Source organism: Anser cygnoides, chromosome 2, assembly GCF_040182565.1.
Source record: "Anser cygnoides isolate HZ-2024a breed goose chromosome 2, Taihu_goose_T2T_genome, whole genome shotgun sequence".
Classification (NCBI taxonomy): Eukaryota; Metazoa; Chordata; class Aves; order Anseriformes; family Anatidae; genus Anser; species Anser cygnoides.
In genome coordinates, this window is record NC_089874.1 from 91,362,613 (window position 1) to 91,434,701 (window position 72,089).

A 72,089-nucleotide genomic window follows, 5' to 3' on the forward strand; every position below is an offset into this window, starting at 1 on the left:
ATAGTAATCTATGCATATATCTACATCAACAAGTCACATTACCTACTAGAGATAGAGCTGCAGGAAATAACAGTCAGTGCCTAGAACATGTCACCCATACACTGTGTACTTTTGTGCTTAGCTTTGGACTAACTCTAGTCCATCCATTCTATGGATGGAGTTGCTAGCAGAAATGAGACTGCTGTACCTCTTCAAGTAGAGTGTAATCCAGAATTAATCCTGTTGCATACTCCAACATCTTTCCATGATATGAACTGTGGAATAAGTTAATATGATCAAGGGAACATCTAGCCATTTAAAGTCCAGTATAAAACAGGATATTAAGTCAATATAAATGATCACTGTCACTACATCCCAAGGTAGTATAAAAATGCTAAAGAGAGTATGATTTCCATCAAAAGAATGGAAATCATCCACCGGCACTTAAAGTTGATCACATACTCAGAGATCTATCAAACTTTATTATTTTTTTTCCAAATGTGAAAATAAAGAAGTTGAGAAAATTTGTTTCTTGGGAGTTTCCTAGTTTTCCTGATGAAAAACAATAACAATAACAAACAAACAAACAAACAAGAAAAATAAAGATATCTTGTCAATATAAAAATAAACAAATCAGCATTGATGAGCAACACAATTATTTTTCAGTAAAATAATTTCTCATTTTGTTTTTGTCCTTAATAAATAAGGGCACAAGTATAGATTCACAGACACTGTAACTTCATGAAGGAACAGCTTACTACTTCGTGCAAGGCTAGTGTTTATGCCAAATATACTGTACTGACTGGAAACGTATATATTGGAACTGGGGCCTCCCACATCCACTGTGATTTCACATGCTAGTGAAAAGGATGAATTTCTGCATGATTTGCAAATGACACAAATTTATCTGACAGTTTTCCTGATAAATGAAGGGTTTTCAATACTTTAAAACTTCTGTATAGTTTCTTCTTTTTCAATAATTGGCTGGTACTATCTGTTGAATTAGTTTAGCTGATGTAAAGTTGCATTTCTGCTAATAATGCATTGAAGACTCTGTTCCCAGTCATGTCACATAAGATTTTTCCTTTTGCTTCTTCAACTATTTATTTTATATTTTATTTTTTGTTTTGTTTTATTTTATTTTATTTTATTTTATTTGTTTAGTTTAGTTTAGTTTTATTTTATTTTATTTTATTATTTTATTTTATTTTGATCTGATTTGATCTGATTTGATCTGATTTGATTTGATTTGATTTGATTTGATTGAATTATTGTCATTTGCATTCTGGTTGGATATATTGCCTCCCACTGAGGCCAGAACCTCTCCTGTTCTAGGGGCCCAGGGTGGTCCCTGACCTGTATGGTTTATTAATTGGGCAGATAAACAAAGAGAGGTGGGAACTTGTCAAGGGTGATAATCAGGGTCATCCACTAGGGCAACACTGGAAACATTTGTTATACTGAATTCCAACGTCACGCTGATGAACCTCTGCCCATGCTGTTGAAAATTCAGAGGTATATGAGCTGGTAGAACAGAAACTAAGCATATTACTTGAACACCTCTTCCTCGACCACTCTTTCTCAGTCTTTTTGTTTGTTTGTTTTAGTCAAAAAAATGTCCTTTAAGACTTAAATAGCAGACATTTCTTACTTCTTCTTCAAGTAATACTTTCAGGTTTGTCTTGGTCTTACAAAACATAAAGAAATAAGCTAAATCATTCTTTCAGCTTATCATATACCCATGCTTTGATAAGCCAGATAAAGGCCATGGGTTAAGAAACAATTCCAGCATGTCTTTAACTACAACTACTGGCCGGCAATAAAGCTTTATTATTCTATTATATCTAATGTTAAAATATTATATCTAATATTATATCTAATTACCTATTCTTGTTACCACCACATAGAGCTCCTAAGCTGTACTATACTCCTCTAAAGTTTAACTTAGTGTTCTTTTTTCCTTTTACCTTTCTTCCCCTTAATCTGAAGAAATACTATAATCATGACTAACTTTCTAAACTGATATGCCTCATATTTCACATACATACTTACTGAAGCTTAAATACTGATGTTATTTAACTGTCTTTATTGGACTAGGCATAAGAAATATAGACCCATTTTTCCTCTTGCTTTATTATTTTGTCCAAAACATCAAATACGCTTCTGTCAGTCTACATGGATGCTGTGGAAGGAGATTAAAAAACTAAGACTTTCCATGCATACTATTACTTGTGAAAACAAAACCCTTCACTGACCGTCTTCTGTTGCAAAATGGATTATTATAAAACATGGCATTAGCCTGGAAAATGTGTCATCTGTTTTTTCTTTAACCTCACTGTAATCAATTGTTACAATTCTCTTCCAAATGAAGATTTTCCTTATCCCATTTGACTAAGATTAAATGTCAGTGCAAGGGCATGTAAATAAAACAGAACAACAGGTATTTCTAGAGCTATTCCTATTGCTGTCAATGGAGTTTAACATCAGATTGATACAGAGAGGAAAGTGATATGCATATTTCTTTCAAGGGACTGTAAGTTAAAGCAAAAGCAAAATACGTACTTAAAGCAAAGCCAAATACGTATGCTAAACTGCTAAACAGCTTACATACTGGGTAGACATACCCCCCCCCCCCCCCCCCCCCCACGCCCCTGCCTTCTATTCACCATATGCACTTACATTCTTGTAAAATACTACACTAAGCAAGCACACTGCTCTCAGGTTTTTAAAATTACGTTGCCTTGTTTGAAGAAAAATGATTCCATTCTTTACAGGTCACCCCATTTTTTCTGTCTAAACTAGAAAGAGGTCCAGATATACAGTCTCACACAAGGCGTGACATTTACCCTATAGCTAAACTTGTTAAATGAGTTCATAAAAGCATGAATGATGACATCAGTGGGAAGCAGAATGCGTTTCCATTTTCTGCTGTCTTGTCATTCTTATCAAACTGAGCATTTCCTGTTTAGTTTTGGGGGTCAGCCTGTAGATTTTCAAGTAAAGGCTAAAAAGTGTTTGCTGTGTAGATGAATACAATCAGCTGCATTGCATTCACTTTATTTATTTATTTATTTATTTTGCTTGACAGTTATAAACTGAGGTAATTATAGTACACTATTCAGCCATAAAACGTGGTTTCATTTCAAGTCTTAAATAGTATTTGGACTGCAAGATTCCCTAATGTGTAGGCACTGAGTGACTCATTCAAAACTGAATAGATTTTAAAATAAAACTAGAAATTCATTTTATGAGACTGTCTTAATAGAAAATCAGTCTGAAAAAATAATTTGTGCCATAGAAAGGATTCTACCAATCCAAAAAAAAAAAGAATTCATTTCCTTAGTGCTTTCAAATGTCAGTAAAGGTTGGATTTAGTTTAAAGAATTGTTAAATGACTCACATATTAAAAAATCCAATTTGGCATTTCTGCATTTATTTTCCTGAAGAATTTACCAAAATTTTGGAAAAAAAATATCCTGTTTCTCTGAGAATTATTTTGCTTGCCTTGTTGTGGGGCCCCCATCCTCGTGACATCAGAACCAATGACCATATGAACTCTTTTGCTCTAAAGTCGCTTATGATGGCAGAGAGTGACTAATCAGCAGAAATGGATTATCTCCTTAGCAACAGCAGTTCAACTTTAATGGAAATATCCAGGGAGATGGTGATAGAGAAACAGGCAAAATGAAATTATCTCTGAATTAATGGCATTTTAACAGGTACTAAGGAGTACAGAACAGCTCCAGTATGCCTAGGCAGGAAGCCCAGAGCTTTGAAAACATTCAGTTCTTCTCAGAAACACAAACACAGAGGTTTTGTCTTTAGCATCCCAGGGCACCATCCCACAGGGCACCAGATTGCATCCACTCCTCAAATTCAAAACACTCAAAAACTTGGGTTTAGGTTGCCTAACTGAACTACTAAGCAGTGAAATAGTTAATCGGGATACTCAAGCTCAGTGACAAATTTCTTTCCTTTAGAAGAATGAAACTTTCTGCAGTATGGATTTGTCATTGTGGGGGACTGCAAAGGACTTCTGCAAGAAATAAGGATGTCTGCAGATTCTTCTGTTTTAAGTGCAAGGCACATTTCTTTATCTTCTCTGATATCATATACGTAGGTAGGTGTGTGTGCATATCTTGTTCAAAGAAAAATTCAGTACACTCTATACACTAGAAAGGAGTAAAAAAATAAAATAAATAAATCCATCATATCTCTTCATACAGTATTGGGAAACAGTCATATACTACAATGACAAATGCAGTAAGGAATCAGAATAGGAGATAAAGAGGTATCAGACATTACCACCTGACAAGTTTACTTGTTCTGAATGACCTCAAAATACAATGTACTCAGAAGCATGTGGGAAAAGAATAGCAGATTGTATTGGCACTTAGGTGGGAGAAGGCTGAGTCATGCAAAGTGTTACACAGCCTGCATTTTCTTTCTTTTTATAGAGCAAGAACAAAGAACAATGGTTCTGGCTTGCATGTCTTCACAGACAGCAGCTCATGGGCTTCCTGCCAAAGGGGTTAAGTGCTGTTGTTTGGCCCTCAGTTTCAAAGACAGAAATGGCCATCTTTGAATAGCAGATTTTTCAAAGCTAAAGAAAGAGCAGTCAGCTGAAGGGAGAAAAGCAACAGCAAATAAAACAGGGAAGCAACAGCTGAGATACAATCTTTCTTTTAGTTACTTGAGCATTTCATTTGAAGTATTACTTTTTTTTTAAAAATTTTTAATTCTCAGAGGGATTTCTATGGAAGATGATTTTCAAAAGAAGGTATTATTCAGCTACCGTACACATTTAGATGTATTTGCCACTGAGCTTTTGAAGGATTTCTAGCAGCATATTATGAAAAAAATGTTACCAATTGTTCATGGTAAATATCTGACAGTAAGGTCAAGTGAGCCACAAAGGAGGTGGCATTCATCAATTAAGCTCTTACTACAGCATGAAGCAAGTTGACCGTGAAAAGAATACTATATTTAAGGATTTAGTCATATTTTCTGTAGAAATAGTGTACTTTTATGTGTGCTAAAGAATGGAAATGAATTTTAATGCTTATCAGGCACTTAGGCTATCTTACATGAAACCAGATTTGGCAATTCCTCCTGCAGCTGTTGCAAACAAGTCCAGCCAATCATCAGTACTTGTGTGCTTCATTCATCCCTCTGTAAGAGAAATAGAGAAGCAATAGACTCAGAACATTTGGAGATTCAGTTTTAACAAAGTAGATGATTTTCTTTGCAGAGCCAAGTCTTTTGGTTTGTTGTTGGGTTTGTATAATAATTTCACCAGCGGAACTGGATTGAGATTACTGCCTTCACAACTACAGAAAGCAAAACAAAACTGTTTTCCAAGCTTCTAACAACCTCTGAGCTTCACCAGTGTGTCTTAATGGGGAAAAAGTGTGTGCACAGCCCATCTTGAGTTTTGCAACCAAAGCTATCAAAATCACACCTGTATGTTTTTGTCCCACCACCACCTGATGGCATGTTGTTAACTCAAAGTACCACATCAGGTAACAGTATATACTCTAACTATTTCTTATAACCATTATGTTAGCACTTCGTGGCGTACTCTAAAATATTGTAATAATAGCTTAGAATAAACAGTTAAACAATGGTTAAAGTAATGATGATAGTAGATTCTTCAGCTTTTGTGTGTGTGTGTGTGTTTGTGTTAAAGGGTTTCAGTTTACATTGTGTTTTGTAAAATACATGCAGCAGTAACACTGACTTCCAGCATTCCAGCATTTTGGATCTGCTGCTTGAATTGAACTCATTAAACTGTCATCTGCATCTATATGAAGCAGTACAGAAACCTCCCATTCTGGTAGACAAATTCTGACATGTTCTTTAGATGCTAATATTCGTGATGACACGAGTTTCAAGAGACCTTAATTTTGTTTACTACTTGACCTTTATCACTCAGTAGAAATGGCAAGTGCATCTGTGAGAGCAAAGTCTATAATCTGATTCAACTAGTAGCAATTAACTCATCATCTGCATGATATGCCTGGTCATCTGCATGGTACGTTCAAGTATATGGTCTCCTGATAATTATTTTTTGCAGTTATTCAGGTAGACACATTCAGATGCTTAAACATAAATAAATGTCCAAAGTTAAACTATAATCTCTTGTTTAAACACATTTAGCGTAAACTGAAATATAAGGACATTCTTTTAAAACATCAGAATGGCAATATGACATATTGTTATTTTCAGCACTTTGACTATTTTCCCCAAAATCTGTCTTGTTGATGTTGTTTTGGGGAGAAAGGAGGAAGCTGTCTGTTTTGTTTTGTTTTCTGGAAAACTGGTCCAAAGGCCACATACATGCTCATCAGGTCCTGGATATTTGGTCAGACAACTCTAGAAAATGGTGCACAGATACCAGAAGTGTGCGCGAAGTTTTAAAGTTTCTTTTTCTGGTGTAAAACGGGGTCCAGACTGGGTCAATCCAATGTCTTTTATGCATTCTACTTCACTGGTGGGAATCCTAGTCAGATTTTCAAAACAAGGTGAAATAGAACATTTTGCATAATATTTTCAATAAGCTATAATACCCTTTAGTTCAGTTTAGTTTTCTTTTTAGTCATAAGGTTTTGTTTCAACAATAAGAGGTCCTAAATTCTATGCAACAATGGTACAGAATGCATTCTCGTCCTTTTTTGGGGGTGGGGATGTGCACATGATATAGTGGATGGGGAGGGATTTTTTAGTAAGGGACCATTATTTACAGGTACATGGGAATAACAATGCTGCACCAGATATCACTGATAATTTGTTATAGGAGTGAAGATAATGTCTTACAGAATATAGACAGCCATAAGCTGAAAATAAATTCTTCCAGTTTCAGTGGTTTTGTACCTCTGAATGATTTTTATCTGAAGCAGTTGATTTGCAATTTTCTAATTTATCATTTTTACCATTGAAAGATTGCATGCAGCAATGAGATACTTTAATGCTTCCATTTAACTTTAGCTCACAAAAAAAAAAAAAAAAAAAAAAAAACACCAAAAACATACAGACCATATAAACAAGGAAGTCAGGAAGTCTAAGCATTTTAAAGTACGTGGGTTATTTGTTTTAGTAAACAGAGGGAAAAATAAGGGAATACCTAAATGCAGAGGAAAATCTCAGCAAAGTAGTGTGTAAGGAATAAAACAAATATATTTTGCCTTCCCCCCTTCCAAGTCCCTTGTTGCACTGGTGGTATTTCTTTGACTTAGACAAAAGACAAAATACTTAGACAAAAGCCAGCCAAAAGACATCAGCATATGCTGTGCTCAGATTACACTATACTGACTGACCTGCTTGGTCTCATCTTCTAGCTTTTGTTAAGGTCTGCATTTCTGCCCTGTCAGTTGTGTGAGTGATACACATTTGTTCTCCTCCCTTTCCCCAGTCACCAACATGCGACCTGCACTGAACTCTCTGCCGCTGTGCTGCTATACTACACTGTCTGTAACATGTCAACGTCTTGCTTGTTTGCAGTAATATGTCAAAGATAAGAGATGAATAAGTACATCTAAATAAACCTCTCAGATACTGTATCATGCTGTCCTAGGCTACCATTTGTCCTTCATTATGTTTCCTCTTATTCCCATAACAGAAAAGAGCTTGGACACTTGCTATCTGAAAATGCAATGGAAAAGGTACAATTCTGAGCAGGCAGCCCAAACCCTGACACACTGACTGACAAGTATTTTGTTACAGTACACTTGTATAAAATCTTAATGCCTTTATGCCCCCAGTATCACCTTGCTGCTTTCCATCACACTGGCTCTGCTGCTCTGCCTGCTGAAGCCTTCCTTCAGAAAGATCCCAGGGCTGGAATTTCCTTCACTGGAAGAAGGGCTGTCTCTCTAAACGATGATTATGTTTCTCTAAATGCATTATCATACTTCTGATAAGGTTATCATCTCCTTCAAGTTGGTAAGCCAACCTGCAGGGCTGACTCTGTAGCTGTCATAATGTAGCATAACTCTGCTGAAATCAACTGTGTTATATTGAGTTACCCTGGCTGAGAATCTAATTCATATGTGGAGTGTGTTAATTGCTCTTCTCATATTCTCATATTCATATCTCCTTTAATAATTCCATATAATGACCAACCTTCTCTTCTCCTCTTCTCTTCTTGATTTTCAGCAACTTTTTTTTTTTGTTTTTTTAACTCCCTTTGTGGGTAAGACTTGCTGGTTGGCCTGGGACTCCTTTGGCTCACAAAATCTGTACCAGTTGCTTAGAAATGTGAACACTTGGTACAGGTCTAGGCATAAATCATCCCTATCTGCAAACCCTGTCTTTGGGGTTGTGGTTCAGCTCTCTCATTTTTTTTTATTCTGACTTAAGAAAAATTAAAATGCTTTCTGTAAGAGGAAAGGAAGAAAGAGGTATGTTACAGCCATTTTGTAAAAAAATAAGTCTTAATTATCAGGAAATCCAAGTAGCTTTACATTTTTTGTAGAGGATCTTACAAAGAGGCATTCTGTGAAGGGAGGAGAGGTATTCCTTTTACTTTTTGCCTAACTTGTAGGTCTAATTGGGATATTTCAGAGCTGGAGACTAAGGGAAGAATTCTGTCTGAAGTTGCTAAGGGTTTTACTGCTCTAAAACATAGGCCAAGAAAAGCTGCCTGCCTTAGTAACACATTAAAGACATTTAAAACGTTATTTAACCTTGGAGTAAAATTTCTGAGAGGAAGAGTGAGCTCTTTAAAAAGTCTCTGGGAAAAGGGGATTTGAGACAATGTAGGAGAGGCAGATGGCCATTTTCTCCTTTTTTCCCTTCTGACTAAAATTAAGGTGCCTTAAAATGTGAAAAGCTTCTCTTGCATCACTTGCCAATAAAAGGTCAAATCCTTTTTCTGTCTCCACCCTGGGACTCATCACAGAGAGAATCCCTTGACAATGAAGAAAATCCCATATGCTGAGAACTGGGGGAGAAACTACAAAATTGTTCTTCACTCCCTGATGGCATCAGCAGCCCAGGAGAAGCCCGGCTGAAGTGGTCCATCTTCCCATTATGCTTCTGTCCTCTCTGGGAGGCCAGGACCACCAAACCTGGCAGGGGGAGGAAAGCTTGCAGCAAGGACTACAGGCAGAGCAGGCTACTGGATGAGGGTGGGGAAAGTATCAGGATAAAATAGGTTTTGTAAATGAATTTAAATGTGAAATAGAAATTATGATAATAAAGTGCTTAATTCAAGGCTATCAATGAGGCCAGTACAGACAGCAATGATTTGAATTTGTTACGACTAGATTTGTCAGCATCTGCAGCTGTGAATACTTTTTCTTTCTCCATCTTTAGACAGTCAGGCAGTCCTTGCCATATATTTCGTTATGCATTAATGCCTTTCACATTTATTTTTTTCCTGTAGACAACTTCTTTTGGTTTCTTTTGGTGTGGTTGTTTCACTGACAGGAGCAGCATCAGTGGTTTCTGAGGTTTCTAGGTATTCCCAGGTTAACCTGTCACTATACAAGATAGAGAACTGGCGTTGTTTTTGTATCTCGTATCTAGTTCCAATCCCTTTGGACATGCTCAACAGTCTTTTTGAGTGATGAAGTATCTTTGCAATTCATTAAAATGCTTCTGAAAAGTATGTTTCTTTTTTATCCAGGAAAACTAACGCCTATATCAAATTAAAAAGCCTTAAAGAGCCTTCTCAGGGAATGTCTGCCTACAAAGTATTTACATGACTTTTCTCACTGTGAAATGTCCTACTCAGCTGATGGCTACAGTAGTAGTGCTGGGAGACATGACATAGGGCTTTCTGATGAACTTCATCATTTTTCCTTTTTTCCTCTTTTTATTAGAGAAGGTGCAGGGTCAGATTTCCAAAAGCATTTAGTTTTGTCCTATTTCTGTGCCTACCAGCTTGAGTGGAAGAAAAATTCAGACAACATAAACGATGTTTGAGAATCTTACTTTAAGGCATTTAAGATTGGAACTGGTTTATGGCGAGTTCACACAGTGAGTAGCACAATAGAGATAATTGAGACCTCCAGCTGCTACTGTATTATAAACAATCATTTACTTAGCAAATGAATTTAGTCTCTTCCACGGACTATGGATGTTTCCTGTGCAGAGATGGGGATCATAATGAGACTATTGATCCATTGTTCCCTATATGTTATACTATGCTATAGTTTTAGGGAAAGATACATAAGGACTTCTAGTGCGGGAGCAAATTTTCTTCAACAGTGTGTCTCTCCTATATTGACTAGGAGACATCATTTAAATGGCATTACAGATTCCTTAATGACTCCATTTATTCACCTCCAGTGCATATGTATTGTGGACACAGGTGTGACAATTACACATATTATAAACAAAGAAGGAAGCCTCCCGTTTAAATTTCCTGTAATGTGACTCTGTTGAGTAAACTCATAGAAGCTCTTCTGTTTATACAGGTGAGAGAAGGTATTAACAGTTTGAAAATAATGTGATGATGAAAAAGTTAAAACTAAAAGATGAGTTAAAACTAAATTTAAAAAATAATAGTAATCCATCAGGTAGCACACAGCACAGTCTATACCTATGTTATCAAGTAGTGTGGATCAGTAGGAGCATATCTATAGGGCAAAGCAGTTGGTGTTAAGGATCTGATTCCCACACTGTGCTCAGGATATTTTTCCCTCAACTGGAACTGGTTGCATGGACTGAATGCCTACTTGCAGCTGGAGTGTACTTAGTCTGGTCCTAAAGAGCATATTCCAGCTTAGTCTCATTCAAAAGGAACCCAGTTCATGTGCTTTGAGACCAGTCTGTGATGAAAACCAAAACACAGTAGGGGAAAAGGTGGAGATTTTCTTAGATTGGCAGATGATCCAAATTAAAACCCTAAGGTAGGTGCACCTACTTAGGTATTATCAGACCTGAGTAGACTCAATTTACAATATGCAAGCTGTAGTGTTAATTAGTAGTTTAATATTCTGTGGAGTTTATGTGGCAAAGTTTGAGAAGTGGGGCTGCAGCAATGACTTATCTAGGAGGATGTTACGGGCTGCCCTGTGCTAGACACAGACAATTCTAGCTGGCTCTACAACTGACCCAATTTTAATGGCCAATAATTTTGTTGTTGTTTTATTTTTTTCCCTGAGATAAATCTGTTTTGCCCATGATAGTAATTGGGAAATTATGTCCCTTATCTTTATTTCAGTTCATGAGCTTTCTCATCCAATTTTCTCTCCCTGCCCCACTGAGGTAGCCGGAGAGAGAGAGGGTCTGGACGAGCATTTGACTGCCAAGGCTAACCCACTATATCTATTGCGGTTCTCACTCGCAATGGGAAAAGTACAGGGGAAAAAGGGAAAGGAGGAAGGAAGGAAGGAAGGAAGGAAGGAAGGAAGGAAGGAAGGAAGGAAGGAAGGAAGGAAGGAAGGAAGGAAGGAAGGAAGGAAGGAAGGAAGGAAGGAAGGAAGGAAGGAAGGAAGGAAGGAAGGAAGGAAGGAAGGAAGGAAGGAAGGAAGGAAGGAAGGAAGGAAGGAAGGAAGGAAGGAAGGAAGGAAGGAAGGAAGGAAGGAAGGAAGGAAAACTGTAGTTCTCTGCTACAAAAGGCTTATGTTTCAAGACAGTGAAGGTTAGCTAAATATGCAAAAATTATTACTTTAGTCAGTAGACAGTCATGGTAGAAGGATTTTTTCCCTTCCACTCAGGCATTTGAAAACTGTAAAGTGATATAGACTGAAGTCACATGCACACCTCCTGGGGCAGCAGCCAAGAAGGAAACCTATTGGCATAGCTATGTAGTCACATAGCTTAAGTATGAAGTCATATGTTGTGTTAACCTTCACTCTGGAGGGAAGAAGCTGGTTCCCTTGGCAGGGACTCTTGATTTCAGAGTCCTCTTACAGAGGCAACTTGTACCCTACTGTCTAGTTTCTCCTCCAAAGATGCTCCTGGCAGACATTCAGTCCTACTACAAGCCACTGTCCTTGAATACCCTCCTCCGCTGCTCACCTGCTTCATCCTCCTTGACTTTCTGGGATCAGCCTTTCATTTCTGAGGGACCTCTCTATTTTTATAAGAGCTGGACGGATACCTTGGACACCAAGGAGCTACAGTGCACATGAAAAATCTGGAGGGTATTTAGGAAAGGAGCACTTGGTCAAGAACCAGACAGGGAGAACACCGGTGTTCAATAGATAGAAACTCAGGATGACCTAACTTAAAAGTCAGGGCCATAAGAAGAAGTCTCCCAGATGTGTTCCAGATGTCTTTATTGGATGACTTGTATGGAATATAGGCATTGAAGAAGACCTTGAACCCATATCCTTATGAGCCTTTGATCCAGACTTTGATAATGAATCAAGAACAGATATTAAGAGATTCATGTGAGTCTGTTAGCGAAAGATTTCTAGTGAAGCCCCACAAAGCTGTTAGATGGTCAGGACCCCTTAGAATCACTTTAGCATGCTCTCACTTCTCCAAGAAGCTCTGTCAGAGCAGCAACACTCAGGCTAAGCACAAACACAAATCACAACACTTCAGGTGTATTCTGTGTAGGAAGAGCAAACTATTGCCTCCTTCCTTTACTGTGATGTTGGCAGTGACTTTCAGCTTTCCAAGCTGCTGCCTTGCCAATATTAGAAATAGATCAGACGGCAGATACCAGTCCCTTCTCACTGCTAAGACAAAACTCTGGCTACAATCTGGTCTTATTGGGCAGGAACCAGTTCCCTAAAGGCTTGCCACTGGCTTAAAAATAAATAAATAAATAAATAAATAAATAAATATTGTGTATCTCAGCCAAGGAAGCTACAAGGGTCTTGATGGCAAAACCAGAAAGAGCTAAGGGCTCTTATCAAGGCCTCACCTCCAACTGCTGGTGTGTCAGACCTGAGAACAGGATCAACCAAGTGCTCTAAGACAGCCGTCACAGACTTGCTCCACATTTCTGTGAATATCAGGCTTCCTGAGCAGCATATTCTGTGTGGATGCTAATAGGCTGAGGCAGGCAAGGCTCCTGGGACAAGTCAGAATGGGCCATATATCTGCTAGGAGAGCATGTCAGACAGGTAGAGGACATAGATTGTAGGATATCTGAAGAGGTCAGATCTGCTTCAGCTAAAGCACAGAGGGGGCACAGGAAATGAGAGCCAGAGACATGCTAAGGCAGTGCAGATGCAAACGTCTCAAGCTGCTTAGCTGGCAAAGCTGGATTTGAACTTGGCACTGCTGCTGAGGAAGCAGTATAGATTTGGCCTACAGTGCTCTAGGGAGCTTCTGCAATTGAACTGAAAGGGAATGGTGGGGGAGATTTGAGCATATTTTTCTATTTTATGCCTTCTCTAGAGAATGCTCTATCATCCCTGCCAGAGCTGGTTTATCCCTCTGTTTTGTAGCAATATATACGGGCAAAGCAAATGCTGCTGATTGCAGCAATTGGCAGGTAAATTCTAAAAACTTCCCAGGGAAGAAAATCCCCAGGTGCTTTTAGGATGTCTTCACTTGAATTTAAAAATGCCTTAGGGCAAACAGTGTGCTACAACAGTTTCAGAAACAAAATGCAAGCAGCTTCAGAGAACACACATAGTCTAATCTTGTTCATCAAATTAAATATATGTTTTATATGGATAAGAATGTGAACAGATTCTGCAGTACCCAAGACCCTCACCTGGGATACAGATTTTATTTAGTGGGTCAAGTGAAGTTGTTGGATTTTTTTCTTGTTGTTGTTTGTTTGCTTGTTTTGTTTTGTGGTGAAGAATCTCCTTTTAACACCTGATTTTGCACAGCAAGCTGACAGCATGTGGCTGGAACCCTGTACACTGTCCATTCCCAGGAATCCCAGGCATTCCTGTAGAGCATCTGACTTCCAGCACAGTCCCTCTCCCCTTGCCCCCTGATGACAGGAATCTCAAGGTAGCCCTCAATTACCATCTGTCTGGTTTATTCATTTGTACATGAAGATAAGACCCAGAGAAAACAGAATTTTGTCTGGGAATTCACTTGGCCCCTTGAAGAAAGTTTTGCTTCAGTCTCTTCCCTAGCCCTGCCCTTTTGCTCTTTTTTCGTATGTTTGCAGGCAGGTTCATGCTTCTCCTCTGTGTCCTACAGCCCAGTGTCCAGGGCAGAGAAAGGGCATATATTCAAGGAACTTAACATTAGGGACCTTAATGATCCAAATATGTTGACTGGGAAATGACCCAAACTCCCTCTGTAGTCAGAGAGAGATGTTCCTGTGGAAGACAATTCAGGTCACCTTCGTTAGGTTCTTGCTCTGAATTACCCTCTGGAGGAGCCTGCCTATCTTCATTCATTACACAGGGAATCTAGGAAGCCTATCCAGCTAATATAAGTGCCAAAGTTAGGTGCTTGAAGTTAGGTACAATGAAAAGCTCTCTTCAGTCGATGAGCTCCTGGAATCTCATGTTTCACTGCTGTTCTTACTACAGTAGAAAAATCGGGATGAATTTTCAACCTTTTTTATTGCACTTGACTTTAAAACAAAATCTCTGATCACTCACTTTTTTTAAGTGCACTTAGGAGAGAAAAAGAATGTATAGCTTTCCCACACACTCATGCTAATATGCACAATCACTGCTAATAATGAGGGAAACACGGCTTCATTCCTGTCATTTTCCCATGTATCTGAGCTCCATAGTTACTCTGACTGTCAGATTTGTTATTTATTAACATAGAAAGGCATTAAAATGCAATTTCCTCATCTATTTGTTTCTTTCCTAATTACATTCTATTTAATACTCAAAGATATTCAGCAATGGTTGTCTTGATTTTCCTCAGTTGCATGGATGCATATGAGTTTATATTTAATCATTGTATTTATTTGTTTTTATTTATGTGAACTTTGTACACTATTTCACTCCACTTTTAATCCATTAGCTGTGTATATCTTCTCTTTCTTTAGCATGCATTTAATCTCACAATTGATTTTTAGCTTCAAGAAAAGAGTTTTCTCTGAAAGGAGAATCATTTTGTTTCTACATTTCTTAAACTTTCTGCAGACTCTTTAAGTGTATTTAAAATAGATCTGTTTTCTTCCTGATTTGGATGTTAGAAATGATTACTTCCAAAGAAAGGGTTAGGTATGTTGTGGAGGTAAATGCAGAACAGGATTTTGGTTCAGTAAAAAATGTTGGGATTTCAAAATAAATTTCTCTGAATCAGATGAAAAGCCATTTTAAAATTCATATATGTATATATATGTGTATATATATATATATATATAATGTGAATAATTTATGGTCAGACAAGATTTTTTTTAATTTTTATTTTTTTTTCACTATTTTTGGCGCATCAATTTAATTTTGAAAATGAAATACTGTCTCAAAGCTAACCACGACAAAACATGAAAAACAGAAACCAAGCAAAAATCTTTATTCTGAAGATGTCGATGTGTGGGACTTTCCCAATATTTAAAATTATTTTCCATTGCTGATTTAAATCAATCTAATAGCATAGAAATTGATTATATTTTCTGCAAGATTTTGGTTTCAGTGAAGAATTTGTGTTTTATTTGGAAAATACTGTCAACGAAAACTTTCCAACAAGCCTTACTTTCTTTTTCTTGGACTTTCTCTGATTCTTCTGTTTAACTTGCAGGAACATATAATGTTTTAATGTGTCAATATGACTGAGTCTAAAATTAGATTTACATGTTAACACATTCATTAAGCTGTTCCTCTAGTGCACTAGAGATAAGCATAAAGCCTGGTCCAACTTCCATTGTTTGCTGGGAGCTTTGGGGCCATTTCATCAGTGCAAAACCAGTCTGCTAAGCATTCCTGACCTGGGAATCACTTACTCCATTAGGAAGACTCATTCTCCTTTACGTTTTTGTTTTCTTCCAAAGAAAACTGAGGACAATGTGCATTTTGATGTAGAGCAAGGGTAACAGTGGGGAGTACATCTCATGAACCAGGGCTGTGGATGTATCTGTCTTAGGTTGGAAATGCCACTTGCAAGAAGGGCCACCTGACTGCACAGAAGACCAGGTTAGCTTCTCCCCAGTCTGCAGAGGGTATTGCAAAAGAATGCTCAGAAAGAATGAAAAATGAATGAGCAAAGGATTTCTACAGCAATATGGTGCTAATTTTGAAGGTGCTACATATCAATTGGAATCACTGGCACAATAGCTTCTGGATTCATTATGGAGTTTAGAATTCAGTGTCTTTTTAAAGTGCATTTCAAAGCTGTAAATAGATAGGAATAGTTAAAAAATAATAAAAAATAAATTCAGAAAGAATGAAAATGAATGAAAGATTTTTTTTTCTATTTTCTTATATAACAGGTATAATGGAAACTGACATGAAAAATACATCTGAAATAACTGTATATATTACATATATGTATATATATATTATATATATATATTTTTTTTCCCTTTGGCAAAGGATGATAATATTGTTTGATATTGCAAGAAAATTTTTGAGTGAAGTCCTTAGTGTCAGAATTTTAAACTGGATTCTTGTTGTCAGAGTTCTCTGTATGATTAACAAAATTGTACCCAGTATATAATGCAAATGTATTTATGCATAAATATAAAAAAATGAGCTCACCATAATTCCTAGGTTTTCAAAAAAATTACAGTTTCATCCCTCTTCCTCATCATTGGTCTGAAAGATGAAGGACCTCTTTTGCTTTTCTTTGTATGAACTAGCTCTTAAGACAAAAAATGAATCATCTAGCAGCCACTCTCATGACATTACAGATACATTTATAATAGGGTTAGCACATCACCTTGATGTCTCATCCATCATTACATTTTTTTCTCCAAAGATACTAAATGTAGTAGCATTTAGGGGACACTGTCTAAGAAAGCCTCACACAGTATCCCTTGTTACCTGGATTTCAAATGGCCTTTGGGTCAGGATGAATCTGTTAGCTTTAGAGTCAAGAGAATAATGTATTTGGGAAATGAGCTTCCAGCTCATGAAATGCTTGTGATTTTCATGAATTTACTTGTTTGAAAGAAAATTTTATTCAAGGCGCTTTGTAGCTTAATGTCAGAATAATAAAGAAGAATTAGGGAATGTGGGATGTTTGAACAGATGCAGAACTGACAGGGATTTTCATTCCTTCCTCTGAAATGACACTTAATATCATGCATAGGCCAATCTGTTGGATATTTTTTAATACTAAAACTTGACTGTAATACTGGCAGGTCTTTCCAGAACCAGTGTAATCATACGGGATTGTTGGGTTATTACCCACAACTATTGCTTTGTAAAGAAGTCTTCTTTTCATATGTTTCTATATGATTAGCTGGATTGGTACCCTACTGCAATACTAATGTATTGACATACTAAAAGAAAAACTGAGAATATTGTGATGTCTCACCTAGATTTAAAAAACACATTAAAAAAAAAAAAAAAGAATAATGTAAGGAATGCGTTTTTTTTTTTTTTTTAACTACAACATAGAAAAAGAAATAGAGTGACACTGATTAGTGTTAAATCATGTTCTTTAGCATTTTCCAAAAATATGGCACAATAGGAATTTTCAATTTGCTATGTACTAGAGTTTACTTACAGCAATTTTATTTGTACAGTGCTTGTTTTAAAGGATGCTTGTTTAAAAACAAGCAAACAAACTATTCTATTCATGGATTTTCTTTGATAGAAAAGGAAAAATATCACTAGTGTCTAAATACTGGACCTAAAGGAATAATCTAAAGGAAATTATTAACAGAAAATTATGTAGATGAGCAGTATAACAGTTACTGAGTTTCATCATTCTTTGTTAAAAGAAAATAAACATCAACTACTTACTAATGAAAAGATCGATGTTCTTTTCCTGTCAAATCTGTTTGAGTCTTTAGAGAAAGAAAAAATAATGTTATTCATTATATTAAAAAATCGTTCCAATGAAGTATCTGTTGAAATACATAGCATAGCAACCCTATACCCAGATGACCTAAAATTAAGTAAGCAAAGGTAAATATATTTAAATGAGCCATAAATAAGGTCTTGGTCTGTGTTCTGCTCTGCCATACAACTCGAAAAAGAAGAAAGTCAGAATCTGGTGCATGTAGTATGTCTCAGTTATTTTTTAAAATATAAGGTCTTGGTATCTGAGTAAGATTTTGAAGGTATCTGGTAGGAAACTGATCTCATTTACACCTAGGAAATCTATCTGCATCAAGTAAGTTGTAAGAATGCAATTGAGAAAAGAACAAAACACAAAGAAACCTCTATCTCTGTGGTCACTTTCTCCAGCCCATGAAGACAAATTTGCTTTGTTTTTACTGGCTAGAAATAGTCAACAGAGAATAACACTGACACAAAATAAATATCTTCCAATGAAGGTGCGTAGGACTTCTTCCTTTTGTGCCCCTGATATTCCAGCATGGACAGGAAACAGATGAGGACAGTAAGAAACACAGATCCCAAGGGATGACTTAGAACTACTTACTTAAAAGTCCTGATGGAGTCTGCATTAATTAAAATCACAAAGAAACACATACACAGAATGCCCTTAAGTGTTGCGGGATCTGCCTAGAAACTGTTGAGTTTCTAACTCAAACTTCAGAAGTGTACAAATCTTCATTAGCTATGTAACTAATAATGACAAAATAATACTGTGAACTTTTCTAAAGGTTGTGGTGGGATTCATTAAAGACAGGAGAGCATCTTTTACCCATTATATCTCTGTGATTTGCTAGCTGCATCTATTTTAGATGGTGTTTGAGAAGTCTAACAATACATATAAACCAGAACTAATATTGTTTTGGCATTAAAGTTATGGCACAAAGAGTGATCATGATATTTGATGTGTAATTTAGCTTTGGTTATTCTTCTACAAGGATTCCTTTAGCCCCTGGAGGTTCATAATGCTTCAGGAAATGTGCCTTTTCACTTTATTAGGAAAACATACTGATGAATTCTCTGATAGAATAACATGTGCCTTGTGTCTTGTTAGCTCCAGGATGTCTTGAAGAAGACATCTATCTCAATGGGCATATTCCTGTGGGACAAATACAATTAACAACTGAATATATATATCAACCAACAAGCTCACTACTGTACGGAATAGCTTATTTTCTTGTCTCCTTCTTGTGTGTCAAAATGCTAATTTTTATAAGCACTTGGAATGATAGCTTCAGATATGATCTGCATGAAACCTCTGTTATTTTTTTTTTTTTTTTTTTTTTTTTAATGGGATTACGGACCTAATCCAGCTCTCACTGGACTCTCTTTAAAGTATTGCTTTGGCAATCTTACCCAGAAAGATTATTTTAAAAATGTAACACTATTCAGTAAGTAATCTTTCAGATATATAGAGCAACCTCACAGTCATCTTCAATATGTTCCTCTTACTTTCTTTAGCCATATTCTCTCAATTTTTCCAGTTCAATGCTCCTGTGCAGATGGATATGAACTTAATGTGCCTACACTCTGAACTGGATGGACACAAACTCAGTCTGAGATGAATGCACCATTTATAAATCTCAGGTGCCAGTCAGAGGCGGCTCACATCGGACCAGCTTGCACTGTGGACAGCTGCCAGATCACATCTGTATGCAAACAGACAGCTGCTCTCCAAATTTATATAACACACCTTTCATTTTTTCATTGATATTAGTCTTGAAAGACCCTGTCTTCTGTTTGAAAGATGAAATTTTTTCTTTTGCCTTCCAGTTATCCCTGTGTATCTGTCTTCATAATACTAAAAATACTCTAAGAGAAGCTTGGAAGATCTCTGTTACTTCGAGTATTTCTGTAGAGTCAGGTAACATTAGTATACAACTGGCGTAAAGAAAAATAAATCTTTTTTTTCAATGAATATCAGAGTATCCTGCAGTTTACTTGCAAAATTTTGGTGTAGGCAAACGAGTCTTTCTGATAAAGATTAAAATAGAATGTTTCTATCCCAAACTGGATGTTTTGTAAAACAGTCTATTGAGATTTCTAGTGTTTGTCATTTTAATCTGAATCCAAGACTGAGACTTCTGACAGGTCTTTGTGTCATAGTTTAAATAAATTATTGCTACTCACTGTTCTTTCTATGAGGTATTCCAGGTGATTTTTAAGTGCCTTATAAAATAGCAACATCTCCACCTCCCCTGAAAAAAATACAAATAAATAAAATAAAATAAAATAAAATAAAATAAAATAAAATAAAATAAAATAAAATAAAATAAAATAAAAGTTGCTGTAAAGGCTTTTACCCAAAGACCCAGGGGAAAATTTTTCAGAGTTACAATACAGATAGGTCAGGGTCATGGGAGTTTTTCAAACCCCATTTGATGCGGTTCTCACACCTCATCAGAATACAGCAAAATGCTATTTGATGAAATATTCAGATGTCAGGAAAAACAATATTTATGGAATCTAGATGATTTAAATCATGACAATATTTACTGAAATTTACTTGGAAAAAAGATAACTTTATTTATTTGTTAAATACCTAGTGTCTCTATTAGATCCAAATGTGTATAAACTATTCATCCAGCAGTATGATTACACAGAGAAAATTTAAAAGTGTTTAACAGTATTTTTTGTTAACTGGAATAATTCCTAACATAAAAAAAAAAAAATGATAACTATAATAACGAAGAAAATAACTGGTAATCTTTCCAGAATATAAGAATATGCAATAACTTACATTATTAATGATTTGTACCACATAAAATAACAAAATATACCATTGTTAGGTTTTGAAGATATTTCATCAGTGACAAAATCTGGTGAGAAACAAATTTTCTGCTTGTGTAGTGATTTTACCCATCTGGGAAGCTGAGCTCCACCACAACCACTATCCTAGTCCCCTTCCTGAAAGGGATTCTATGAAAGGGGCAGAAAATACAATGGAAAGGGCTCAAGGGTTGAGGTAAGGACAGGGAGATCATTCAACAGTTATAATCACAGGCAAAACAGATTCAGCATAGGGAGATTAATAAAATTCATTACATATTACTAACAAGCTAGAGCAGTAAGAAACTCAAAACAAATTAAAAACACCTTCCCCCTATCTACCCTCTTCTACGTCCTCCCCCCTCAAGCAACGCAGGGGAAACAGGGAATGGGGGCTTCAGTAAGTCTATAGCACTTCGTCTCTGCTGCTCTTTCACAGTCACTCCCTGCCCCTGCTCCACGTGGGGTCCCTCCCACGGGATGCCGTCCTTCCCGAACTGAGCCTGCGGGGGCTGCCCACAGGCAGCAGCTCTTCAAGGACTGCTCCAGATATGGGTCCTTACCACGGGCTCCATCCATCCCCCAGGAGCAAACTGCTCCAGCACGGGTCCCCCACGGGCGGCAGCTCCCCCCAGACCCCCTGCTCCTGCGTGGGCTCCTCTCCACGGGCTGCAGCTCCGGCCCGGGGCCTGCTCCTGCGGGGGCTCTCCATGGGCCGCAGCCTCCTCCAGGCCACATCCACCTGCTCCACCGGGGGCTCCTCCACGGGCTGCAGCGTGGAGATCTGCTCCGTGTGGGACCCGTGGGCTGCAGGGGGACAGCCTGCTCCACCAGGGGCCTCTCCACAGGTTGCAGGGGAACTGCTGCTGCCTGCCTGGAGCACCTCCTGCCCTCCTGCTGCACTCACCTTGGGGTCTGCAGGGCTGCTTCTCACTCCTCTCCCAGCTGCTGTTGTGCAGCAGTTTTTTTCCGTTTCTTAAATCTCCTCTCACAGAGGCCCACCCAGCCTTGCTCCCTGGCTCAGCTCTGGCCAGCAGCAGGTCCCTTTTGGAGCTGTCTGGCGCAGGCTCTGATCTGACATGGGGCAGCTGCTGGGCTCTGCTCACAGAGGCTGCCCCTGCAGCCACTCTGCTACCACAACCTTGCCACATAAACCCAATTTGATAAGATTGATAAGGAAAATAAGTTCTATTTGCAGGCTGTGATAGTAAAAGTAGAGGATAGAAAAAACTAGTATACTATCTGATGGGTTTGTTTGTTTTCTCTTTAAACGAGTGAAGCATATATATGCTACTGAAATATCTCACTCTCTGACTGCCATTGGCTGGCTTAGGGGGTAGGTCATAGGGGTCACTCAGTGACCTTGGAAAATCATGTCCTCTCTGAACTCTGTAAATGAAGATAAATGAAAATTCTGGGTTCCTTGCTGCAATGTCTCAAGATTTCATAGGGTAAGAACTTAGCAGACTTTAAGAAGACTGTAGATACTGGAGTGTGCATAGAGATATGTTTCTTTTTCGATAATGGAACATGTTTAAAGGGACCTGAAACCTGTGCAACTGCAATGTAAAGCATGGCTGGGGCTGTTTGAATGCAATAATATCTTGCTTGAGTGACTCAGGTCAGAGTATGTCACCACCAATCTGTCAACAGAGGTAGCAAACAAAGAGCAGCTCACCTGAAAAAAAAAAAAAAAAAAAAAAAAAAAAAGTGCAGGAAGTGCAGGATAAAGAAAGAAAAGAAAGCTCAAGAAAACAAGTAATGGCCAGGTAATAACTAATGAAAGTTAAGGAGAAAGCTACTTTGAGAGCTGATTCTGTGAAAATTTCTCTGCAGTCTGAAGCATGCAGCTGAAGAAAGCTACCGTTCTGCTTGGTTAGGAAAAAAAAAAAAAAAAAAGTAGAACAATGCAGGATAGAACAATGGCAGTGAAAATATATTATAGAATATGTATAGCTGGCTATTATTCTCAAGCCAGCTTAGTCATGGTCACTTTTAACACGTTTTGACTATCTAACTCTTCCTGTAAATGACTCAGTTAGTTGAATCATATTGATTAAACATGGAGAAAACTCATAGGAGCTGTCACCTCGCTGTTCTGAGAAAAACAACAGCAGCAACAACAACAAAAAACATGGTCAAATACACACTTGACACAGAAGTCACACTTCCTCTCTCCCTTCCTTTCAGAGAAGACAGGAGCAAGTCTCAGGATTTGGCCACAACTTTGTCACAGCGTTAATATATACATACATATTAATTTCTGAAGAAAATATAAGGTTGCTTTTGTTTTTAATAGTTGAGCAACATGAAAAATAAACCATGCATTCGCAGTAATAAGCATTTCAAATGATTTTAGTAGATTTTATGTTCCTCTTTGTATAAAAGACAATGTGAGATACTCAGATGAGAAAATGAATTCTATCTACAATTTGTTCAGAGAATTACTCTTATTGAGGAGACAATTTGTGTTTAGTAAATACATATTTACAGGATAATAAATGTCTCTGGTAAATAATATATGGTATGTTAATATAATTAATTTTCACCATTCATTTCTGAATTAGCTAAATGTGTATTTAACAAACTTCTGAAAAGAGCTTAATCACCCATGGGCAAAAGGAAGATTAAAATTGAAACAACAGGATACATTTCTTGTTGTCAAAACAAAACCAAACAAAATCCAATATATAATCTTCTTTATTAAATAAACTGTCATTTTATGCGTGCATAGAAAGAATGAAAAAAAAAATCCTTAGGCTCATGGTGCTACAGATTGAGGATCTGAACCATTACTTTCAACAAAAATATAAAGAAGATATTAGGATAAATAAGGCTACTGGGATCAAACCGTGAAATATCTGAGGTAAGTGCATAGCTACCTGCCATTAGGTCTTTTTTCTCACAGGCTATCTATGCAATTCTGTGTGTAGAAACATGCAGTGTAACAACCTAAATATTAATTAATTTATTAATGTTTCATCATTGACTCATTAAATTAACTTATAATACAAATCATTGATTGTTATACAGAAAGTAAAGTCAAACTGTTTTCTATTAAAGCAAGAAACATATTATTTTCTTTTTTGGGGGGTGCAGAGAGAGAAATCAGACAACTAAGTCCAATAGAATTGTGTGAGGAGGAGGAAATATCTGGAAATTCTTAAAATTTCATTTATATTGGTGAAATTATCTAGAAAACATACTAAGTGACCTTTCAAAAGACACGCTCCTCCTTAAATGTGATATCAAGATGGAGCATTTTGGAATGCAAATTTTATTAAATTAGTAAAATTAAGACTGGGGAAAAATCTATTGTCTAAAACACAGTCATTTTATTTTAGCATTAAATAGTACCTCTTGGGTTGCCTGTCTTTCTTTAATCAATAATACACTTTTGATTATTTATTCCCTTGTTTACAGATTACTGTACTTACTATGTGTTTATAGACAAAAGCATTATATAACATAACTGAGCCTGGCGCCTTGGTGGAGAGAGCTGGAAATGAAAAGCAGCAGGCTAGTTAATACAGCAAGTCAAAAGCAAAGGATACAGTTTTCTACTGGAATGTGGAGAAAGAAGGAGCAGATGGATGCCAGTTGTAAAAGAGTGGGAGGGAAATAGCTCTAGATGAACATATATATACTTCAGCCTTCCAGTGATTAATGGCAGGTAAGGTGGACATCTGAGGTCAGTGAGAAGTGCGGGAGTTAGACAATTAAAGATCAGCAGAACACAAATAGGGAGAAATGCATTATAAAACCTCTGAAGAAAGAAATGAAAAACTCCTCTTTGGAAATAAATAAATAAATAATCTACCTCACCTAAAGGATTTGCAGCCTTTAAGTTTTGATTTTTTCCTACTGTGTGTTCACAGAGTTGTAATAAGCTTGAATTGCGTTCTGAGAAGGAAGAAAAAAAAAAAAAAGGGTTGCTAATGACATTGTAAGCCAGCAGCCAATGTGTCCTGGAGGACTGAAGTGGTGGCTACCCCATAACAACTTCCAGTATACAGTAGTCCCAGTTTAAGCCAATACTCATTCCCACTAGCGCAGAATGCAACAAACCCATGCATAAAATGGACATATGTGTCATCCACTCTTGCTTCCCAATTAATAATCCTAATAATACAGCTTGTAGAGGACAGTTGTATTACGTGTAAGTATACGAAATATGAAATGTGCAGTATGCAGATGGCAGCTAAGAGCAGTGCGTGCAGTTTTAGCTTCAGGGTTGGGGATGGCAGCCTTTGCTTCACCAGGGCCCAAGTAGAGTATTTGGGTGAGACAGGCACCATCGTGGAGCAAAAGCCTCTCACATTTTAAACCTGCTGTGGGGATGTCGGTAACAGGATAGGATTAAATCCAGTACTGCAGCTCTCCAGGTGGGCAGTTTCTCCGTAATGTGCTGGCCTGATTCAAGAAATGGTCAGAAGAAAGCTACTGAGCAAGTGATAAAACAAAAGTGAATCTTGTTATTGTCAGCATCCTGGATGAAAATAGTGTGTGTAGGTCCCCAGTTTTAGAGAAAATTTAGTGGCTGATTTCCAGTCCTGCTCTTCAGGATTTGCGACAGTAAACTTTTGTGACAGAAGGCTAGTAAAGCCCGAACAAGATTTGTGACCTTGGCATGCTGGGAAAAAAAAATAAAAAAAAATCCACATTGCTCTCTTCCTTCAAGTTCTTCACTAAATCTCTCTAAAACTGCACATCTTCTAGGTGACAGGGAAACACCTGATACCACCTGGGTGGAGTGGTTGGCCACTATGGAGCACAGAAACAGCATTGCGTGCATCTCTGACTAGAGTCGCAACCATGTCGTGTTGTCTTCATGCAGTCCACGTGGCATTAAACGGTGGCAACAGGCAGGTTGCTGCTGGTTGTGGTGACAAAAATGACCTCGTGCTGTCCAAATGCTTCACTGGTGCAGGGTGCATAAGGCACTCACAGCTGCCAGGGGCATGGCTTGTACTCTGTGGGTTTCACGGGTGTCTTAGTCCACCAGTGTCTGTGCCACCGGGATAGGGGTGATATTAACAAAGTTTAGGAAATTGCCACGATTTAAACAGTCGATTCAACTAAACTGGGTAGAATTACACCAATCATAGCCTTGCTGCGTATACACACTGGAAACAGAGGTCTTGATCTTTGGCTGGGACACCTTGGATTGAGAGAAATAACAAAAATGCATAAAATAAAAAAGTTGTTTGTAACTTTTGGTCTCTTGTATTAAACTGTAAATTCCCTAAGGCGAGGATTATGTTTTCTGTATTTCATGGCATGCAGCCTAACTTATTTCATTCTCAAGGGTGAGGGGGTGCAGTTCGGTAACATATTGGCAGTCCTTCTAAAATCTCACAGCAAACAACAAAGATTTTTCTTTGTTTTAGTTTAGTTGAAATGTCTGTCAAATTATTAGCTATTCTCTGCAACCAAGGGGGTGGGGGGGGTGGGGGGGAACACTTCAATTTTGGAAAAAAAAATAATCATAAAATCATACAATCATACAATTATAGAGTGGTTTGGGTTGTAAAGGACCTTAAAGATCATCTAGTTCTAACCCCCTGCCATGGGCAGGGACATCTCCCACTAGACAAGGTTGCTCAAAGCTCCATCTAGCCTGGCCTTGAACACCTCCAGGGATGGGGCATCCACAGCTTCTCTGGGCAGCCTGTGCCAGTGTCTCACCACCCTCACGGGAAAGAATTTCTTCTTTACTCTAAATCTACTCTCTTTTAGTTTAAAGCCATTTCCCCTTGTCCTATCACTACACTTCCTGACAAAGTGTAGTGCTGGAGGTACTGGAAGGCTGCTATAAGGTTTCCCAGGAGCCTTCTCTTCCCCAGGCTGAACAACCCAAACTCTATCGGCTTGTCTTTAGAGGTGTTCTAGCCCCTTGATCATCTCTGTGGCCCTCCTCTGGTCTTGTTCTAAATCTTCCATGTCCTTCTTGTGCTGGGAGCCCCAGAGCTGAAAGCAGTACTCCAGGTGGGGTCTCGTGAGAGCAGAGTAGAGGGGGACAATCACCACCCTCAACCTGCTGGCCATGCTGCTTTTGATGTAGCCCAGGATGTGGTTGGCTTTCTGGGCTGCAAGAGCACATCACTGGCTCACGTTGAGCTTCTCATCAACAACCACCCCCAAATTCTTCTCCTTAGGGCTGGTCTCAATCCATTCTCCACCCAGCCTGTATTTGTGCTTAGGATTGACCCAGCCCAGACGCAGGCCTTGCATCTTGCACTTGAACTTCATGAGGTTCATACAGGCCCACCTCTCAAGCCTGTCAAGGTTCCTCTGGATGGCATCCTTTCCCTCCAGCCTGTCAACCGCACCACACAATTTGGTGTCTTTGGCAAACTTGCTGAGGGTGCACTCAATCCCACTCTCCATGTTACCGCTAAAGATGTTAAACAGCACCTGTCCCAATACTGACCCCTGGGTAACACCATTCATTACTGATCTCCACTTGGGCATTGAGCTGTTAACCTCAACTCTGAGTGCAACTGTCCAAACAATTCCTTACCCACCAAGTGGTCCATCCATCAAATCTGTGTCTCTCCAGTTTAGAGACAAGGATGTAATGTGGTACAGTGTCAAATACTTCGCACAAGTCCACGTAGAGGATGTCAGTTGCTCTTCCCCTATCCACCAAATACAGCTCTTCCCCTATCCAGCAAAATAGCTTTCCCTTTTTTCTTTGAATCTCAGACACCTCGCTACTTGTCTTTCAGACAAAACAGACTCTATTTTTCAGTTGCACAGTGTTGCCAGGAGTAACTAGTTCTAGATTATTTTTTTTTTTTGTAGTTTACCACAGAAATATGTGCTGACTACAAGAACATTTAAGAGACTACCTCAGTATCACAGTACGATCTGCAGCAGAGTTGGAACAGAAGTGCTGGATGCAATTTCCACTTTTAGCTTTACCAAAAAAAAAAAAAATTGAAACAAACAAACAAACAAATGAAAACCTGCCAAGCCTTCATTCCCTTGGAAATGAATCATTTGCTTGCTATTTTTGCAGCTTGTCTTATTTCAGCCATTTTGGAAGTTGCATAAATTTTTAATGGATAAACTTTGGAGACTAAAGTCTGTGTTTTGTTTGTTTGTTTGTTTGTTGGTTTGTTTTTCAAAAGTACTTTCAAAGAAGAAACAATCCCTGAAAGCTTTTTTGCAATGTGATTGAAATATTTTTCCACTTGTTAACATGTTTTGCCCTGTGAGTGAAGGAAATGTTTGATTCATTTATGTGTTTGTGTTGATATATTTTGCTTGATTTTAATGCTTGGGATATAATGCTTTTTAATGTTTTGTTTCCTAGCTTTTCCAAGATATTTTAAAATAATTTAAAGTGCAAATTTGCTTCAACTTATTCTTTTACATATAAAAAGAAAATTTTTGTATGTAATAGAATAGGTTGAAGCAAAAACAAGCTTTTTGTTTGTGAATGGGTGCTATATGCTTCAAGCAAGGATGGCACTGCAGCTGGCCAAAGAGAGCAGGAAGAAGTATCCACTTCTTCAGTGGAATGTTCAGGGAGTGATGGCAGTGCTCTGTTCAGCGAGATATCTTATACAGCTGTGCAAATATACCAGCTAAAATACCCATCTAATTCTCACTTCCAGTGGATACAATTGCAGATCCATAGCCCTCTTATCCTCAAATATAACACCAAAAGTCCTGTTCACAACCCAGGGGAAATAAATAAATAAATAAAGCATTGAGACATATTTATGTCACCAAAAAAGACATTTTTTGATAGAAACTTTCTTTTTCTTTTTTCTTTCTTTCTTTTCTTTCTTTCTTTCTCTCTCTCTCTCTCTTTCACTCTTTCTCTCTTTCTCTTTTCTTTTTTTTTTTTTTTTCACTTACACTTTCTGATATTTATATCAGTGTAAGGTTCACTCATGAATCTTTCTGCTTTTCTGCAACTCACCCCAGATTTTTCTCTTACAGTCAATCTGGTGGGAAGCAGTAAAGGTGTATGGGTAGGTCCAACCAACTCTTCTGTCAGAGTAAAATGATGACAGGATCAGTTTGGATTTGATCCGAGGTGCTAAACAACTGAATCCATCTCATTCACAATTCAATAGCTCACTAAAAACACTTGGAGAGAAAATATCCCACGATATCAGAACACTGTTCTGAACATGGCACTCATAATGGAACATTTGTAGTCATCAGAAATAAAGAAAACAGAGCAGAGCAAAACAAAACAAAACAAAACAAGCAAGCAAAACCAACCAAATAGCATAACAAATATGCTAATAGCTGTCCAGAATGGTGCAAATCCCAGCAAGAAGGAATTCACGTATGTAATCTAATGCCTTCCAATAAGACAAGGACTTGCAATATTGTCTCTTGGTGTGGGAATCAGGGGCTTAATACTTAAACTTGCTGAGCTACTACTGAGAAGTGCTGAGTATTCAGTATTTATTGACTGCTGTAGGAATATATGCCAATATACAAATCTATTTAATGGATTTCTGACAGTGCAATATAATATAGCATAAGATGGTTTCTGTACTATACAGCACTTTAATAATGACAATTCAGTCTTGATTACTCTGTCCCTTAAATTCTGTCTCATTTTATTCTGCACAAAATAATTTACTAGTGCAAAGTTGTTTTTCTCTGTGGGACAAAGGTAAATGGAATAATCATATTGTTAAAAACAATGAATACATTTAATTAACTTCAGTGTAGCTAGGCATTTGACTTGGAAACTCTCACACAAAAAAATTGTAAAAAAAGAAGATTGAGTAGATACAGAGATAACTTTAAAAATTTAATTCCCCTCTAAGTAATGAGAAAATTGATCTTTGATATGAGAGAAAAAACAATATTATGAAGTGTGTGCCAGGATAAAAGAATACTTGTTTTTCATGCTATGCAAATTATAATTCTCTTTCTTTTAATTTAGCTTTCTAATTTGTTATTCCTGTATTAATATTTCCTTAACCATTCTTAACAGATCACTTCTGAATTGATTTTTGTTCTTTGTTATCTTTATCTTATTTTAAAGAGTTTCTTTTCATATATTTGTCTTGCATGTGTTACAACAAATCTCCACTGATGCCCTGCTTCCTTCCTTCTCTTTGACCATAATAAAATCCTTTTGTTCTGAAATAGAATATTATAATTATAAAACAGTAAAGACTATCTTTTTCTTCTTTTTACTTACTTACTTACTTTTTATTTATTTATTTATTTATGGAAATTATTTATTTATTTATGGAAAAGAACCTTATCTTTAGGTTGATAAGTCAGACAAGCCATTGAAACTTACTTAGCTTGAATAGGAATAAAAACCTGCTTTGGATTGACCTTGATAGACATAAGAGAAGAATCAAGCAATCTTAAAAATTCTTAAAAGTCTCAAAAACCTGTAAGGATCTTATTATAATAATAATTATATATGATAATATATATATATCTTAATTTTATATACTTTATATATATAATATATATATCATATATATATGAGATAGTTATATAGCATAATTATATATGATTATGTATAGAATATAGAATATAGAATATAGAATATAGAATATAGAATATAGAATATAGAATATAGAATATAGAATATAGAATATAGAATATAGAATAGAATATATATATATTATTATAATCATAATAAGATACTTACAGGTGAAGTAATCTGCCAAACTGAGTTTTTAAAGTATTTGTTGCTTCTTTCCCCCCTGGAAAGAGCCATAGACTCTCAGCAGAGGGTCTGCTTATCCTACAGAGATTTTAAATGCTTTGACTTTGACATCCAAATGTTACTCTAATCTGAGAGGGATTTATTTATTTATTTATTTATTTTCAAATTTCATTTTCTTTGCCTATAATTGAAGGAGAGGACAAACAGAACTTTTCAGCTTACTGTAGTTGTTGTATCAGCAAACACCAGAACACTGCTTTATTTTACTCTTTCTTAACCAATCTTTAAAGAAAAAAATGAACTGTGGCAGAATTAACTCTAGTTTTATGTCGTATTGCACAGCAACTATAAACAGGACTGTGTTAATGTTTATTGTCTATTTTGTGGTGTATTTAAATGCTTGGTAGTAGTACAGAATGTGCTGTATATGTGCATAGGAACTGCTGATTTAGGTAGACATGAAAGTGCAGGATACTAGAGAGAGGCATTTGCTATTTTTCCTGCTTCCTTCACCCTACTAAAAATTTATAAGGTTGAAATCTTCATGTAGTTGTTACACAATCCTTTCTGGGAAATGAGAGAAGTAGAAACTGCAGGAACAGTTCATGGGTTGGGCAAAGACTGGGGCTTCCAGGTGTTCAGTTTCAGGCTGGCATTTGGACCAGTAAGCCATCAGCTGTGGCTTGGTAATGTCAAACTCGTGGCATCCCTTACTGTGTCTTCTAAAACTATTGGGACTCAGATATGTTTCTGCAGTCTCATTCCTGGAACCTGTGGGTGCACATCACATCTTGCCCACAGGACTGCTGTGCTACTGCTCTGGCCCATGGCACATTCCTGCAGTGTAAGTGGAGGGATCACGGAAACACTTAAAATGATCATTTCTGTGATTACATGAGGAGGACATCCTCTACAAGGCAGAATCTACAGCCTGTGAGTATATGACGCTGAAGGTCTGGCAGCTTGCAGAGCATGTTTTTGATGTGAGGTAAATAGGTGTTTCCCTGGGTTGGAAGAATGGCATTATAATCCCTGCTTACACTCTGTTCCTCACCAGTCTCCACCCTGTTCATAAAATATTAGCTTCTTCTTACTCAGTGGAAAATTATTATTCACTTTCAAACCTGCATGTTTTCTGCATGTTTTCTGCTTCCTACCTTTCTTTTCCTCATCTTCATTACTTTCATCTTTTTTCTTTTCTCCTGCCTGTCTCTCTTCAGCTTCAGAATCCCTTTTCAAACATGGAAACCTCAGGAGGAGTAATTATTAAGTACTTCTAGAGAATTTTTCTATTCCGACAGGAAAATTTCATATAAGTATAATTATACTGAACAAGAGCTTCTTCCTTCTTGACCAGATTGTCCCAGGCCACTTCTTTTCCATTTTGTATCTACACAGCTGCCAATCACCACAATAGTCCTAAGGAAATATCAAAACTTCCATTTTACTTAGAAGGATTTCTTATAACATAAACCATCACTTGGAGAGCTCCACTTCAAGCAGTCTGGCCTGACTGCCCCCTCCAAGTGGGGTGAGAAAGAACAAGTTCAGTGCTCATCAGTGAAATCTGGTTACGATCATATGGGGATTTTTAGTAAATGCTAGAGTTGCCTTTCTGCATTTCAGAAAGAGTTCTAGTGTTACCAAAAAGCTCACTCTCTCTTTATTATTATTATTATTATTGTTATTTCTAGTTACCTGCTAGGCAAACCTCAGGGAAAAAAAAAAAAAAAGAAAAAAAAAAAGCTAATAATTTTAGAAGATGTCATTAAAAGTATAATTTTAGATTAAAAAGAGTTTTAAATAAAAAGAGACATAAATAATCTTTCTACTATAGAAAGGTGGTAGGGGAAAGACGGAAAACATGTGAGTAGAGGAAGCCTGTTAGCAAGAAAATGAAGGAATTGAAACCATATTTGGGTGCATAAAGATGTGGAGTTTTCAGGGCAATAGCAGGGTTTATCTTATTGGTTCAAAATTTTTAATTTTGAAAATAAGCATTCAGTGGAGAATATGAACAGGTATTCATTAATGTGCCAAAAAATTCTGCATTCCATGTTTTGTTAAAGCCCTTTCTGGTTGATCTATAACAGGAGAAGAAATATCTTTTGAATTAGATATGCAGCCACACTTCCCAAATTAGAAGAAAGACTACAGGCAGGTTAATAGTTTGAGTGACTTCAGATTTCAAAATGATTTATCTGAATTACTCACTGAAGGCTTGATGACTAGAGGCCAATTCTTTCTAACTTAGTTTCTGTCAACATCGGCTATGGATTTGTCTTATGAGAAAGAGGAACAGTTCACAGATTCTTCTCTGTGAAAGAATAGGTGATAAATTCATAATGTCTTTCAGTCAGGAAGAATAGTTTGGCTGTGTTTTTCATAGCCTTCAAACATAGTCCACAATTCTTACTTTATCACTACTCCTTTCTCTTAAGGCTATACCCCTCAGCCGCTATAATTCACATAGAAGGAGTAGGACTGAGGCAGGAAAGGGAATAAGAAAGGAAGAGCAAAGAAACCCAGCACTTAAGAGATTCAACAAAATGTCAGCACGTAAGTAGTTCCAGATCCTGTGGAGTTGGATACTGTTATCGTACAGTATGTATATGTATATGTATACGTATACGTATACGTATAAATATATATTAATTTTCCCTAATGAACTTCTCCAGTAAGAAAAAAAATCATATAAAATAGAAATAGGAAAAAAAAAAATTTAAAATTAATTATACCTTTTTTTTTTTCTTTTTTTTTTTTTTTTCCCGGAAAAACACCGATGATTTTGTATCTTTCTGTGCAATACAATAGATTCAAATGTGAGATTCTCCTCACTAAACCAATCTACTCATGGCCAAGTTCCAGCAGTATTTTAACCTTATAGTCAAATCAGATTCCAAGAGCCATCATTTCCCTAGCTAATGCAGAAAAATAAATAAATAAATAAATAATTGAGGCAGGTACATAGTCCACACATTACCTTGTTTCTTTCCCATAACAGCATGTCGAATTAAACATAAGGATGACTTCTTTGGTACTGCTCAGCACCAGATGAACGACATTAATTTTACCTCTAAAAATGTGTACCCTTTGGCATTTGGTCTTTCATGGGGTTGGCTTGCTATCTGCAGGTTAAGAGGTTCACCCAAGACAGCATTTATTTTTGTAGGTGGTGGCTTACTGACAATAGGAACAGAGCTTAACTGCTAGGTGAGAATTTTATGTAGACCTTATTGTTCTTATTCCTGGAATACAAATGCCAGTTTATTCTGAATACCTACTCACACCTGTTAGCATAACAGTTTGTATGTTATAGGGACAACATATTTTTGTAGAAATGGATTTTTACTCCAATGACATAGTAGATCTATGCTGTGGGAGGATGAACAATAAACAGGAAAATGACTGAGGCCCGAACTTCAAGAACTGGAAATATGACCCTAGGGAGCTCTCAAAGCTGACAGACAAATGTAGCACAACAAAAGCAAAGCAAGGGGCCTTGCAAGCACAGTGAACCAGAGTGGGGTAAATTAAGCTTCTCCTGAGAGGGAAAAGATAAAGATATCACAGAAAGAACACAACTTTAAAAACATCTTGGAGTGCATTGGAGATTGCTCCAGTCCCCCTCTCCCTCTCTTTGCATGATAACCAGACGCTAAGAGCGCCATTCATCTTACTGAATGAAGATGTCTGGATTGCAGATCTCTGCATTTTATTGTCACCCAAGGCCCCTTTGCAACACTGAGACTAAGTCAGTGGTGTCTAGAGCACACTTCATCTCATCCTAATGTAGAGATCTAAGTTGTCCAAATAAACAGCATCCTCACAGCGGTCTTTGTTCTCTCTACAGGTTGTGGAAAGAGCCTAAAATGATTTATGTCCGTACTTTAGCCAACTAAAATTAAATGAGATAAATGGTGCTCAGAATGAACAATTGGAAATCACAGAATCACAGAATTGTAGGGGTTGGAAGGGACCTCGAAAGATCATGGGGTCCAACCCCCCTGCCAAAGCAGGTTCCTTAGAGCAGGCTGCCCGGGCAGGCATCCAGACGGGCGTTGAATATCTCCAAAGAAGGAGACTCCACAACCTCCCTTGGCAGCCTGTTCCAGTGCTCCATCACCCTCACCGTGAAGAAGTTCTCTCTCATGTTGGTGCGGAACTTCCTATGCTCCATCTTGTGGCCATTACCCCTTGTCTTGTCCCCACAAACTACTAAGAAGAGGCTGGCCAAATCCCTCTGTCTCCCACACCTCAGGTATTTATACACATTGATGAGATCCCCTCTCAGTCTTCTCTTCTCCAGGCTGAACAGAACCAGATCTCTCAGCCTTTCTTCATAGGGAAGATGCTCCAGGCCCCGTATCATCTTTGTGGCCCTCCACTGGACTCTTTCCAGGAGATCCCTGTCTTTTTTGTACTGGGGAGCCCAGAACTGGACACAGTACTCCAGGTGAGGCCTGACCAGGGCAGAGTAGAGGGGGAGGATACCTCACCAAAAGTTGTATTCTACCTAACATGGTTGGTTCTTCATATTGCAATTCCAAATCTAGATTCTCTTGCACTGCTTTTCAACACTTTGTTTAGAATAAAGGTAAGATAAACACAGTTACATCACCCTATACGCCCTATACTCCAGTTCTGAGGAAAACATCCTTAAACCTTTTTCTTGAACACCCTCAAGGCTTCTTTAAAGAGTTATGACTTATAACAGATTTCTGTGAGCAACAACATTATCACAGGAGTGGTGGGATATTTTGCACTGCCATCTCTTGAATCTCCCTCAGCTCTGGCCCATGTCAGAAGGTAGTGTCTAGGCCAGTGTCAGAGCAGGAAACATACAGCTAAGCAATAAACATATCCCAGTTTTATGCAGACATTTTCCTGAAATACTTTATGTCTCATTTCCACCACTAGAATGACAGAAAGAGTTGTATCACCAACAGTATGAGAGCAGTGGAATGTCAACTTCCTATCTTACTTTTGTTCCCATGGGAAAAGTGATAAATGCACTCTGCTTTGCTTTGTTCACCTCATGACACTCTGCTTGTACTGGTATTAAATATAATCTTTTGTGTTATTGAAGGATAATTTGCAGCTAAGCCCTCCAAAGTTTCTAGAAGGTGTGTCATCAGATTTAAAATATAGACTCCAGAATTATGACATTACACAGCTTCTTATAAATTATGGATTTGTAATTATGCAATATTTTTGTATCTTTGCCAGAAGGCAGTGCCATGGTATTTAGTTTTGCTTTTGCTTTGTTTTTATTATTATCCTTTACTTATTTTACAGTTGAACTCTTAGCATCTGAGACAGCAGCTCTATTTAAAATGTCATATCCCTAGCAATTACTTTTAAGTGTTTTATGTTTCCTTGAGGTAAATATATATATATATATATTCTCTTAATTCTCTTATATATATATATATTCTCTTAATTATATATTGCTCACAATGATTGATAGTTTGTGGAGTGCAGGATCATGAAATAGCACACTGAATATTACAACAATGCAAGTCCCACCAAGTTTCAAGGTTTCAGGAGCTGTCACACATATCAGTCATTTCGTATTGTACTCATAAAGGACTTCCAAAATGATTTAAAAAAGAATCAGAGAAAACACATCCTTCATTTGGAGAGTGGAGACAACTTGATCACTGCAGTTATGTGAGAGGCACTAAAATAGCACAAGGGAAAATAATCTCAAGACAACTCAGATTTCTTCTACCTTTTTTTTTTTTTTTCCTCATGTGATTTGATATGGCCTCTAAGAGCAGTTCTGTAAAATTAATGTCCAAAAGAGAAGTAAATCTATGTATAAAGCAAAACAATAGGAAGATTACCATTTCCAGAGCTTTTTCAAAAGGGAGAAAGGGAAGAACTTTGAATATGTAGCTGCTGAAAATGTATAGTCCACCTTTTCACCTGAGCTTGTTTACAAACTTATTGATGTCGGATAGACTCTTTTTCTTCTGGTTATAATCTTTTCTTTCTTTCTTTCTTTCTTTCTTTCTTTCTTTCTTTCTTTCTTTCTTTCTTTCTTTCTTTCTTTCTTTCTTTCTTTCTTTCTTTTTTCTTTCTTTCTTTCTTTCTTCTTTCTTTCTTTCTTTCTTTCTTTCTTTCTTTCTTTCTTTCTTTCTTTCTTTCTTTCTTTCTTTCTTTCTTTCTTTCTTTCTTTCTTTCTTTCTTTCTTTCTTTCTTTCTTTCTTTCTTTCTTTCTTTCTTTCTTTCTTTCTTTCTTTCTTTCTTTCTTTCTTTCTTTCTTTCTTTCTTTCTTTCTTTCTTTCTTTCTTTCTTTCTTTCTTTCTTTCTTTCTTTCTTTCTTTCTTTCTTTCTTTCTTTCTTTCTTTCTTTCTTCCTTTCTTTCTTCCTTCCTTCCTTCCTTTCTTTTTTCTTTCTTTTTCTTTTTCTCCTCCCTTTCCTTCCTTCCTTCCTTCCTTCCTTCCTTCCTTCCTTCCTTCCTTCCTTCCTTCCTTCCTTCCTTCCTTCCTTCCTTCCTTCCTTCCTTCCTTCCTTCCTTCCTTCCTTCCTTTTTTCTTTTTGTTGTTGTATTCTTATTGCTGCTATGTTTTCCAAAATGAGCATGATAACATAAGGAGAAAATAGCAACCTTTATCTCTGGATCAGGCTAGGTGACTGATATTCCTTTTTACTGATAAGTGCAAAGGTCATCCCAAATTGTCTAGCTTTGAGAAATAAATGTTTTATTGCAGAAAACTCATCTATTCTACTGGTTTTTGCAGCTGACAATCTTTTTCAGACTAAATTCTGGGAAAGAAAAACCTTCTGTACTTTGATATTCATAATGATATGCTGCAGGTTTGATTGAATAAGATCGTGTGTTTAAAGAATACCTAAAATGTGAAAGAAAAGGAAAAGGGAGGTCTTATCCAATAATATTCCCAGACCTTACTGAAAGGCTGGCCAAGATCTTCTGACGTGCCAATAAAAGAATCATAAGTTTGTAGATCAACTATCAGAGGGGAATTATTTATATTACTGCTATGCAAAAACAAGACTAGGTGATATTTCAGATCAACTGCAACAAATGACATGCAAAATGAACATTTGCAGTTCTTGCATAGACAATATAATTTAGCAAGCATGGTACTGTATTCTTAAGCTAAACTGCAAGAGTCCATAAAAACTAACAGCTCTGTGTTCTCTGATTTGCACGCAGAACAATGCATTCATTTAATGAGACTCGCTCATACAGATCTGTATAAATGAAAAACTAAACCAACCCCCTTGACAAGTCTGGAGAACTAAAACTCACACGTTCTAATATGAAGGTTTCGATACTATCATGCATATTTTATAAACATAAATTATAATATTTTATAAACAAAAATATAGCATTGGAGACAAGAGCTAGACATAACTTTCCAGTGAAAATGCTTTTGACTTTTCTGGATGGGCAAGTTTGATTTTGAAGAAATTATTTTCTTTATTTCACCATTAGAATGTGGCAGTTTTGGTGGACCTTGCCTAAGACCAGGATGAAAAAGAAATTCAGCCATGTTTTGGCACTGACTAAAGAAATCACTTCAGGTTCACACTCCACAGCTTGCCACACGATGAAAGTGTTTTGTCCATGGTACAAAGCCTTAGAGCTAACCTGCAGCAAGAGAAAGATCTGGGGAAGAAAAAAAGAAAAAGAAAACAAAAGAAAAAAAAAGAAAAAAAAGATTGTATTTTTGTATTTGAAACACTTTGAAAGGAGAAAAAATTCCTGTTGCTCAGTTCCCGTTTTTTTTTTCACTTGATGACTACTATGTCAGTGATAGAAACACACACACACTCAAAAAAAAAGTATTGCTTTTCATCTGAAGAAATCGCTAAGCAGTGGACAATGATCTCTATTTCTCCCGGTCTCTAAGGGCATTAACTAATGGGAAAGATGCCAATCTAAAAAGGATTTCCTTAATGAGGTGGAGAAAGGAACTCTCCTTTGCAATGGGAATCTGCTGATATGAGAATGTCAATTATTTTTTTTCTCCACTTTCTATAGAAGAGATTGGGGAAGGAGCATGGCAGAACTGAGGCAAACACAAGGACCTTGAGTTATGCTGTTTGACATCTTTTTACAGTAAAAAGAACCAATCACCACTCTGGCTGATTTGATTTATCAGATGACTTTAAATTAGGCACGCTTCTACATTACAACACAGCTACAGTGAGAAATAGTGGGGCTGACAGGGCAGAATTTCTTTGGCCATTACACAGTGGTTATTTTATATGTTTTGATTAGTGCACATTTTCTTGATTTCACTGCTGTTGTCACAAATAATATTGCCTTTAGGATAGGAAGTGAATCCCTGTCATAACAGTGAGCCATATTACAGTTCTGCATTACTTTGCAGTATTATGCACTTTGTTACGTATTATGCTCTGCCACTCTGATAATGTTAGCATACACAGCCATAGTGGATCAATAGGGAGCAATGACATGCAAACATACATCTTAGCAGTATAACATACCCGCCTCTCCACCATACTGTTGGAAGAGGCACTGGAGAAAAGTTCTGATGTGATCTTCTTCCTGTCCTGTGACAGCTTTCCTGTGGCTTGTGTTTGCTGTGGGTATTCAGCACCAGAGGAAGGCCACTATGTAGTGTTGTAATTTTGTAATCAAAAATCAAAATATGAATTGCAGTATTTGTGTTTGGCTAATAACGAGCAATGCCTTTTAAGTAGATAACGTGTGTGGTCATTTGCACTAATGTACCTATTGCCAAACACTTATATTTGCACTACCGCTTCAGTAGTAGAAAAAATGATTTAAAAATGATGAAAATGAAATGAAAAAATGATTCAGTAGAAAAAAATCATTTTTCTGCTTTCACAAAAGGAGTTGTTTTTGTATGGTATGTAACACCATGCTTGTTGCTATGGTGTTACATATATTCAGAAAAAAAACTAAGAGGCTGAAGTTGCTAGAATTTAGATTAGTCTAAATTATTTTAAACTTAAGTCAGGCTTTTTAATCAAAGCATGTGAAGAAAAAGGATTTGTGTGTAATGCTAAATTCCTCACAGACTGAAGCCAACAAGAATATTTCAGTTGACATTTTGTGAATAATTTTATATCACAGTCCTTTCAACATAAATATTTTTTATGAAAATATTATCACAGATTTTTAATGATTTTCCTATCAAGAATTAAAGACCTGATTTTGAAATCAGAGTAAAACTTTCATTTGTAGTAATGGCAGCTGTGTTCACAGTCAAAATCTGACTTTGCTCTCCTAATGAATACAAAGAAAACTTTATATATATATACTTATATATATATATACTTTATATATATATATAAAGTTTTCTTTGTATTCATTATATATTATGTATATATAATGTATATATATAATAATAATATATATATGATGAGTATACATATATTATATATATATATAATATATATATATATATAATGTAGCAGATTACATGTCTTTATTTATACTACGGCAGTGCTCTGAGGATCCCAGAAGGTTATAAATCTTTCAGACATGGATAGGCTTTACCCTGAGCGTAAATGGATAGAGAAGCAAAGTTAAGGCTGATTAGTGGTTGCCTGATCACACCACTCATTTAATTTTGGCCACCTTCCTAATTATTTCTAAGTCCCTCCCATCAACGTTAAATCTACCATTATAGTTATTTTTAAACCAGTCTTAACTGTTTTAAATCTCCTATCACAAATTACCCAATTTATTGGAGACTTCACAAGCTACTTTGATCTAGCTCCCTACCATTACTTCCCTAAAATATCACCCACCTTTCCATCTCAGGCCTTTATCCAGATGGAAAAAAAAAATCATATTCATGTTTCCTGCCTTTTCTATTTTTAAGTAGTTCTCCGTCTCTGCTAGAGAATAAATAAATATCGCCCTATTTTTCAAGGTAACTGATAAAGTTATATATTTCCCTTCTTTCTTCCATATGAATGTTGCTAAAAGAATGAATGTTATTGTTTTTGTTGTTTTACTGAAATGTCTTTTTACAGGAAGGCTTTCTTGATAATATTTATACAAATATTAGTATTCAAAACATCTTTTAATTTTACCCTCATTGATTGTCTTTGTATGCAGAGCAGAAGTCTGAGCAGAACCCAAATTGCCTTGTGGGCTAATCACATTCTGCGCTTCTCAGGACATTTCTCAGAATCGCTTCATGGCTGTAAAAGACCCTGGGGACAAGATATATATTTTTGACAATGTTAGAGTATTTTACAAATAAATTTTGAAATCTAGATTCTTTTTATGTGACATGGCAAAACTAGACAGCTGACTTTAGGGCTAAAAACATTTAAAGATCTTTAAAAAATTCTATATTAGTATTACTTGTCCAATGGTTTTTTTTAGTTTAAAATTTTATTTCAAAATTTCTTTTATTTATGTTATGATCCCAATTCAACAAAGTAAACACATGAATAGTTTTAAAGACATGAAGAGTTCTTGCTGAACAGATTAAAATCACTTTGCAACATTTGAATGCTTAAATATTTTTACAATTTAGGGTCTACATTTATTGCTGAAGTAAACGTGCTTTTCTTGATAATGTTTGCCTTTTACAACTTTATTTTAGCTTGACAAGCATTTCTTTGAGAAGCACTACTCCAACCAGGTACAGGTTATTACAGCAAAACCTTTGCAGTTTAAGCTGATGATTTTCACGGTCTTTGTGCAATTGTTTTCAAATACTGCAGTTATTTTGTTTTAAAATTTCGACAGTGATAAAGGCTGAGATTTAAAATTACTAACAATAGTCTTTATAAGGATAACTGAATAGTGTGAACTTTTATCTAAGTTCATTATTTCATAGAATCATAGAATCATTAAGGTTGGAAAAGACCTCCAAGATCATGTGGTCCAACCACCCCCCTACCACCAATATCACCTATTAAACCATGTTCCTAAATATCGTATCCAATCTGTCCTTAAACACTCCCAGGGATGGTGACTCCAATGTCACTCCATTTGCTGCTTATTTCCTGATCACGTTCTTCTAATCAGCAAAATAATGAACAATCTATAGAAATGTGAATGTGATGGAGTACACAAATCATCAACTTTTTTTTTTTTTTTTTTTAAATAGAGTGTAGTACAAGACCATAAAAGAAATTTGTTAGCAATATGTCCTGGTGGCTTCACCTAATTCCATATTCTATGATAAGCATCATCAACAACAACAGAAAACAGGAACTTGCAACAATTAGGAAGCAAATTTTGTCTTCTGCTAAAAGATTTTGAGCTTGTAAAATTCTGAGTTCTTGTTCACTCATGTCAAACAAGGAAAAACTAAGGTAAGTAAATGTGAATATTAATTATTTAAGGCTGTAGTTTGTATAAAAGTGATATCATCAAAACAATACCTCTTCAATATAATGAGGGATAACAGTGTCACTGAGTTCATTTATATACAATTTTTTTCCAAATTAAATTAGTAGAAATTTCTTTTCTTTTCTCTTTTCCCCAAAATTATTGTAACCCAAATTTAGATGTAATAACTATTCATCCATTACTTTATTTAATTAATTGTACTGTAATTACTTTTGCATGAAAATTTGGGGGAAAGTTTATCTCTAGTCTTTGAGACTCTTTGTACTATTCTTTATAGCATGTTAGACCAACACTAACCAAATCTGCAATTAGAATTTGTTAGCTTGAAACAGCAGAAAATGCTGGCAATTCTTGCTCACAATTGTATGATGTAAAGACATTTTCTTTTTTTAGTGACCTGTCACCCAAAATAAAATCTACTGATATAATAAACCAAAAGCAGAACAGAAAAAAAGACAGAGAATAACCATCCTTCAGGAATACTTCTTTTACTACATTTCTCATTGATAGGATTTCTCATTGAAATTAATGTGTTTTCTACAGTCAAACAAAAAAAGAATTTTTGATGGATAGGAAATTACCAACTCCGTATAACAACAGAACTACTTCTGAAACAGGATATGTTAAGGAATTATAGGCCTCATACTGAGGTCAGAAATATTTCATACTCATATACGTTGTAAGGCATTGTAACATGGTGTTACAAAAATAAAGGATTGGATGTCAAACTGGAAATTTAAGGCTATTTTTCTCCCCCTCTCATTTACGCTACTTTCCATGGGTGAATTAGACTAATATGGGACAGAAATATATCCTTTCCCTTGGGGCTGTCCTTGAGCTGTGAAATTATGAATGGTTGGAGAAAAGCAACAAAACTGGACTAAAAATAATGCAAAAGATGCAGAAAACAATTCATAGGTGTTTTGAAAAAAAAGAGTTCTGTGGTACTTCATAAAAAGAAAGTTCATAGGAAGACAGTGTAAAGGAAAGCACTTTTAAAGTGCATTAGCAATATCAAGCTTGTTTTTCACTGGTATAATTTGAAGTATCCCAGTGGCAAGACATGGTCACGGTTCATAGTTCATGTATTTAAGGAAATCAAATATCAGGCTACTGAAAGACAATGCAAGAAAGGTTAAAAAAAATGTTAACTGCTTTCATTATCTTTGACTATGCGAACTTGCAAACTTGACAAAATTGTCAAAAGCTAAGGCACATTGTAATGAGCAAAACTGTAGATTTAACGTGGACTTCTCTGTTATTTAGTTTAAAAAACAACAACAAAGACAGAAACTTAAGCAGTTGACTTCAGATCTTTAAAAGTACGATCTGAATCTATAAAAACACTCTCTGCCCTCAACATTTCATGTGGGACATCTTTTCTGCCAAGACAAAGGGTTTTCACTGTGTGCTATTGTGAGAGCTGCTACCTGTCCAAGCTCCAGAGACAACTAGTTCAAGTTGTTTCTTATATAGGTTAAAAACAAAAGTGAAGATGCACAGGTGGAAGACCCAGGAGATTATGAACATGCAGGAAGAAAAAGAATGTAAGAATGGCTGTGCTAAATCAGACTAAAAATCCATCCAGGCCAGTGTCTCAGGCACGGGCCGATAGCATGTCTAGGGAAAAGCAGAACAGGACAAGTTTATAGCACTGTTCTTCCATTATATTCTCCAAGGGTTCGTAGCTCAGGGACTTCCTAACACAGAGGTGGTATCTTGGCATTTAAGAAAATGAAAGCAGTTAAACTACTGGAGATATTTGAGCACTGAGCACTTTGCTTAGGGAATCCCAAAGCAATTGTAATTAAGATAAGGAATTTAGCACTTGTTTCTTTCTATAGATAATGTCCTGAACCTCTGCACTGCTACCAGTTTAAACTTAATTCTTTACACTCCATTCACAAGAACGACTTCAGGGAAGATGCATTATAAATGACAATTACAATTATAGATGGCATAATTGCCAGTGCTTTGCTTCTGTAAAATATTTTTAAAGTAGAAACAAAATTGAAATATTGACTTAATTTGATGAGAAAAATAGCAATAATTATTTGGTAGAGTTCAAATCTGTTTTTTTTTTTTTTTTTTTTTTCTGAGTTAATTTAGCTGGTGAAGAATCAGTTATTTTTTTTTTCTCAGTTTTTCGCAGAAGTCATGTCAGTAATATTAAAGCATTCTTAACTGATGACTAAATAGAGAAAATTGTTTTGACATAGCTTAAAATTTTTTACTTTAATAACTTTTTTTTTTTTTTAAGAAATATTGATTTTCCAGAAAAGAATTACTGAAATGAATAGGAGGGGTTTCATAAACATTGTGCTAGACTTTGGGTGTAATATACATCAGTTTTATATCTGCAGTTTTTCTAGATTTATATCTACATCACTGAAGTGATTGCAAATAGGTATCCTTTTATTTTTATTTTCATCTAAGGTACAATTCAAAATGATATACAAGAATATGAAGTGTTTTTTGTTTGTTTGTTTTGTCTGTTTGGTTTTGTTTAATTCTATTTTGTGCATTAATTCCTGATTAAATGTTTTCACAGTAATTAATAAGAAATAGAAGCAAACTTTATATTAAAAGTGTTTTATATAAACTACTTTTTGCCTTTTAGTGTCAGCCAAACTATTCACATATTAAGGATGGCTAGAGAAAAAAAGAAAAAACTTGGGTAGAAAATTCCAAAATTATAAGACCTTGTTTCTGCAATGTACATAGAAACCACAAAACCCCAGCAATGTTTAGTCAGAAAACACTTAGCTTTCTTTATAGAATCTCTATAATTATGAACCCTAAATCTGAATAACAGAATATAATGCTATCAGTAGATTGCATATTCCTAGAGAAGATTTATTTGAAACCCTTCCCTGATTACAATGCTATTACTTCTTTATTATACCAAGGACCAGCAGATATACAGCACATTTCACCTGTTAACAATATTTTTCTAAGCTTTTGTTTTCTTTTGTTTTCTGACTGAACACTAGTGTTTTTTTTTGTTGTTGTTGTTTTTGTTGTTCTATGTATTTCCTTGTTTTCTGGTGATTGAGAGGTCCCCTTCAGCAAAATTATTAAACATTTCTTCACTAAACCACTATGGCATGAATTTGTTAAAAATAACAATAAAAAATAATTAAAAAAAAATCTGACATGAGGGTATCATTGATTCTAGCAGATTCCATGTACTCTAAAGCAATAATATATAGAAGGAGGTAGATGTACATTCCTTGTTTTTCTTTACTACTATAAATAATCTAAATTGCAGAAATGCAATCTGATTAACCAAATTATTCATCAGGTCAATGCTTTCAATTCTTTCACTAGTGTTCACAGATAACAGCCATTTAAAAGAAAAAAAAAAAAAAGTTATATAACTTTATATAGCCTGGATGACCAAAGGAAAAAAACTCTTGGCAGCAGATAGTGGATGCAATGAGGATACAGCAATGAACTGTGTATTATCTTAAGCAATCATATTGAGAGAAGCCCGAAGACTTTATCATAGTAACAGTCATGTATTTCTTTCCTGAAGATGGAAGACAGATTTCTGAAATTTTACAAGAAAAGTCAATATATATTTTTACACCAGAATATATGTATGAAAAAGCAAATATGTATGTATGGAAAGAAGTTATACTGCACAAGTGATGAAATGTTGAGGACAATTAATGTTTATTTTTCTATTTAGCAGTGTGATATATAGACATATCACTCCTATGTAAAACAGTCTTTTTAAGCAGTCAGAATATTCAATGGGAAAACTGAGTTAGGTTTTGAGGTATATAACCATAAATTAAGGGGCAAACACAATTGCACTAAACTCCATAAGACTAGGCACAGAGTAGCCTCAATACATAATAACCTTGTCAGGCTGTTCTCAGTCTCTGATCCCAGTTTTCCCTGTAGCAGAGTCAGCATCTGTCTCTAAACATCATGGTGTTCCCAAAGTAATGGTCATTGACTATGCATCTCCTATGAGTTCTTATAGGAATCTCCAGTGCTTTGCAGAAACATGGTGGGTTTTTCTTCATTAAGAAGAAAAGACATAAAGAGAAAACAAATAAGACAAGACAATACAATCAATCTTTGTTAAGTTTCATGCAGTAATTAGGTGAGGAATATTCTGCAGCCGCATTATACCTGTTAACCAGAGTAATCTTAACTCGTGAAAAGTTTACATAATACTTGAACATAACACATCCCCGTCTGTATTAATTACAAAGCTGAGGTGACTGTTGTATCATTTTGCATACTCTGCAATGTCTAGCTGTCTTAACAATCCTGATTTCTAGTGGAGACAAACCTAGTTATGTTTCTACACAGAACACTTATAACCACTCAGCTGAAGTCTAACAGATTCTAAGAGGGTGTAAATTGCTCAAAGAGGAACTGTAAGATATAAATCAGTGACAGTGCAAATCATTAACTTACACCTTCCAAGTTTCAGCACCTGTTTTTTCTTAGACAGATTCCTCAGGAGGGGTTTCCAAGAAATAGAGAACCTTATTTTGAAGTGACATTTGTGGTAGGGAAATCATGTTTTCCTTACCTGTGATTTTATTTTTGCTATAGCCAACTCACATTTATTCTGCTTTAAAGTTTACCCTGGGATGAAGATCTAAGCATTTTGATACATTCTGTATGGCCAAGTCCTTCCCTCACTGGTAAGACTGTCGATATGAGGTTCTCTAATGTCTTGGTTATGGATGACAACTACCTTTCAAAAATTTGGTGTTGTAACCACACAACACAAACAGATGTATTGAATCTATACAGACAAAGGAACTCCATATTGATATATTTAGTCCATTCAAAAAGAAAAATCTATACAAAAGAGATCTGCTAGTAATTTTATGTCTGGAGCAATGATCATAAATACCAAGTATAGGAAAATTCTTTCAGTAGTTAGGATTATCATTCTGCATAGAAGTCTATGCTTTTCTCTCCAGAAATAACCAAGCTTCTGTTTTAGGCAGAAAAGTAGGTTCAACAGGCAGCAGATAATTCAGTGCAAGTATACAGATGGAAGAATGTCCAAAAATCAACTTAACTCTCAGCCAGAATCCTTCTACTTTCCAGGTCCAACCATTACAGGCCGTTTTTAAATTTTGATACACTTGAATTAAAGCAAAATGGCATGTCCTGAATCCTTCAGTTAATAAAGAGACATGAAGCAGAACTGTCAATCAAGAGGCTAATCATGTCTTGTGCTTCTGCACAAGGGCTATTTAGGTTGGGAAGCTGGGGGCTGTGAAAAAGAACAGTTCCCAATAAAAGGAAGTTGTCTCAGAGAGATGAAGACCCTGCCTGAAGGAAAGACTGCAGAAGTCAATGAAGATCCTGGAAATCAAAGTATTGGGTGGAAAAAAAAAATGCCAGTGAATGCCTGGGGACCTTGGCCACCAATGCCCTGGGGGAAAACAACAATAACAGCAAAAACAGAAGTGGAGAAAGATCCTTGAGAAGAGGGTATTGGGTGGAAATAGATGCCAGGGAACATCCAGAGACCTTGGCCACTAATTCCAGACAGGTGACAGTAAGCAGTGCCACAGCACAAACTGACAAACTGCTTGACCTTCCTGGAGCAGCAGTGAAACCCAAGACCTGGGAATAAAGACTTGTGAATATAGTGAGGGAATGAGTGTGGGACATAATCAAGCAGGATAAAAACTCTAAATAGCTCTTAACTAATCCCCAGTATCTGCTACAGGTTGTCATTTATTCTGTCTCACTCATGATAGCTTCTCAAATATTTTACCAAATAAGTTCTATTCACCACAAAAATTTAAAGCTTCTAAACCAAACAAATGAGAACATTTTTCCCAATAGGAGTAAGGAACACAAAAGTAACTCAGTCATTTTGCCCATATACACTGATCTCATGACATCTATGTCATTGCCCTTGTTACCTTATGATTCCATTTACAGTTTCCTATTTAATAACATTTAGGAAAAAAAAAAAAAAAAGACTACATAGAAGGATTAGTGAAATTACTGTTGAAATTATTTTGAAAAAAAAATAGCAAAATTAGAAAATATGTGTATTATTCATTCTCTTCTTTTACTATTTTACTATTTTGTTATAACCTTGTGTATAAACAGAAGAAGGTCCAAGGGCCAAAGGCATCTGAAATGTATCCTTGTTTGCTTAGAAGTGGACACATGCTCATATTCCAAAGGATTTTTCCATAGACTATTTCTTCCAACACAATCCTCACTGTAGTTTCACTCTGCTATTGACTAGAGCAAAGACTCTTCCTGATTACAATGGCAATGAATTCTTCCCAGTTTTTGATGCTAGTGTGTATAATAGGGATGAACTCAGTCAAAAGTTCATTGTTGGTTAGTCTCTTTTCTTGGTCTGGAATTGTCTACTTCAGTATATTCAGACAGGGTGTTTGACCTATACCCCATGTATATTGGATGAGTGCTCATATTAGTATAGTGATCAACTCTTCCATTTAGTTTACAACTAACCTGCTACTTAAGTGTGGAGGAAAATAAAGTCGCACACTTTGCCTTTCTTGGTTCACTGTTAGTATACATTATATGCTCCTGTAAGAAACCCCTGTGCTCTTGTAAAATCAAGTTTTCCTTAAAGGTTAAGTGTCCCTTTTCCTGACACATTTTCTATAAGAGAATTTTACAGTGGCTTAAAGATTCTGGTTCAGATTTGCAAAAAGGAAAGCTTAGGCAGGTGTCTCAGGAGAAAATCCTCTAAAAATATGCTTGCAGAAATGTTGTGCTAAGTGTTGAAAATTGGTTAAATTACTTGCAGTAGGTGGGGCACATAATTCTGTTTGCTTCTCTTCCAGATCCTGTGACTCATGTTCACCTTCATAAAAGTTATTTTTGCTTTGGGAACCACTGCAGTTCATCTTGACTTCTTGCAGCACTTTATAAGCACTTAGTAGTAAATCATCTGGACCCAACTACCTGATCTATTGTACAGGTTCATCAACCTCTTTCTTTGCAATGTTAAATCATTTGTAAAATTAAATAAGTAAAAAAAAGAGGGAAATTACGATGAGCTCATGAACATATAACTAAAGTAACTCTGAGAACGTAATTCAGCTGGCAAAGGTGAGTGATATATATTTATTTTAAATTGGTTTTGTCAGAATATTCTATTAAGTTGAATACAGAAGTTGCAATTTAATGATGTGATTTCATTTTGTCTATTTAAATGGTTTGATTCATTAATTACTCAATGCAGATATTATTTAGCTTGAAATGAATGTGCAATTATACCTATCTCTAACTTGATTTGCATTATACGTTGTAAATACATGGTTTACTAGGTTTCTTGTTCAGTATTTTGAATGGTCTACAGCCAGGTATGTCTGGAGTCTGTAACAAACACATGCAATGAGGCTGCTCCTGCACCTCCCACATCCACACTAGAAGCAATACCTACCTGTTGGTGCATCATTTTCTAGATTTGGTGCCACTGCCACTAGGGAACTGGGCAACTGGGGGGCAGAGTTTCACCCTGTATTTGCATCTCCTATCTGCTGCCTCTTAAGTATATAATTAAGCTGTCGGTAGTGTTTATTTGGCAAATGTGCACTCATCTAGTACAAGAAGGGGAAGAGGGGGGGATGGGCAGGGGGGTGGGCTGGAACACAACAACGATGACAAAACCCTCAAACCATTCTTTTTATTCTTCAATTTATCATTAGGATGTACTTGGAAAGGAAATTACATTGGTGCTGTGCTGATGATTTATTCCAGGAGAGAACACAGTTTACACAAAGAAAAGTTCAATTTTAATTCTACACAGCTCAACAGAAACTTGTTCATATGTTCTGCCTATAGGTGTTGCAGTTAAGATGACTGTTTTTGTTTTCTAATAAGGGGAAAACATAAAAACTATTTTCACTTTTAATATAGTATTCTAATGTCTTTTATGTACAATAAAAGTGATTTTTAATGAATTTGTATTATTATATTAAAGAAATCCATGTCTACACTTTAAAATGTCTGAAGTTGTCTATACATGCTACTCTATTTCACTGTATCTCAGAAAATGCTGGCACGCAATAGCATATCTATTAAATAATTCAATATGTTTATTATGTATTTAAAAATTCATATAAGTATTTTTCTAAAGTTGTAGAAATGTTTATCGCTTATTGTTTCTTTGGATCTGGCAAGTTAGGAACTCATACTGTTCATATGAATATGTTTTGCATTAATGGCTCACTTCAGGGGATCTCAACTTTGGGTCAAAAATGTTAATTAATTAAATAAACTATATGCGTCATTGACATGGATTGTGTCTTTGTCATGCTACCACCCATTTATTTAACCTCTGAGCAGTACTTTCCTTTGGATAGGACAGACAATTTTGTTGCCAGGAACTGCTATCTAGGACACATGGGATGTGTAAATACATTGCAACAATTTACATTAAACCAGAAGAAAAAATATGTATAATCTGAACAATTATTGCACTGTCTTCTGTCAGACAATTCTCTGGGGGTCTTCAAGAAGGGGGTATTTCCTCTTTTTGTATTACATACTTAGTACTTTGTAGTTTGCTTTACATGTTATTTGATGACTAACAGTAGCAGGGTTTTGTTTGTTTGTTTGTTTTCCCCAAAGTGTATTTTAATTCTGATTCATGTATGTTAAATTTAAACTCTATCTACAGAAAAAGATAAAGGCACTTCTATAGTCTTTGCCAACTCACATTTTTCTAATGGAAATAATTTGGAATTTTATCTAATGATTTCTGGAAGAACGGGATGTAATTATTATTTCACTCCAAAAGTCATTTCAAGGGCTCAAATCAATATAGTCTAAACCATTTTTTCTGATGGGCTAATCTGTCTGTTACCAGGTTGGTCACATCTAGAGTTGTAATGGAAGTAAGGATCATTAAAAGGACAAAATTCCACTACTGCAAAATTAAAACTTTAGAATAGGATAGGAAAACAAACAAATAAACAAACAGACAAAAAAACACATACAAAGACCACCAAAACCTAAGTGAACAGTAGTTGTTACGGGCTCTCTCATTAAGATGAAAAAACTGACTGGAAGTTTTATATGCACAATAATTTGACGAACTAAAAACACATTAGAGCTGGTTAGCTATCTTGTCAATGTAAATTTTGCTTGCCCAAAGTATCTTTTGTAACAAGATATTTATTTATTATGAAAATAACATGTCAAAATACAAGAAAGTCTTTGGAGATGTTTCTTCAGTTGTTGTTTTTCCTTCATTGCTTATTTTTCTTGATGGCAAAAAGAGAAAAGAAAAAAAGAAAAAAAAAGTAATATAATGGAGTGTAGAAGGAAAACAAAACTTTTCTGCTCCTCAAAACATTAATGATTTCCCAAGTTTTTTGTTATACTCATTTTTCTTTTACAAACTTGCCCAACCCTACCAGCGTGATGTTTTCAGAATCTCTGCAATCAAAACCACATTTTAGTTTTGATTGAACATTTTTTTTCTCCCCTTTCCTTCTAATTTTCTCTTTATGTCACCATCCTGCACACAAGTGAGTGATAGGCCACATGAAGGGACAGGGAGAAGAAGAATTTGTGATGAAGATGGATGTGTTGTTACTGCTGTGTAGCAGAGCATTAAACTTTCCAACATAGGCTGAAGCTACTATATTATATGCAGCCTAATGAGGTGTGCAGTGATGGGCAAGAGAAAGTAGTAAAAGAATAAATTGTTAAACACTGAAAAAGTAGCATTCAGATACAAGCATTTGAATTCTGAATGAGCAGCACATCCTTAGAATATTGTATTTTGTTTTGGTGCCCAGTACATATTTTAGTTTATACCAGTCACCCAGGTGTGGTATTCCTTTGATGTTCATACTGTAACATCTTGGCATTTTGCCCATTAACTACGGCATATATAGGGAAATCAAGCCAGAATACTATTTATTTTTATAAACACATTTTTTAAAGTGCCTTTTACTAAGTACTCTGTTAGCCACTGTTGTGATATCAAATGTTCTTATTTAGTTAGAAAAAAAAAATCCTCTATACGTATATATGTATATATATCTATACAGACTGCACAATCTATACAGTATGTTCAGAAATGAAAGTGGTAGAAGATCTGCCTTCAAGTGGTACTGAATCAGAATTACTCCTAGTTTAAACGGATTGTGCAAATTTGGAAAAGTTACTTTGACAACACTTTTCCTTGCTAAATGGTTCTTCCTTCTTGTACAAACCAAAGTAAAAACAACAGAAAACCTTCAAGGAGGAGAGATGCTGTCTGCAATATCTACATCCACAGTAAAATGTTAACAGTACGAAATCTGGAGAAAATGAAGAAAACATCAATATGAACCAAAACTGAGAATCAATGATAAGCAAGGGGAAAACCTTTGAACTTAAGAAATAAGTGAATAATTATGAGAGGAGTAGGTACTAACTTCATGTTTTATGCTGATTTTCAGCATCAGGTATTGTTGAACAAGAGTTCAGTATATACTCCCTTGTATTCTTAAGGAATCTGCTTAAGACCAAGTGGCCTCGGTCTTTTTTATCTGTTTATGAATAAGACAAATAATAAAGTCTCAATGCCACCAAAGACAAATGCCACAAAGAACTTTGTCATACATGCCTTCACATGTTTTGTTACTTACAGTGTTTTGCTTAAGAAAGAAAATGGAAATAAAGGCACTTTCTATATAAATTGATAGTTGTTACAGACTACTTTGTGATACTAGCATTTTTCAGTCATGAAGATGAAGAAAATGTTTATAGTCATCCTGAGAAGCCCATATTTTTGTTTCAACAATATTCATTATTCTTTTATCTTTTTTTTTTCTTTGTGAACATTCATAGTTTCTACTTTCCTCTCTCTGAAGTACTTGTGAAAGTCTGATAAAAGCCACCACATGCAGTTCTCAAATCCTTTATAGAGACCACAAATAAAACAAGACTCTGTTATGTAAATGTCCATTGCCCACTGCAGGTAATTCAGGGATGATCTTTTATTGCCTCATGAAGCTGAAAGGAAAAGAGGCGCACGAGTGGCATGTGAATAGCTGAGGATTTCGTGGAGTGCTTAACTCTGCCTTCCCCACAGAAACAGCTAGGGGGGTACCAGGTTCTTTACATTATGAATTATGATTATCATTAAATGACCGTACATCACTGCATGTTCTCCCCTAGCACTTAACCTGCAAGTTTTCTCCCCTGTTTTTTCCTCTCAATAAACTCAGGGATTTTTGTTTGAAGTCTTTCATAAGAGTCAAGAGATTCTGACCTTTGTTTTGACACAAACTAGTAGCAAATTTAGCCTGATATTTACAGATGTAAATGGTTTATCTATAACACAAGGAAAAAACCTCTGCACAGAGACAGAGTCTGATTTTTCCGTACACTTTCTTCTCACTAAAAGTTAGATTCCCACATGCATAGTTATCATTACTGTACTTGAGCAGCTCATCTGATCACTTCTGTCTTCTCAAGACCTCTTTTGGGGAACTATCACAGCCCTTGTACAGTTGCGTGGTCAGTACTCCCTATGGGGTTAATGACATAGATGTTGCATAATAAACCATTGTTCACCAAAGACTGATGAATCCTTGTTTAATAGGTTGTTGTGGAAGACTGTTCTTCGTGAGCTACTAATGTGAACACTTTCAGATCTTTGTGCAGGTTCTGCATGCAGCTGTCATTTCTATGGCCATCTCCATTCCCTCCTCTTTTTTTTTTTTCTTTCTTTTTTTTTTTTTTTTCAAGTTTCTTCTAAAATTTGTAGTTTATTGAGCAGCCTCACTGTATCACTTAGTTTTTCCAAATAAATTGCACTTTCTACAGTGTTCCTACTCTGGACCCATTTATTTTTTCTTCTTCTGGCCTATTAGTGTTTAGAAGTCTTGTCCCCACAACAACGCATTTCTGCAGTAATAGCAATTTCTACTTTGGTAGGGCAAGTCTGTCTTCGCAGTGAGATGAAACTACATGACTCAAATCAATTTAGAAGGTGGATAGCCAACCTAGCACAGAGTTGTAGTCATGAAATTAAGTCCTGTTGAGAAGCTTATTGGTTATTATTGCAAGACCTTTGCATTTTTCATGTGGGTTTTGATGTTCAGTGGACCTTATTATCACTCAGACTGCGTGCTGGCCAATGTTAACGGCAGTTTGCAATTCATCTATTAGACTTACACTTCATCTTTAGTGTACTGGTACCTATGCAGGAGATGACATGCAATGGAAGATATGTGTGGATGGATTGACCTCTGGCTTAAGAACTATGCATGGTCCTCCATATTATCACCACACAGAACGGTATTTGTCTAGTATCCTATCTTCATTATATTTTCAAAAATACAAAGTAATCCCCCAATTAATTTAGGAGCTCTGAGGCTGACTTTGGGAATGAGAGATTTATTTCATCTACACTTGCATGAGATGTCCACCTACCAGTGGTATCTTTGTCCAGAGTCACTGTTTAGTAAAGGAGGAAAAAAGAGGCACTTCTACAGTGTAGTTCACTTTATAATAAGGTAGCTATCTAAAATATGACAGTTGAGCCTAGAACTTTCTCTCCCATTTATTAAAATACAAATTCTAAGCAGCTGCCTCAGAGTTAAATCTATTCTGTAGCTACCTAAAGTAAGGTGAGCCAAAATGCCCCTGGCAGATATAGTCAGGGTTCATATGATTTTGGCAAGGTACTGTTTACCACATATGGCTAATGTTATCAGATAAACAAATGTTCAGTTGTTATTTTATAAATCTAGGCTTTATTTTTACTTAATTTTCTTTCTTTTTCTTTTTTTCTTTTTTTTTTCTTTCATTTTCTTTAGGTCTTAAACTCTAGAGTTTGATCTTGGTTTATTCACCTTTATTTCTTTATTTATTTTCCTCTTTCTGGAAATTGTTTTTGCTCATTGCATTGTTCCATTTTCATTGCAATGGACATAGGCCATACATTGAAATTTTGCAAGTTGTCTATCACAATTCCGTGTTTTGGACAAGCTTTAGGGTACTTTCTTTGTATGAGTTAATCCCACAGAATTTAAAAGTTTCTTGTACTTTCCCAATTTTTTCTACTATAATGCAAAGTCTTCAATTCTGTTCAATCTTGTTTCAACCCTATTGCTAATGTAATTGTGATCAATATTATTCTAATCCTGTTTGGCAGTGTTGATATCAGTCCTTTCCTTTAAAGTGAACCTGCACTGTTTTAAACTTAGTTTCCTGTAAGATATAGTACATATGTCACCATTTTAATTCTATTCATTATACTCAGAGATATTGTTTCAGTATTCCTTCTGCTGGATTTTAGTTTTTAATGTCTCTGTCATTCTATATTTCTCCTAGAGCTTACTAGAGTTAATTCTTTATTCCCCACTCCTTCCACATACACATGGTATAAAACCACCATGTTTAGGGTTCTCTGGAATATTTTTTTTTCATTTTTGCAGCAAAAACTGTGTGCTAACTAGTTTTCATTGGTGCGGTCTAACAGATTTCGACAATAAAATGTCTTTTTACTCTCCAGTCTTCTTCTCTGCCATTACAAAGCAGTAAATTTAGAACCAATAAAAGCAAATGCTCCTTTATGCAGCACATAATCAACCTGTGAAATTCACCCCTCACAGGAGGCCATCACATCAAATACTCTGGTTGAATGTTAAAAAGAAGTGGGTTAATTTTATGAATACAAACAACATTTGTAGCTATGCATGCCAAAATAAATAATAAGAGTAAACCAAATATCATGCTTCAGGGCATAAATTGATTATCTGCAGGTGTTAGGATGGACTCCTACTCTCCATATAGAGCTTTGTGCAATTGGTGAGGTTTTTATTTTTATCAGGATATGAAATAGTTACAGTGTTGTCCTTTCTTTCTTTCTTTCTTTTCTTTTTCTTTTCATTGTTTTTTTATTATTATTTTTGATTTGGTTTCATTTACTCTAAACAGTCTCATGCTGTTTTCTTTCATTGTCACAATATTGTAGCAAATAGTTCGATTATTGAAGGCAGCCCCTACTCATTCAGAGATTTCATGTGGGAAAGAGTCTGTCTTGTACTCTTTTGTCTACAAAGACATTGAATGCTGCAGAAGGAGGAGTTCTGTATTTATGAGCTGTCATGGTGTCTTTCTTCATATCTGTCTTTAACTCTCAACTACATCTTTGTGCAAATTGCCAGTGTTCCAGCAAGTGATGTGACACTAAATTTTAGATCATTCATCTTAATTAATTTCTCAGTTATCTTTGTATTTCTCTAGATTTCTTCCTCAACTTTTACCTGAATTGCCTGAATTGTTGTTTTTTTTCTTTTTTCTTTTTTTTTGTTTTCTTTTGTTTTTTTTTTTTTGACTAGGATCATCTTATTGTTATAGTGTGATGCAACGTAAAAAACTAGAGCCCTAGTTATTCTAAGCTAATATCCTAATTATAAACAACAGATGAAAACCAATACAACCATGACTGTATTGTGGATCCTTGCACAAATCCTTTGCCTAATTAATCTTTCTCTTGGAAAACTGTTGCCTCTAAAATGCTGTCTCCTTATCTGGCAGTGTCCTTCTACATTGCTACGTCATTTGCAATGTTTTTCCATTCTTAACTTATAGTTTTACTTCTTTCGAAATATAATTCTACCGAAACAACCTCCAGTTTCCTAAGCAATTATTTTCCTTACCTTTGGATCACAAATATGTGATAATCCTGAATAAGTTCAACATCAGAAAAATTAGTTTTAAGAAGTTAAAAAATGTGAAAACTGCCAAGCTGTCAAAGCCGACATATTTTTTCTCCTTTGTAACCATGAATTATCCTAAATTTCTACAGATGTCTACAGTGATGAGAAGGGGATGAACTTACATTGAAATGAGATAAATATCAAGGTTCCTTTAGGTAGTCTCATGGCAAGGTTCAAGTCAACTTGGATAGGCAGTTAAGCTGGATGCCTAGTTCCCATACAACTCTTGTAAAATTCTCCCTGGATTTTTAATAGAAGTATTGGTAAGCTGTAGGGAGAAAAAAAAAAAAAAAAAAAAAAAAAAGGATGTTTCAGACAGACCTCCTATTAAACTGCTGTGGCAATTTTACTTGGGTGGGCAGATGAGCTCCACCTCAGCCACTCTCTCACTCCCCCTCCTTCTCCATGGGAAAGGGGGAGAAAATACGATAAAAAGGGCTCAAGGGCTGAGATAAGGATGGGGAGATTGCTCAACAATTATTGTCATGGGCAAAACAGACTCAGAGTAGGGTAATAGTAAGATTTATTGCCCATTACTAACAAGCTAGGGCAGTGAGAAACTCAAAACAAACTAAAAACACCTTCCCCCCATCTACCCTCTGCTATGTCCTCTCCCAAGCAGCCCAGGAGAACAGGGAATGCGGGCTGTGGTCAGTCTATAGCACTCCATCTCTGCCGTTCCTTCACGGTCACTCTCTGCCCCTGCTCCACGTGGGGTCCCTCCCATGGGCAGCAGCTCTTCAAGAACTGCTCCCACATGGCTCCGTACAACAGGGTCCATCCCCCAGGAGCAAACTGCTCCAGCACGGGTCCCCCACGGGCAGCAGCTCCCCCCAGACCCCCTGCTCCTGCGTGGGCTCCTCTCCACGGGCTGCAGCTCCGGCCCGGGGCCTGCTCCTGCGGGGGCTCTCCATGGGCCGCAGCCTCCTCCAGGCCACATCCACCTGCTCCACCGGGGGCTCCTCCACGGGCTGCAGCGTGGAGATCTGCTCCGTGTGGGACCCCTGGGCTGCAGGGGGACAGCCTGCTCCACCAGGGGCCTCTCCACAGGCCGCAGGGGAACTGCTGCTGCCTGCCTGGAGCACCTCCTGCCCTCCTGCTGCACTCACCTTGGGGGCTGCAGGGCTGTTCCTCACTCCTCTCTCTCCCAGCTGCTGTTCCAGCATTTTATTTTTTTTTTCTTCCTTTCTTAAATATGCCCTCAGAAAGGCACAGACAACATCACTTATTGGCTCGGCTCTGGCCAGCAGCAGGGCCCTTATCTAACATGGAGCAGCTTCTGGATTCTTCTCAGAGAAGCCATCTTTATTGCTCTCCGCTACCAAAACTTTGCCACGTAAACTCACTACAACTCCATGGAAATAGTAAAACTGGTGTGAAACTAAAATACAGTCACATGATCACAGCACAGTAAGTATGAAACTAACTCATTGATTTCAGAAGAGACTTGATTTTGTTTTCTATATGGCGCTATCTATATTATTTCTGACTACATATACCTCTAATCAGCTGGTCCAGCTGTTGGGAAGTTGCAAGTTTTATAATTTATTAAACAATAACTTTATGTAGAAAGTACCTGGCTAATAACTAATGACCCACAAAATAATGTAATATAATTAATATAATGAACTAGTTTTTAGACCCTTGCTGTCAAAAGCATGGAGTGGGGGCATTTAGATTAAAGCTTCAGTATGAGTGTAAGTCCATTTTACATATAAAAAAAAAAAAGTTATGATCTGTAGTCTTAGACTTTTAAGAAGTTGTTCAGTGGTGGTTAGTTTTAAAAGTGTATTCTGAAGAACTGCTCTGTAGATATGTGCTTCAGTCTGCACTTAACTTTTCAGTTGAGATCTGAGAGAAGATGATCATGCATTATCTAACAAGCCATATGATCAAAATACAATAATAAAACACTATGTGACTTGTAAAACATAAATGAAGGTGTAACGAAGGGAGGAACTTGATAACCTTTAAACAAGGCTAATCTATTTGTATAATATAATAAATGTCTGCAATATTTCTCATGAGTCATTCTTTCCGCTCAGCATGAGAATATATAATAACCCTTATTTTTTTTGCATATGAGGTCGTTAACCCCATGTTAATGACTTCCACTTTTATATACAAGATTCAGACTGGTTTCACCCAGAAGATACAAATTTCCACAATTACTCGAGTTTCTTATCATCAACACACATCAGCCAAGTGTGACATGCAGGCTTTTGCAGAGGCTGCAGCAAGTGATGCAAGTTCAGCAGCAGTAAACAAGGGTTTCTACAGAGCAAGAAGAGGGACTAGGAGAAGACATGGGAAGTGACACAGAAGCCATGGGGTATATAAAATTAATGGGATGGAGCATGATCTTGTCAGGCATTTGAAAGTACTGATTTTATGTATTACGCAGAAAAAAAAAAGTGTAACACATATAGATATGCATTTATATATTTACAAAAAGCATATTCATAAGAGAAAATAATTATAAAGTTTATATTTTCAAATATGGAATGCGAACACTGTCAATACCAGTCATTATTGCATGGAGTTTAGGTGGCTACTTGAATAACAAATCTACAGTTAAAATGGAGATTGACATTTCCTGCTTTTATGTTTACCCTCTACTTTTGCTCTATTTATAGAACTCTTCAAAAAATAATGTGAAAAATTAGCATCAAAATGAGCTTGTTTCATTGTTGCCTTAATTCAGCTAAGACCAGAAACTTGTCACTAAAATAAAGAATGGAGTAATGGAAAGGAAAAGTGTGTCCCTTTAGATTATAATCATTAAAACACTGTTCCCAAGAATTAGATGAAGTCATATTTGATTTTGTTTTCTCTTGAAGACGAATTTCAGGAACTGAATTACAGGAGATGTTGAACACCCTTAAATCACTACATTAACAGAGGAATCCATCAAATTGGAGCAAATAAAATGAAATAACCTGACTCCTAGAAACAATTAATTTTTACAACACATATGAAAAGGTAGCAAAACAATTATGTGTTTACCTCATAACTTCTCCTAGAACACCCCAATAATGTAATTAAAATGTTATTGTCTGAATGTAGCAGTCAGCCATAGTTTCTTAACTATGTGATTTTTACACTGCCTTTGGATATTTTTTTTTAATGTTACCTATGAGAAGATTCACACAACATCACTCATTCTCAGTAGGCCCTCTTTCTGTAGAGAATCCAAGTGAAATCAGTGATGTGACCCAAACTGGTAAAAAAATTTATCAGAATCTAGATGCCGTAATTCCATATGGTATAATACTACCCTTGTATTACAGTCTTCCACTGTTCTTAATTACCCACCTAATTTACAACACACACTTAATTCACATGAAGTGGCATGTTACTCAATGTTTATTTTAATATTTTATATATCGAAGCACATGAAATGTGATAATACAGAGATCTCTGTCATCTCAAATGAAGTAACCCAAGTCCAGTAAAAGACGAGGAGAGGATAATTATGAAACTCCCTGCAAAACTGTTGAAGGTATTAGCAGTGCCATGGATCTGATTTTCCATTCTCATCTGTTTAATTTGTATGCTTAAGGAAAACTACTTAGTGAGAGGCTGAAGTGCGTTTGGTAGATCAATACTCCATTGATGTTGATATTTGTCAGCATTTTCTTTAGCTGATGATTTATAGGGTGCCAGAAGCATTTATAGAATTCTTAACTCTTTGTCATGTCTCAATTTGCTCTACACAGAAAACACTTATTCTTTATTACACTGTATTTTTAAAAAAATAAAGGACATGACACATTAGATATTTTATAAGTGTACTTAGAACAGTTATAGTATCACTATAGGTTGGTTTAGGTTGGTGCTACTTGGTCTAAAATCTTGAAAAACTAGTTTTAGAACTCCTAAAAATATTTTCTTAGCAAATACAACACCAATCATGAGCTGCATTCATTTGTATCTTTTATTCTAGACTTTTTAAATAACATAAAAATAATTGAACATGTGGTTTATTTGAAGTTGAACAGCTGTTGCTGATGAAATTAAATCTGAGTTCTCATAAAGATTTTTTCCCCAAGATTTGTTAAGAAAAAGACTTGGAACAAGAAAAATGTTTTCTTCTGTGATGAAAATATATATTACAACCTTTTTTTAAAAAAAAGAAATGCAATTTTCAACTCCTAAGTGATAAAAAAGTGCAAAATGCCTGTCTAAATAGACTAATAATAAGCACTTAGCAATTTTAACCCAAAACTTAAGAATAGCTTTTTCAGATTTTATGAATCTAACATGCATAAAGATGAAGCAAATTCTCCAAGTCAAGGTCTGGGCTGTGGCAGATTCAGCAGCAGAAATAAGCTCATGCCTGGTGGCACAAAGTCCATCTGGAGGCCAGTCTCTAGTGGTGTACCCTTGGGGTCAATACTAGGACCAATGATGTTTAACACCTGGATGATGGGACAGAGTGCACCCTCCACAGGTTTTCAGATGATATAAAATTGAGAGAAGTGTCTGGTACACCAGATGGATGTTTGTGTTCCTTTTCACATTAAGAGTATTATGCCCAGGTCTGGCCTCTTCAAAGAGGACAGGGACATACTGGAGCAATTTCAGAGAAGGACCACAAGGATGACTAAGGGACTAGAGCTGATGCTGAGAACTGGGACTGGTCAGCCTGGAGAAGAGAAAGCTTTGGAGGAATCTTAGCTGCATGTTTAAATACCTGATGGAAGCAATGGAGAAGAGGGATACAGACTCTTCTCAGCAGTGCCAAATGACAGGACAAGAGGCAATAGACACAAAATACAAAAATATGAAACTGGGAACAGGTTGCCCAGAGAGGCTGCAGAGTCTACATCCGTGGAGGTACTCAAAACCCAACTGGGTACAGTCCTGAGTAACCTGTTCTATGTGACTCTGCTTGAGCAGTGAGGTTGGGCTTGTTGATCTTCAGAGGTCCCTTCCTGTCTCAAAGATTGTGAACCCTAACCCTCTGGCAACTGCCTTGACTTCATGACTTCAAACATAAAAGTACAAAGTACATGACTTCAAACTTCAAAGGCTTATTTTCCTACTTTCCTACTCCAGTGATGCAAAGATCTTCATTGGTGACTATATACCAGTGTACAACTGAAGTAATGCAGTGATATAGCCATGCAAGGCAATGTTCCAAATACAGTGGAAGATTATTTTAAACTCAAAAGAGATTTGTTTGCTGCTAAGGTAGTAAATAGAGGCCAACTGTTACAGAGATGTAGGATACTAATTAAACAAATAGCTGCAGAAATATCAATATTATCTAAAATCGTTTGTTCTACAAGGGTTTTGACACATTTCATGGTGAAACAAACAATGTTTAATATTTTATTCGTAGTTTAGTATAATATATTTCCAGGTAAAATCAATATTGTGTTTGTATTAAGGGCAACTTTGTCCTTCCCAGTGAGAAACAAAATGAAACATAAGAAAGGAACTGCTGAAATAGAAAAGAGAGTGGTAGCAAATGCTAAAACATACCATTATGAACTATACAAATAATTCTTATTCATGTGCATTTAGTTTGGTGTCTGTTGTTATTATTATTATTATTTACATTTCCATGCCTTTTTTGTTTCAGCAAGGGACTGAATCTAAAATTATCTCAAGGCTTGATTTGAAAATGACAGTATATTTGCATTTGTATGGCACATTTGGTGAGATCCCCCAAATAAATACACCCCAAACAAGAAGGCGGAATACAGGGAGACATGAGAAGGCTGTCTGAGAGAGGCAATCAATATAAAAGAGAATCAATACCTTTACTACTGGCAACCAGAGGTGTTTTTTGTACAAGTGCTATCTCAAAGGGCAGGATGTTCAAGTTGGTCTAGAAGAATGATTTGGAAAGATAAGGAAGCTTTTGTGATCATTCCCACTCTCATTGATGTGTGAGCCATCTACCTTAACAAAAGGAAGTTCAATTGCTAATACAGAAAAAAAAGTGAAGAGGGCTGATAAAAAGCATTCTGAACAACATGAGGAAAAATGGGAAAGAAAAGGAGAAACAGATGCTTTACCAAAATACATCTCCTGAAATATGTATGAAATGAAAAGTTTAGACAGTGAAAATGGAAATTCCAGACAACAACATCACACTGCTTTGGTTGTACTTGGAAAAACTGGGGAGTTAGGTAGCAGGAGAAATTCTGTTTGGGATAGTAAAACATTATTAGAAAAAATAAAAGAAAAAAAAGAAAAAAAAATAAAATTAAAGAAAAAAAAAAAGATCAACAGAAAATTTAGTGTCTGCTGCTCTCAACAGTGAATTCAGGAATCCTATCTAGTAAACTACCTGTCCTTTTTTGACTTAGAGAATTATTGACCACTGAATTTCAGGTAGAAGCTTTGTTTTATTACAGATGTTCCACATTTGAGATAACAAATAAATATGTGGCAAAGAACATTAAGCCTTTTTAAAGGTGAGCATCATCCATATGCAGCACTCAAGCTAATGATCACCTGATCACCTTTTTTAACCATTCACCAAGACCTTGTGCTTTATAGCACTTTGATCCTCCAAAATATCTGGTCCTTCAAGGTACTGCACCTCCTTAGCAAATAGTCATCCCCTCAAACTCAGTTATAGAAAACTCCTTTTTGAATGTAGGTAATGAAAGAGCAAAGATTGACTCCAGTCTCTCATCCCTCCTACTTTATGAAATGAAGATTCTTAAAATGTCTTTCCATAAGAGACCTCCTCCATTAAGTATTGCAGTATGTTGCATTTACTTTTAACAATTTTTCAGTGTCCTAAGAGAAGGTGAGAAAGCTGTAGTTACTTCTATCATGCTATCTGTCCTTATAGCTTAAAGTCCTATTTAAAGAAAAAGGAAAGATTAAAAAAAAAATAAAAGTCTCCCTGCTTCGCAGACATAGAAGCCTGTACAATTACTTGCATTGACAAAGTGGTTCCTCCTCCCATTCCAAAGCTAAATATTTGAGTTTTGGCCATCCAGAATTGTTAGTCTGCTTCCAAATCTTTACCTTCGTACTACCAAAGGACTGTGTGATGCCCAAACCGCAGAAAAGGATGATTCCTTTACGCTAGTCCAGAAAGAAAATTTCATGCTCCGCCATGCAACACTCTGGCTCAGCCATGGGGTTGTTAGCTCTGAAGTTCTTTTTAAGCTGGTTTAGTAATTTTGGCACCGTGAAACAAGGTCTTCATCATTGTTTAGGCTCTTCTGTAAATGCCTCTACTTATTCCACACAGAACATACAAAATTCAAAAAGAAAGATGAAACAAAAGAAGTCTTATATGACAATTCTTTCCCCTATGACTCTAACACTTGCTTCATCTGTTTCTTTTTTTATTGGGGGGGGGGGGGGGGTTATGGGGGTGGATTGGTGGGGAGTCCTTAAAAAAACATGAAGTGACCATTCTTAACAAGGTTCTTCCTATATTTTCACTTTGGCCTTTCACTGCAGTAATATTGCTTAATTACCATTTACCTAGTGCTTACATTTCACCTAATGCAACAGATGTCAGTAGATGTTATTTAGGTACGAAACAGTATAATTAATGAATTAATATAAAATATTAACTAAAGTAATGAGATCTAGGTTGCTGTTGTTTGTTCTGCTTTGTTTTGTTCCTTTTGTTGTTGTTCCCTCTGATTAGGGGAAAAATATATATATATTTTTTGAAGTCTTCTAACTCATTGGCTGAAGTCTCTCTCAGAGGAACGATTTGAGATCTTAACTGAGACTGGAGATCATTTATTTCTTAATATATTATATACAAGAAAAAAAAAAAATCTGAAAAATGTGCAGCCTAAATAGATAAGACACACAAAAGACTTTAAAGAAAACAGCAACAGAAAAAAGAGTAAGTTTCATAAAGTCAGATAACCAGCTGTACAGACAAGAAGAGCCCCGCTCTTCACATATTCAATATAAGCCATTAGGTTTTCTTTATTCTTCAGTGATTTTCTACTTTAATCACACAGTTTAGTTTAATTTAATGTCTTGTACCCAGTATCTTTCCTACATCAGAGTTTTCCATAAAAAGAACTGGTAAGAAGAAAGAAGTTGTGAACTTTCTTGTCCTTACCTAGTGAGATTAAACATTCCAGATTTAGTCTAATTTCACTACTGGGGTACAGTTTCCACAGCCAAGATTTTAAGATTTTTCTTAATGCATTTCTCATAAATGGATTATCAATCTATCAAACTTTTATTCATTTTTCCCTGACATTATATATTTCTTGATTATACTTATAAATTAACTTACTGGGCAAAGCAGGGAGGCAGGAGAAATTTCTTTTGAAACTTTATGACAGTGGTTTAATCTTGGAAGTGATTATGAGAGTAAACATGTTCAAGGAAGATAAATCCAGTAAGAATTAGCAAATACATGGAAACCAGTGCTCTCAAAGTCCTGAAACATGAGTTGTCAGAGGCTGAGTATCAAAAAGTAGTATTACTACTTGCTCTACTAATTGCATGCTCCGCGGTTGTGATCTTTCCCAGGTATCTGCTTTTGACCACTGTCAGAGAGAGTTTACAAACTAAATGGACTGTGTAATAACCAAAGCTATTGAGGCTTCTTAAATCCTTAGGTTAGCCACTGTCTAGAGAAGGCCTAAGGAATGACCAGAGGAAGAAGAGAAAAGATTTAAGGGATAGCTAGGGACATTCCTTCATACTGGCCACATGTAACTCACCTGTGTTTGATCCAGGCCTCCCCTAATTATTTATATTACCATACAAAAACAACATCAGTTCCAGTAAGGGACAGATCTGGGCTTGCCTAAAGAAGGATGGGAGTCTGGTTGGGCATCTTCTCCCCAGCTACTGCAAGAAGCAAAGTGAACGATCTTTGTTTTGTAACAGCTCTAAAGGGACGTGAATTGGGATCTTCTGTTAAGGGAGAGCAGAGTTTTTTATGTCTAGGATTAAGTCCTTAATGAACATTCAATTGAAAAGAAAACATCAATCCATAATAATGACAATAAAGGTGGGTTTTTGTGTTTGTTTTGTTTTGTTTTAAACAAGAAAACATTGTTTAACATTGAAAAGGTTATCTATCTGAAATAATGGACACTTGCATTAAAACCAAACATGAATGAAAGGCATTTGTGAGAAAACAAGTTTCACGGATCCTGGTTCCAGACAGAGATTGTATTGTGCATAGTACACTGTGTATGGCAGAACTATACACGGTTGTAGGTTGTTGTAGAAATGTATGTGAAATACAGACCAACAGTATAGATGTGGAGAAGAATGTTATCAAAGAAGTACCAAACTCACCCACAGAGGCACAGAGAACTCGTCTGACAGAAACTGCTGAATTAGAAAGAAAATTTATAGTTATGTAATAAGATAAGAGATAGTGAGATAATTTCTTAAAGTGTAATGAGATAAGGAATTCTTTTTGGTGAGTCATTTATCCTTATGTTCAAGGAAATGGTATTTAATCTGGAAAATAATTAATTAATTAATTAATTAAATAGATAAATACATAGATAAATAAATAAATAAAACACCTACTACCACTACTACCAAAAAAAAAAAAAAAAAAGACATAAAAACATAAAGAGATCCACTAAGAATGTATCAAAGGTATCTAGCTAAACATCAGTTACATCAGTTTCTCATTCTACTTATACTTGAAACTCAAAATTTTGATTTATTTTCTATTATTATAGTAATATTATTATTACTATTTACTATTTCCACTATGGCTACATGATCTCGGTCACAGACCAGGTCTCTAGATTATGTATACGAATTAAAAGGCAATAAGCCTTGAAAGGCTATATGCAATATAAACATGTTTACAATTTATGATGAACTCTCTTTCGGTGGTATTCTAGAAACTGTGCTCTGTCAGGCAGAGTTTATGTTTACATAGGCACACTAATTTTGAGTACTGGTAGTACTACAGCAAGATATGTCAGTATTTTCAAAGGTACGTTCAGCAGCTGAAATGGACATTTGTATGGTGCAATACCACTCAAGTGCTTTTCATGCCCAATGAAGCCTGACTAATCTGAACACTCTAGGACTGTGTCACAGTTTCAGGTTAATAAATGCTTGGTTATTGTAAAAAGGTAGAACATATTCTTCAGTTAGCTATTGAGTTTTCTCAGCATATGAAAAAATTTGAGGCTAAATAAAAACAAAAGAAACTGTAAATGCATTTACTATATATCCTTGGACCAGCAACAGTGATGGGAGCAATAATGAGAGTGACTCTGAAAAAGGCATCTTGAAGTGAAGAAAGCTGTCCATGTCTTGCCTACCTGCCCTCGGTAAGAAAGCTGGGCCTGGTTGATAACAGCCCCACCAAGGCTGGTGTGTTATTCAAGATAGCCATATACCTGACTGCCACTGTGTGCTCCTCCACAACTTTACATCATGCATTTGCAGATCAGTGTGGCCAACATAATTTGCAACCTGCCAACAATCTGTTTTGGGCACCAGGGGTCCTAGGGCCCTAGTACAGATAGACCAGCAGGAGTCAGAGGAGTAGGCTGGGAGACAAACATAACTTTCAGAGGCAAACCACAGCTGTGGCACTGAGTTTTCTCAAGAGTTTGTTGATCACCTGTGTTTGCTGTTTTGTTTTTATTTGTTTTTGTTTCTGTTTGTTATTTTTTGTTTGTTTGTTTGTTTGTGGGGGTATTCAGTGTTATTGGCATTTATTCTGGTGAGTGTTCTGCTCCCCCTGTCTGCTGTTTTATAACATCATTAAATATTTTATATTACTTGGCTAGACTAATCTGTTCTTATAGGACCAGCCACAAAAATGACATTTGCCGCAGAAGAGTCAAGAGATCAGCTTTTGGCATGGAGATGGCACAGATTATCAAATTATATTGATTAATGAAGATCCTTGTCTCATATATATATTTATTTCAGAGCAAAAGGTAAACTCACATTCAGATTTCCTGATAGTCTCAGGCTCAGTACATTGGCTATAACTCCACTTTATCCATACAAATTTTACAAGCTGCCCTTCATAACAAGGGTACCACTTGGATAAATTCTGTAATGGAGTTAATTCTGTAATGAGGAGCTTCACAAGACAAAATCAAAGTGAATAGCATTTTTTTGGTTTACTGAACTTATATTCAGCTAACTGTTTAAAATGTGTGGTATAATTTAAAGACATATGGCTATAGATTGGTCTTCTTCAGTGTTTTTGTTGTGGTTTAACATCAGTAGGCAGCTTAAGCCCCACACAGCTGCTTGCTCACACTCCCCAGGTGGGATGGGGGAGAGAATTTTAAAGGTAAAAGTGTGGGAACTCACTGGTTCAGATAAAGACAGTTCACTACATAAAGTAAAAGCTACATGCACAAGCAAAGCAAAACAAGAAATCCATTCACTACTTCTCATTGGCAGGCAGTTTTTCAGCCATTTCCAGGAAAGCAGGACTCATCACATGTAATTGTTTCTTGAGAAGACAAACACCATCATTGCCAATGTCCCCCGCTTCCATCTTCTTTCCCCCAGTTTTTATTGCTGAGCATAACGCCATATGGTCTGGAATATCCATTTGGTCATCCTGGGTCAGCTGTCCTGGTTCTGTCCCCTCCCTGCTCCTGCTGCACTCCTAGACTCCTCGCTGGCAGCCAGCACGAGAAGCTGAAAAGTCCTTGGCTCTATGTATGCCCTGCTCTGTGACAACTATAATATCACTGTGCTATCACCACTGTTTTAATCAAAGATCCAAAACAGAACACCATATGAGCAGTAACAGCCAAAACCAGGATAGTTTTGTGTTGTATATTACAGGCCTAAGTCATCTTTCCTTGGAGTGCACCAGGACAGAATTTGGCTTTAATGATATTATTTTGGGCAATCTGGTATTTAACCTAAGAACTGCGTTGTCAGAGAAGACACTTGATGCTGGACATTTTTATGAAAAGATTATATAACACTCTTTGACACCACTTCTCATGCAATCCCTGTAAATCAAGTACAACTGCTTTGTTGAAGTGAATGGAGTTAGATCATTATAAAAATAGTGTAAATCTGTAGTTGGGCCTATCAAATTTCAATATTGATTTGGTTCATCAGATTTTAATAGATTGTTAGTTTTTACTTTTCAGTGAGACTCCGCTCTTTCACACAGTGAATACATATCCATAATTCTAAGAAGCTGTCATATCTACTACCATGTATGCAATTTAATGCAGCCCTATGAATATAATATTTTCCCTTTTTACTTCCTCATCTGAAATGTATTTCACTACTGCATTTCATTATTTACTGTGCTATTAACATTAACTGTTGGATTCTTTCTGCTCTAAGTTGATAAGTTATCTGCAAATAGTAATTCTCCCTGTGACATGTCCAGAGGAATTCTTGCATACTCCTCAATATAGTAAAATACTTTAATCCCGCCAGAAGTTCTTAATATGTTTCTAGACCATACTTACAATTCTACAAGAGGAGTTTTCTCTGTTGTCTATAAGGGAAACCTGTGAATCCTGTGAAACTAAACTGATCCACAACTGAAACAAAATATAGCTCTATTATTTATTAGCATCCATAATATATCTGTTTACTGCAGATGTTTTACCGAGTCATGTGAAAACCACAGAATTGTCATGAGTTGCATTTTATCAGCACAAACGAGAGGTTTTTATCTTAATCGAGTGAGTATTTCAGCTCAGGCTAAGACAGATCTAAGAGAGAATGGTTGCAAATGTATTAGGAATAAAAAATAAACCTCACAATACAATATTCTATGTGGCTTTTTTTTTTTCTTCTTTCTTTCTTTTAATCCTTGTACATAACAGTCATTTATTATTCTGTTACTGTGAGTTTGCTGAACTGAGAATGTATCCAAGATTCAGGTAAACATCCAACCATTTGTGTAGCCTTCTAATTATTGTCTGATATTCTAGGAAGAAAACCAAGCAATTATGGATTTGGAGCAAATGCACATGGCTTCATTATTCTTTATTTTAAGCTGTTTACTTTTGTGAGTCTGGGGAGTTTTTAGAGCTTAAAATAAAGAGAAGGAAGCAATCAAACATTCTGTTTGGTGATGATTCATTTATTGAAAAGCCCCTGACAAAAAATGTATGGTTGACAGGAGCCCAGCCGTTTGCAAAGGTGACTCAAGGCAAAAGATAAAGAGAGGTTTAGAGTAATGTTACAGCCTTTTTATATCACATTAGCATTGCAGATGTATCTAGGCAGAATCACGTTTTCTGTTTTTGCCATATTCTCCATTTTGATGCATACACTTAATTCAACTCACAGTCCTTTTCTTTCAGTAAAATCCTAGGTACACAGAGAAAAAGTATGACTTAGAGTTGAAGGAACAGAAAATTCTACTAGGAGTAGTAGTAGCAACAGAAATAGTAGTAAAAGTATTGCTGTTCCAAAAATAATAAAAAATAACTCTTTTCTTAAACTTCAGGTACTTCATATCTCTCGGGTACTGGATGAGTATGGCATTCTTTGAGTAAAACTTCCTAATTTCTCTGCTTCCTTATACTGGAAATTCTTAAATATAGTTGGGCATATTCATAGAATCCCAGAATCAAAGAATAGTTGAGGCTGGAAGGGACTTCTGGAGGTCATCTTGTCCAATGACCCTGCTAAACAGGGCCACCTAGAGCAGGTTGCCCAAGACCATGTCCAGACAGCTTTTGAGTATCTCCAAGGAAGGAAAATACACTATTCTAATTCTATAGGTGGTCTGCTCACAAAGTATTTTTTGTCAGCATGTCAAAGCCAAAACTTGAGTATGCAACACCTTAGAGATGTTAAACTCCGTCATTTGTCTGTCCTGTTCTCAGAAGTCAAACTGTTCCCAGAACACATACACAATTGATGTAGGACAACCAACAAAATAAGATATTCTTTTACAATCAACCTCATTACTCCCATCCCACTCAAAATAACAATTTAATGTTTAAATTATCCAAAACAAAAACCAAACAAGCAAACAAAAAAAGACAACAGCAATATAACAACCAAACCAAAAGTATCTCTTTTTATGTTAAATTTCTGAGGATGTAATCTCTCTTAAATATATTTCTTCCTTGCATGTCTCAAGATACATATGATCTGGGATTTATCTAGATCAAATCAAAATAAAGTCATTTGACCAGTAAAAGAAATGAAAAGTTTGATTATGCACTGTCTGGCAATATAGTTTTTTTTTTGTTTGTTTGTTTGTTTGTTTTTTGTTCTATACTGCCAGAGCAATTTTTTATAGGCAGCTCAAGATAAACGGTCATTACACTGATAACCATCCAACTCTCCCTTAAACAAAATTAGAGATTCTGGTATTTCTCAAATCATAAAAAAATACCAAGTCAAAACATTTTAAAGAACCTTACAGGTCAAATTCAACTATGAAGACTACAGGTAATTTCTACCAGCAGTGAATTACAGTGAAGTGTTCAACCATTAACACTGAAGGAGACTTGGATCTAATTGAGGTTTAACTATAACATTACCTACAGACATCAAGAGCAATTTCTGAAAAGATGCATGGAGTATAATAAAAACATGCATAGAAACATGATAGAAACAAAGTATCATCTTAAGATGAAGGAACCAGTATGGGTAAGCTCCTGCAAGAGATTAAGGTTTTGCAAAGATATACCATCTGAAAATAACCTAGAAATAGGACATGTTTGTACCTAAGGATATAATTACCTTTGCCACATAATCAGTTCTAGCAATTTTTATACACATGCAATGTAAATTCCTGGTGTAGTCAAGCAGAATAACAAAGGATCGATATTATCCTTTTCTGCTCTCATAGGCCAGTTGTAAGCAATTGTTTTTCAAAACCAGAGTTAGATTTCTGAGCTTAAAGTGCACGTTGCTTTGACAAGTGACTGTGCAAATGCTATCTTGGAGTTTTACTTCTTAATGATTTCTAAATCAAATTTGTCATTTTCAACTTAAACATCGAGTTACACCTGGATAATTCACCAAGTCATGGCATATGCTTTTTTTTTCCTCTTTGCTGTACTCTCCGTGGTGCTCATGAAACATTTCAGAATTAATGAAAAGGAATATCAAAACTACTTTCAAGGACAAAGTAGAATTCCTGTTATTGTGTATATTCTGTATGGGCCTGAAGGGCTAACAGAATAGCAGAAAAATAAAATCCTTTGTAGGAAAGATTTTTTTTATTATTATTATTTTAATATCTTTTCAGTTAAACGGTTATTTTCTGCTTAATCTTATATGTGGATGATTTTATTGTTTGCATGTGACATTGCAATCAATATGATAGCACTGATCTTATAGTGTAGGATAGGAAGAAACCTATGTATAATAGAAAAAAATATGAGAAGTACATAGTGAAGTAGGTACATAAAACGTGAAGGATGCAGACAATAAAATGTAGTCCAAGGCAAGTCCAAGTCAAGCTCTCAGTCATATATGTCACCTCTCCAACCAATCTTCTATTGGTGTTAGAAGCTCCACTATCATAAAATCTTGATCTTAAATGTCCAAATACTATTTCCTGTTCACTGATAAAGATAATATTTAACTATATTAGTAAGCTGATCAGCAAACTGTTTAGAAATATGAAGTTGCCTCAGACACTTCTGTATCAGATTTCTGGACTAAAAGTTTAAGTACAGACCATTCTATAGGGAAAAAAAAAAAAATATATATATATATAAATCTAGGCTGAGTGAAAGAAAGTTTTGGATGGAGAGGTTCAAATAGGGTATTTTAATTTCATCTGGTATCTTTTTGCTATGGGGGAAAAGAGCTATCAAAAGTATTTATAGAAGAGCCTGAAGCCCCCACATATGTAGTTTAGG

At 36.1% G+C, this 72,089-nt stretch overlaps 3 long non-coding RNA genes across 3 annotated transcripts in view; 1 reads left to right on the top strand and 2 right to left on the bottom strand.

Moving 5' to 3' along the window:
• Window positions 1-2,635: 2,635 nt before the first annotated feature.
• LOC106045938 (uncharacterized) lies at window positions 2,636-21,961 on the bottom strand. Its single transcript, XR_001213001.3, has 5 exons — window positions 21,496-21,961; window positions 19,950-20,017; window positions 17,724-17,767; window positions 5,067-5,151; window positions 2,636-4,151 (listed from the first exon to the last, which is right to left on the bottom strand). It is a non-coding gene; the product is annotated as an uncharacterized lncRNA (long non-coding RNA).
• A 27,557-nt stretch (window positions 21,962-49,518) lies between these two features.
• LOC136790141 (uncharacterized) lies at window positions 49,519-57,623 on the bottom strand. Its single transcript, XR_010829541.1, has 3 exons — window positions 57,423-57,623; window positions 56,436-56,581; window positions 49,519-50,850 (listed from the first exon to the last, which is right to left on the bottom strand). It is a non-coding gene; the product is annotated as an uncharacterized lncRNA (long non-coding RNA).
• Window positions 57,593-72,089, top strand: part of LOC136790142 (uncharacterized) — a 21,600-nt gene continuing 7,103 nt past the window's right edge. Inside the window, exon 1 of the long non-coding RNA XR_010829542.1 lies at window positions 57,593-57,723. This is a non-coding gene — a long non-coding RNA (uncharacterized lncRNA). The remainder of the gene's footprint in view (window positions 57,724-72,089) is intronic.